The sequence below is a fragment of the Dipteris shenzhenensis genome, chromosome 28, assembly GCF_047967505.1.
Source record: "Dipteris shenzhenensis isolate YYH24624 ecotype China chromosome 28, Dip_SZ_1.0, whole genome shotgun sequence".
NCBI lineage: Eukaryota > Viridiplantae > Streptophyta > Polypodiopsida > Gleicheniales > Dipteridaceae > Dipteris > Dipteris shenzhenensis.
Genome location: NC_141623.1, coordinates 30,478,732 through 30,550,820, shown reverse-complemented (window position 1 = coordinate 30,550,820; position 72,089 = coordinate 30,478,732). Strand labels below are relative to the sequence as shown.

At 40.8% G+C, this 72,089-nt stretch overlaps 1 protein-coding gene across 1 annotated transcript; it reads left to right on the top strand.

Moving 5' to 3' along the window:
• Nucleotides 1-35,401: 35,401 nt before the first annotated feature.
• LOC147883440 (uncharacterized protein At4g15545-like) lies at nt 35,402-66,954 on the top strand. Its single transcript, XM_087399560.1, has 10 exons — nt 35,402-36,230; nt 36,437-36,763; nt 53,126-53,194; nt 53,676-53,735; nt 64,498-64,576; nt 64,745-64,903; nt 65,063-65,299; nt 65,509-65,554; nt 66,213-66,291; nt 66,417-66,954. Exons 2-10 carry the CDS (start codon nt 36,497-36,499, stop codon nt 66,510-66,512), a joined length of 1,092 nt encoding a protein of 363 aa, XP_087255686.1. The 5' UTR covers nt 35,402-36,230; nt 36,437-36,496; the 3' UTR covers nt 66,513-66,954.
• Nucleotides 66,955-72,089: the final 5,135 nt, after the last annotated feature.

The following is a 72,089-nucleotide window of genomic DNA, read 5'->3' as shown; positions in this document are numbered from 1 at the left end:
AAGTGAGGGGGTGCCCTAGCATACTGCAGTGCCCTCATCTCAGCTCTCAGCATCTCTATCTGCATACGAATAGTGGTGCTAGAACCTGTGCGCTGGGGCTGGCGCATGCACAAAAAAAACACATGGAAATTAATATTCTATTTGGGTAATGAAAATAATATTCTATTCAATATGACTTATAATCTATTTACGTAATGAAAACTATTTGTACGTACTCCTTGATGAGGTAGGATGTCGTTGGGATCATCCTATGCACCTACCGGTAGATGGGCCAAATGTGTGGCTCAATATTAATCAATATTATTAATAATTCTTAATTTTGATTAGAATTTTTTCACTCTAGTTGTTGCATTTTTAAACTTAGATGTCTCAAATATTTTTTCCTTACATGTTTCCCTTTTTTCATTTTTTATCCAATATGAAACTTTTCCACATGTACATTGTCCACTTATGGCCCCTATACTAAGGACGGATAGTGGAGAGGTTTGGTTAATAAGACCTTCTTTGAATGCTTTACTGCCTTGGGTTTGCAATAGATATGGAGGAGATAGAAGGATACCTAATACATTACTTTGAATGATACACAAGCAAGGCACATCTAGTATTTCTCGGACTACACATTAAAAAAGAGAGCGGGTTCACACTACAGACCTTTTAAAGTGAGAACTTTGAGAAAATAATTAAGCCTTTTCAATATTATCTATTTTGGTTGGGCAATCCACCTCAACTAGTGGCCATTCCTATAGATCATCACTTGGTTCCCATGCTTGGGGAGAGAGGAGACCTTTGGACAATCATAAATTACGTATGTGTTTTCGATGCGCTGGTGCATTTACAAGATCCAATTAGCCATATGCTTATGCATCTAACCACTCTAGTGTTGGGGTCTTTGCCCATGTGGTGTGGTGTTTTAGGGATAATGCCCATGTGGTGTTTTATACAGCCTACTTACTCTACCTAAATTATGAAACAACTCTTAACCAATTATATAATCTATAATATTCCACATAAATGATGATTTTTTAAAAGATGGTTTTGAAGACTAAAAATAATTCCAAAAATAATTTAAAAAACTTTAAAATGCATTTCAGATTTAGAAATATTTTATAATTATTCCTATAAACTAAAATTTAAACGTTTCTTTATATTAATAAAAATAGCACTAATTTAAACTTTAATCTTTTTTTTTTAAAGATGATTTTAAAAACAAAATATTTACATTTTCTCATTTTAAATAAATAATTACGTAATTCCAAAAATCATTTAAAAAAACTTTCAAATGCATTTCAATATTAAAAATATTTTATAATTATTCCTATAAACTAAGATTTAAACGTTTTTTATTTCAATAAAAATAGCTCTAATTTAAAAAAATAACTTTAATCTCTTTTTTTCCAAATATGATTTTTAAAAACCTAATTTTTACATTCTCACATTTTGAATAAAAAATGCCTCATTAAACGTTTTTTAAATTTAAAATTTTCACATTTTAAATTATAAATGTCATAATTCAAAAATTAAAAAAAAAATTTACAAATGCATTTCTAATTTATAAATACTTTATAATTATTCCTATGAACGTTTTTTTATTTACTAAAAATAGCTCTATTTTTAAAAAAAATTCATTTTCACATTTTAAATAAAAAATGTCGTAATTCATAAATTTCAAAAAAACATTAAAATGCATTTGAAATTTAGAAATTTTTTATAATTTTACTTATAACCTAAAATTTAATTAAATTCTACCAAAAAGAAAATGCTACATAAAAAAAACAGAAATATAGAACATTTTCACATTTTGAATTAAAAATGCCTCATTAAACGTTTTTTAAATTTAAAATTTTCACATTTTAAATTATAAATGTCGTAATTCAAAAATTTTTAAAAAATTTACAAATGCATTTCAAATTTATAAATATTTTATAATTATTAATATGAACGTTTTTTTATTTACTAAAAATAGCTCTATTTTAAAAAAAAAATTTCATTTTCACATTTTAAAATAAAAAATGTCGTAATTCATAAATTTCAAAAAAACATTAAAATGCATTTGAAATTTAGAAATTTTTTATAATTTTTCTTATAACCTAAAATTTAATTAAATTCTACCAAAAAGAAAATGCTACATTAAAAAATAGAAATATAGAACATTTTCACATTTTGAATAAAAAATGCCTCGTTAAACGTTTTTTAAATTTAAAATTTTCACATTTTAAATTATAAATGTGGTAATTCAAAAATTTTAAAAAAATTTACAAATGCATTTCAAATTTATAAATATTTTATAATTATTAATATGAACGTTTTTTTATTTACTAAAAATAGCTCTATTTTAAAAAAAAATTTTCATTTTCACATTTGAAATAAAAAATGTCGTAATTCATAAATTTCAAAAAAACATTAAAATGCATTTGAAATTTAGAAATTTTTTATAATTTTTCTTATAACCTAAAATTTAATTAAATTCTACCAAAAAGAAAATGCTACATAAAAAAAACAGAAATATAGAACATTTTCACATTTTGAATAAAAAATGCCTCATTAAACGTTTTTTAAATTTAAAATTTTCACATTTTAAATTATAAATGTCGTAATTCAAAAATTTTAAAAAAATTTACAAATGCATTTCAAATTTATAAATATTTTATAATTATTAATATGAATGTTTTTTTATTTACTAAAAATAGCTCTATTTTAAAAAAAATTTTCATTTTCACATTTTAAATAAAAAATGTCGTAATTCATAAATTTCAGAAAAACATTAAAATGCATTTGAAATTTAGAAATTTTTTATAATTTTTCTTATAAACTAAAATTTAATCAAATTTTACCAAAAAGAAAATGCTACATAAAAAAAACCCTACCTGGACTCTCCCGCTCCGTCCATCTCCGTCGATGTCCGTTGGTGGCTCTCCGTCGCTCGTGCAATTCCGTCGAAGTCCCACAAATCCGAAATCAGTGGATGAGGAGGAGCTCGATCGAGGTATGCGGAATGAGGGGGGTCGCTCTTCTTTTATAAGAAAAATTAGGGTTTAGCTACCTCGATCAAGGTATTCTGCATGTATGCCACGACACCTCGATCGAGGTATCGTGACATGCCCATACATCTCGGCACATCTACCTCGATCGAGGTATCGGCATGCCACGATACCTCGATCGAGGTATTGTCACATGCCCATACATCTCAGTACATCTACCTCGATCGAGGTATTGACATGCCACGATACCTCAATCGAGGTATTGTGACATGCCCATACATCTCGGTACATCCACGTCGATGGAGGTTTTGACATGCCACGATACCTCGATCGTGGTATGTCAGCAGAAGCGGGATGCTAAGTCATGGGTCCAGCATACCTCGATCGAGGTATGTCATCTGCCCTATCGGCTGCCCTATCGGATGGCACATACCTCGATCGAGGTATGCTGGACATGCCACCTGACCTCGATCGAGGTTGAGCTGGATTGCCACGATACCTCGAACGAGGTAGATGTGGCATGTATAGGTGGCTTGCCAGCAAGCCTCGATCAAGGTAGAGGCTCGGTCCGGTGAAAAAGCCCAATACCTCGATCGAGGTATTGGCTTGGCTCGGTTGTCCTCGTGTGTGATTTTCATTGGAGCTAATACCTCGATCGAGGTGTTGGAGACCGAAGCAAAACCTTTGTATTTTCACTCGAGCGGGTGTCACACTCACCCGAAAGTGGTCCGGAAGTCGACACCCTTAGCTTGCTACCACCCCAATGCTTCTCAATTTATGCATCATTCTCCCACACATGTGCATCCTCCAACTAGTACATGACAATCTTCTTCACATGGTAATAATATTCTCCAAATGGGTTCATACTCCACCTTCTTGGTACCTTGATCCAAGTTTTGTAGACTTGAAGTAGGCTTATGCCTTGTCTCACATGTTTTTGTTATTATATGATTAGTCTTGTGTTATTTTATTTTTTAACGTGCAGTTGCAAGCAAGTCTTAATGTTTATGTGGTAGGTATAATGGTGACCCTGATCGCATCAAAAGACGTGAGAGTTTTATAGCTGCTTCAAAAAATCGGGTCAAGTAAGACTTTGATGGGCTTGTTCCTCATTCAAAATTTAGCTTCGGTGAAACCCCCATGCTTAAGTTTGCATTGAGAACTCAGAGGTTTATATTTCAACAATATTATAGCTATGTGTACCATGCAATGGCAACTTACTTCTTTAAATATGTGATGCACATGAGGACATATTGGTTGCTTTCTCAATAGATTTGGAGGCAGTATTGTAGTGGAGGTGACAAGCAAAAATGGAGAGGCCTTTTGGGGAAAAGGGAGCTACATGCTACGTGGCAAGGGAGGTCTAGTCATCATGACCCTTCATGTCATTTCCATGGAAGGTGGTGCAATGGTGAAGGTCTTCATCAATAATCCCAATGAAATGAATGGATGCTTTAAATAAGAGGCCCAATGTGCGAAGAAGGGCAAACACCTAGACTTACTATTGTGATGCCTATTAGGTCAAACGAGCATAGATGTGGATTGCTTTTCAAATTGGGCAACATACACCCTAGCACCACTTTTGCCAGCCATTTTGGTCTCTTTTCCTACAATGGTGGATGGTGAATTTCCTATAAGATCTTATCACAATGAGCCATTTACACACATGTTTTTTTAATATAACAAATGTGATGAAAAAAGTAACTAAAATCAACCTATTATTTTTAGATGATTTTCTAGCAATAGATGAGGGAACGACCACATAAATTCATAGTAAGGAGGCCCTTGTCACATATACAACATTTTGAGGGTAGCATGCATGAGAGTGGATTTCTAGACAATTTAACTCTCAAGGAGGTGAATAAAAAATTATCACACAAAGATGCCTGTGGAAACTATTAGTGGGGAGTCCTTCACTTCATTGAGATTCACATCTTGAAAATTCCAAAAAGAAGTTTATATGCAAAAAAGGTACGCTAGAGCTTTTAGTCTTTTGTATAGTGAAAGAGTGCAATTATAATTGTTGATTGTTTTCCTCTTTTATTTCTAGAGCAAGAGTAAATGGAACAAGACATCAATAGGAGAATCCTTGGAACCATATAATGCATGCCAGGTTGCCATTCTTCTTTATTGAAAATAGGAGGCCCAATGATTGAAATGTTGGTTTAGACATACATGGTTTGGGATGATGTTGAGCTATTGTGCTTTGTATTGAGTACATTGTACACTTCTATACATCTTCATTGTACTGTAGTTGTCGGTTAGTGTATCCTCTATGCCTCCCTATATGATTGTGTTGATATGAACAAAGGAAGTAATAACACATTCAAAGCCTTTATCATTTTTAGATGAAGTGGATGGAGAAAACTTCAAGGCATGGATAGGTGATAGATGAGCTAAAGAGTTTCTAGAATGGTGGCCATAATTGAAGTATCAAACCAAATTTAAGGGATATTGGTCTAAACTTGTTGACTGATTGCTTATTGTTGGTGGCACGATGGTAAGGGAGTGAGATGCCATGTAGATTGGTCCTTAGCTATTGTCTTGGCCTCAAGCTAACTACTGCGGGCCTAGGAACATTGCAAACATGGCTTGGATCTTATAGGCTATGTTTCTAGAAGGTAGTATGTAAGTCATAGTGGTTCATATGCAAAGTCTTCTGGGAAGTATTGTGTCCCTAAGTAGCTTGGAAAAGTCTAGAGTGTCTTGCTAGGATTATTGCTTAGATTGGGAAAGTCATAGCTGAGCCTTTGGCTACTGGGGGTGTAGAGTCCTTGATTCTTACAAATGAGAGAAAACAATGATATTAATATGGTTCGATGTGATGTGATTTTGCTTAAGTTTAGTGCATCAACATACTTGTCGATGCTGTTTTGCAAAAGAAAAGACTAAATGCATCAAGGCGTATGTTGATGTGTGTCATCCACTAGATGGCATCAACTCTAGAGGTTGGTTAAATTTTAAACTTAGCAAATTTGTAGCTAGCAATATTTGGAAGAGGATATTAGTACCCTCTCTAGTGTGTGAAAGACAAGGTTATGTAGAAAGGACTAGCTGCTACTAAGGGAGACAAGTAGATGGCATCAACTTTGTAAACTTAGCAAATTTGTAGCTAGCAATATTTGGAAGAGGATATCAGTACCCTTTTTAGTGTGTGAAAGACAAGGTTATGCGAAAAGGACCAGCTGTACTAAGGAAAGAAGTGCCTTGTTTTGTTGGATATTCTTACTTGGTCTTTATGATAGGTCTTATGTGATGACATGACCAACAACCATAATGAGCATGAGTATATAGAAGAAATAGACCTATACTAGCCACGGGTGGTCAGTAGTATAAAGTCTATTTGGTAAGTTTTTAATATTGCCAACAAACACTAAACAATGCCTTAGTTTCTATTGTAGGTTGATGCTAATGGTGACTGTTTTTTAGCTTGCGTAGTTGATACTAATGTAGTTGATGTTATGGCCTAAATGCAAACATTGGTCAATCACATTCTAGTTTCATTTATTGTATTCTCAACTTGCATCATTGATTATTGTAGTAGCCTATTCCCAAAAGGATAATCACACCACTAAAAGATGCAACATTGTTCTTTTTAGCATGTGTATATTTGTAGCTTAACAACCCTTTTTGAACATGTTGTAGCATGGAAGCCACCTTTAACCATTCACATTTGATTCAATGATTGATGCAGTGGCTAGTTGTAATAGCCGTCTTGCGTAAGTACACAAAAATTTTGGTTGGTACGAAGAATGGAGCCGTATTCAAAAGTTAGTATAACCGGCAGCTTCTTTTGGCTTGATCTTTTTTTGCAATTTCCTTTATTTCTTCAACCCTAATACTTTACATGTGGTGCCTTGTAAAAGTATTTGGAAAATGCAAGAAACTTATGTATTATGCAATTGTTTTTGTTAAAAGTATCTACCCGCATACGCTCCTATATTTAATCATTACTTGGCGGTGCACTTACTAAGTAATGCTATATTGTTAACTATTTAGCGACTCCCGCTCTCCCTAAGCTTTGCCTCCACTCCATCCCTTTCTTTAGCTCACCTTACGACTTACGTTACGTGATGGCGTCTACTCAGGTGCTTGCCTTTGGTCTTTTGTTTTGGTCGCCCATGCTATCCCCATGCTCTATCTCCCGCACCATATCTACTCGATGGTTTTTGGCAGTTTCCCTCGACACATATGGTACTAACACCACTGTGTTCTCATTGTCCGTAGAGGTTCGCATCTTGTCCTCGGTGGTTTGTATGTGCTGTGCTCCACTTTCTTTCCTTATGGAGTCCCGACTTTGGTGTGTTTTTTGCTTATCTCTCCTCTGTGTTATCGTTTGGGCACTGCCCTTCCTTATTGCATGGTTACGTAAACTTTCGGTTGTTCATAGCTTGCTCTCATGTCGTACGGAGCTGCGTTGATAAGCTTAGCTTGCGGACCTACACAGTCATGTCTCGCTATTCGTAGTTGGCATTTTCCCTTGCATACTTTTTTGCTCTATATCGTTTAGGAGCTGGAGTATTATTCGACCGCAGTTCCTCCTCGGGTTCTCGACTCTGTTGCCTTTGATTACTAGCTTGGCTGCTGGCTATAGTAGTTTGCGCGCAACGCTACAGTAATGCATAGCTAAGTTCTTTGCTTGCATTAAGACGTACTTACCTTTATTCGAGCATCGCTTATTACCACTTATTATTCTCGACTTGTGTATACGTTGGCCCAAAGCATTTCCGCGTGGTTTTCTTCGAGCTTCATTCGTTGTTACTTCCCTTTAAAGTCCTGGCTTTGGCTTGTTTTACGTTTGTTTCTTCTTGGTTATGTCGTGTACGCTTAGCCTAACTGTATTGCATGATTACGTGGTTCACTTGCACTATTAGTTGCTTTCTCTCATGCTGCGATGTGTGGTGTTGGCTGACCTTACCTGCTGCCTTGTGGTTCCCTTCCCCATGTACTGAGTGCATCTCTTGTACGTAGTGTTTGTATGTTGTTTAGTCTGTGGATTATCTGTGTGTCGGTTGTCGCTGGCTGTATGGCAATCTTGCCTTGCTTTGTGAAGACTATGTGTGATATACTTTGCTCAATGCCCGTAGCTTGCTGCCCTTACCTTGCTATCTCTCTATTCCCTGCTTTGTTTGATTGTGTGAAGTGTATCTATGTACCTCTTGCATGCTTCATAAGTACATACTACCTCTACCCTTTCTATACTTTCCTTTGTACTAACTATACACACTAACCCATTTACTAACCTTTTTTCCCTATTTGGTAACCCTACACGATTAACTAACTATATGCATAATTAACTCCACCTATTGTTATCTAGTTAGAGCCCCTTTCATCTCCCTTGTGATTTCTTGTGGATCTATATATATATATATATATATATAATATATTTATATATATATATATATTAATGATAGTATGTATATATTAATGATAGTATGATTTCTTAAGCCTTTATTAACTTAATGTATGCCCTCCTTGTAATAATGGTCATGGAGATCTTTCATATTTAATTCAAAATGATGTACAGGTTCCTTTAGTTTGATACAAGTTAATTTCTTTTTACTTCATTTTAATTTTTAATTCTTTTTGCCCATGATACAAAAGACTAGTTTTATGTTTGTGACTTTCAAAATTGTATTGTGCCTCCCTAATTAAAGGCTAATGTAGCAGTTTCTCCAAATTGTTTCCAACATTTATTGTGCCTCCTCTATGGAAGGCTTAGCAACTGCATTATTTCTCTTAATCGTTAATGCCTCCTTCATGGTAGGCTAGGAAATTATTTCACTAACCCTTATTTTATTGTGCCTCCTATATGGTAGGGCTTTTCTCGTACTTATATCATGCCTCCTTTATGGAAGGCTAGGAAATGAATCTCCAAATAATAGGTTCTAACCCTCTATTTTTACACCTAATAGGTTCTAACCCTCTTCTTTATACCTTTTTCTAACTAGTTCCTGGTATATGACATTTACTAGCCTTGGTTCTTGTGTGCTTGATGATTATTATTCATGACAACAATAACAAGTGAGGAAGAATGCTTGGATACCTCGCACCCATTCAATAACCAATAAAGTTCTAACTTTTGTTATTGTCTGCTTGGTTGGCGGGTATAGTTCTTCCTTCCTCGAATAATTGTTATCAAGTACAGGACTACCTTGGTTACCCCTTGAAGATACATTGTTATCTCTTTTGGATTTCATCAAATATCGATTTTTTTTTTTTTGCTTTGTACTTCAGCAAGAATCAATATAATGTTTGAACTATATGTATCTTTTCTAATTATCCCATTAATAAATTTCTTTTTTAATTATTGGTAATATTACTTGGAATCAAATATATGGTTCATTTATATGATGGGATACTGAATTATTTACACACACACACACACACACACCCCCTTAACCCCTCGATTACCTAACATTAATAAACACAAACCCCCCTATTTTTGTGCCTTGTACTCATACTTTTTAAAAAAATATTTTTTGGGTATTAATTACATTTTATGGCACATACTAAATTCTTTCTATTTAATATTCACATTTCCCCTCCTCTCATTATTTTCCTTGTGAATTTTGTGGCACTAGTTAAATTGATCTATGATTTTGTGGCATTTTATATTTAACTCATTAATTGGATTAACATTATCCTCCCCTCCTTTTAAATGCAACCCCCCCTTTTTTAACATTGTAATTTTTCTTGCTAGAATATTTGATGCACTATTAGTTAACGGCATTAACCTTTTTTCCCTTTTTTTAGAAATTTGACTAGTAGGAGAAAAAGACACATATATAGATGCACATACTTATAAATTAATAAATTAATGTCTTTACTACTTTTACATACATATACTGCAACTTTCCTTTGTAGGAAGGGGGTAGTTTGGTATGATCATCTGATATGAAACAGGAACGTTTATGTCTGTAGATGTCTGAACTTACTCTCTGGTGTTCAAGGTTGTATGCACTAATAAAGAAGTTAAGTCTTCTCTTTTCGTGTCCCACCATGAAGCAAACATCAGCACAAATATCTTTATGGTTAAATTGAAAATTATCTCTAGAGACCCAAATGAACCAGAGAGCATGAGTCTTTATTAGAAACCAAGGCTCATGCCTTATTTGCAAGCATCTCCTAGCAATATGGCTTTCTAGTTTATAGGTGCTCCCTTACCCTCTTCTCCAGGATCAGCCTCTTTACGTCAAGCAAAGCTCCTACCACTTTTGCTAATGCGGATGTTGTCCCTCCCTTCCATTCTACTGTGGTTAGCCTCTCTAGCAAATCCCCCTCCTTGGCTGTGGACTCAATAGATCATAGATCCAACATTAAGTTTCCTTATGCTGGCTTCTTTGCTCAGTTCCCTTCTACCCTTCCTGATCATACACAAGGTCTTGTTGTGGTTCTTCCTATTTCAGGGCATGAGTTGGCTTCTATGTCTATTGACCCTTCTCAAGGTCTTGCTGCTACTGCTGCTCATGGTCACTCTACAGATACTACTACTGTTGATTTGCTGCTTCAAACTCCAAAGAGGAAACTTCTAGCTTCTCCTTCCATCTTTGAGAAGCCCCTCTTAGGATTTTTTGAAATTGATAGTTTTGTGTTATTGCTGATATAGTCAGAACTGATATTCCAGGAGATATCTTTTTTATGTATTAAAAGTTATAAAGCAATAAAGACACTCTACTTTTCTACCCCAAAAAAAAAAACTTTTACATACATACACACACACACACACACACACACACACACACACACACATAAATGATATATATGAACCCCTCTTCCTAATTATTGGCACTATATATATATTTATATGCTAAAAATAAATCCCCTAATTGTTATTTTAAGGCACTCTATTTATGCTTATTTCTAGTCTTAATTACCTATTGGAACTCTTCTTATACATATTTCTTATTTGCACTATATTTATAAGTATCTAATGACCCGATAACCTCTCCTATACACATGTTGTGAGCATGTTGTCAACCCCTCCAATAATCCAAACACTCACACATTACCCTAGTATTTTCTAAAATTATCCCCTTGTTTTTAAAACCCACATTACTCTAGTATTTTCTAAAATTATCCCCCTTCTTTTTAATACTCTCACACTCATTTACCTTACACACACACACACACACACATTCACCCACATACCCACAAATCCTCCTCACATTAACTTCTTGACCCCCTACCTTAGCCTAATCTACACAATCCACCCCCTCAGCCATCACACTACCCACGTTCCTCTTTGTTGCCAGTTTTGTATGCTTTTATACCCTTATACCCTTATGCCAAAGACTTGCAATGCTGATCTCTCTCCACTTTGCACCATACCTTCCTTCCCCTTTCTTTGGTGCTTTAAGCAAGCTTCCCGCATTACATAGGTGCTCCTTTTCCTTCACCACCGTTCTCCATAGGCTACCTATATGTTTCATCTTGTGTCTTTGCCTCTTCTCATGGACAATATGTAGGTCTCTTCTCTCTTCACATCTTTGCTTCTTGCACCAAGCCTAGTTCAATGCAATCGTTTCGTTATGCACCACTACTCCCATGAAATAAACTTTCGATTACAATCTGCATTCCTTTGCTTTATGTGAGACCTTATATTCCCTTCTTCTTCATGCATTTTTTGCTCAATACTACTCAGTAAATTATGATTAGCTGCTTGGTTCCACACTACCCTACACATATCCGATAGGCTCCTAGGTTGCCTTCATATAAGGAATAGTAGATTTGCTTGTTCGCTCCTCAAACAATAACTACAGATATGCTAGTGACCTTGTTTGGGGTACTGTGGCACCAAAATTTGATATCTTTTATTTGGCATTGGTGTTGCTTTTCTCTATGTTTGATAAGAGTGTGAGCATCAAGTGATACCCTAGTGGCTCTCACTTATTTCCATTTCCTAAGATATTGTATGGGATTGAGAGGTTGAGTGGAAAATAAATCATTGTAAATACCATGTGTATGAATGATAAATACCTTGGTATGGGGTGAGAATTATTTGTGTATGGGATATTATGGGATTTTTAGAAAATAAGAAGAGCGAGTCATACAAAGAGGTGGGTCTCATGTCCATGTGTGATCAATAATGTAAGAGAGGTCTACCTCATGCCAAGCATGTGGTGGGGAGTGTGGAGTTAAGAGAAATCTTTCTAGAATTTCTATGTGGAATAAGGCGGATGTGGACATATGGAAAAGAGCGGGTCCTTATGGGCTCCATGTGGGGAGACCCTTCATTAAGAGTCTTGAGCATCTTTTGATGGGACACATGTCAAGAGTAGCCAAAAAGGACGGATGGTGACATATGGGCTTATGTGATTGATGGGGAAAGGAATCTACATGCAGCAATTGTAAATGGGTGAAGGAGGGCGACAAAATCTCTATAAAAGGAGCCCTTTTCTCCCTTGTTCAACATCTCTTCCACCATTGAGCCTCACGTTGCTATAGCTCTAGTCTCTTTAAGACTCTTCCATGAGCCCTCTCTCTCCCTATTGTAGATATCCTCTTATGTAGACTCTTGAGTTCGTATCTCTCTAGTTCATTCTCTTTCTATGAGTAGTCCTGGAGCTCCCACTCCCTCTTGTATGTATGAAATCTCTTTTTCTCTCGTGTGTTTGTAGTATTTTGAGTTGAATTTGAGTAGAGTATCACTCTATTGGTAATGAAGGTCACTTTAGGTTCCCTCGCTTAAGTGTCTCTCCCCTCTTTCCATTACTTTGTTCTTTCTCTCTCATCCAAAGTCTTCAAAAGTGCTTTCTATTCAGATGCTCATTGTGCATACATGGTCTATCCGTTTCCTGAGCCACAAAGGGAGCTCTAACTTCTCTCCTAGGCGACCTTAATGGGGCTTGGATCGTTGATAAAGTCTAAGAATGGAGGGAGTATTCTCCCAAGTCGGCATCAGTAGAATGACTAGGTTTTTTTCAAACTGCTTGACCTCTGTCAGTATTTTCCTCATAACTTCTTGATCGATGCTCCTATTTTGATGAAACTTATATCAACATGAATATATATTCACTTGAGACGCATCATGCTATATATTCAATTTGTGTATCAGATGTTGAACCAAAAAGCTATGACTCTTTATGTGTAACTATTTATTTTCAAGATAATTTTTACCCCCTTCTAGTAAAATGTCCATAATGTTTCAACAGTTTTTCTCTTTCTCACAAAGCTTAGATCAGCACGAAGCACATTTAAAGGAGTATCTATATATGTGATTGAATATTTGTTCTCATGTCTCTATTATAAGTTATAATCCTTTGTCTGATGACAATTTGTAGAGTATTTTGAGCTATCTATGAAGGAGGGGCAATGTTTCCCCGGAACCTACCCATTCGACCAAATTTGTTCATTCTTTTGTTGTCCTTTGGACATTCTCACTGATGGAGTAACATATTTTATAAATGAACTAATTGAATATGTGCTGTATAAGTTAAAGATAAATCACAGCATGTCCACACCATACTATCCCCAATGTAATGGCTTGGCTGACAAAACAAATGGATTGTTGTGCAATTCAATGGGAAAGCTTATAGACACCAAGAAAAAGCATTGGGATAGGCACTTGGTAGAATTTTATGGGCTTACAAAACCACATATACAGTACCTATTGGGTTTATACCATTCCAACTAGTGTATGGCATAGAAGCCATTTTGCCCATTGATTGTAGATACATAGTCTTCACACTGCTATTGCAAGAATAGAAGGACATGAAGATTCATTCCTATGCTCAACGCTTGGTACATTTAGAAGCCTTGGATGAATGCAGGTTACAGGACTTCTCAAAAAAGGTGTAAGGCCCCTTTTGACACCAAATTATGCAAGAAGAAGAATATTGCAAAAGGAGATTTGGTCATGAGATTTGATAGCTATTTGGACAAGTGGCCAAATAAAAAGTTTATCGACCGATGGGAGGGACCATATTGAGTCAAGAAAAAGTTCACCAATCGAACCTATCAGCTTGAGGATGTGGACATATGGAAAAGAGATGGTCCCTATGGGCTCCATGTGGGGAGACTCTTAACTTCTCAATATTTTAAGAGTCTTGTTGGTCTTGATTCCTTCATGACTGCTCTCTTTTGCCTAGCCGTGTCTATGCCCTCTGCCACTTTACAGTAGCTAGCTCTTCATGACAACTCCATTTTTGCTCCCTTTCTACTCTCTTGACTCTTTCCAAACCTCCTCTTAGCTCTTTGGATGGGCCGAGTTGTTGGCACAGCTCCCCTAGTTCGTTTTCTACGTTGGAACTTTTATATATATAACCTTGATGTGTGTGCGCCTTTTTTATTTCTTTGTATGTTTATGATTGTGTAATTTAAGTGGTTTTATTTTAGGAATTCTATGTTAAGGTTCTTATACATATACTTTCATTCTCCCGTAATAGTTTTGAGACTAAAGCAACTCCCTTTATTTCCTTGTTATAAGTTATCTCATTAATCCAAAATTTGTTTAAATTTCTTTCATTTTTTCATATGTTTTCCATAACATTTTTAATGTAAAGTTCCTTTATGATGTAATTTTTTTCTTAGCATTTAATGCTACCCTTATTTACATACATATATGTTCCTATATACATATATAGGTTCATTACAAATATATCATCCTATATTTATTTATTTTTTATGTAATCTTTGTTCTTACTTTCTTATTTACTTATGTCTAGTTATTTATTTATTTATTTTTGGCTCTTTACTTTAATATTTACATAGGACATTGTTTTGTAAATTTCTATTTAATGAGAGTCCTCTTGAGTTATTCACTTTGCTTTCTTTATTGTAGGTTTGATTTATCTCTTTTTTGCTTACCCTCATATTCATTTGGATAAGTAATATTGAGTAGTCTACTCTCTTTATATATATATATATATATATACTCTCACTCTTAAGTCCACTCTTATCATGCTTTTCCTATAATCATGTACTCATGTACTACTATATTTGTATTTGTAGTTTTATATATTTATTTATTTATTTATTTATTTATGTATATATGTGTAATTTGTTTAATTATTTATTTAATTTTTCACTGGTAAGCCAAGCTAGTAGGGTAAGTACTATCATTTTATATAAACTATTCATTTGCCTTTATTCCCCCTTATTAAATCAATTAATTCATGCAATTTAATTTATTACTATATTCAATTTAATCTAACTTGCATTTGTCTTTATTTAATTGATTTATCCAAATCATTCTATAAACAATTTTTTATTCAATTGTTTTAGACTTAGTCATTTAATTCCTCTTTAGTTTATCACCTAATTTAAATGTTGAGATGGTCTAGCCTAAGGGTGTGGATTACCCCCCATTTGATTGTTTTCTTGTAAGGCTGTGGACTACCCCCCTTATTGTCTCACACACTTTTGTGGTGGATGAATCCATTTTATGCTAGATTTGTGACACCAATTGTACTTATGGCATACTTCAAATGGCAAATGCACACCTCATTAGATTCAGGCTAAAAGACACTTCTCTGCAGTGTTGAAAGTATAGCTGCAAGTGAATGAGTGTTATGCACTATTCACCACACTAATCTGACTTCACTAATCTACATCGCAAGTGAATGAGTGTTATGCACTTTGCACCTCACTAATCTAACTTCTATGAGGCTCAATTGTCAAAGTGGATTTGCACAATCCATTGTGAGTGCCATGTGTTAAGCATTAATAGCTTGCGGGGTTAGCACAGATCCCAAGGGGCACAAGTGGCCGCAACCCTTCAGTTAGTGATTGCAACTGCATACATTGGATATCCATGGGATCAAGTGTCTCTTGATCATTATGCATATTCAGAGATTCGGATACACTGTGTCTTCATTCTTTCTCGCATACTCTGTGTTGTGTGTGTGTGAGTATGCACGTTATCTTATTTCCATAGTGCCTGCGGCCTAGGGCATTACAAATGTGAGATTGTTAAGGAGAGAAAGATTGAAAGAGTGACCAGCATGCTTATGAATAAAGTTCTTGATCCATCAATAACAAAAGGAGACTCAAAATATGCCAGTGTACAATCTTAGAAACACATTTGGTGGTTGGGTGCATTTGCACAAACTTGGAATCTAAATGATTTTCCATGTTTTAAATGTATTGATGTTTGATTCTATTTATATTGCTTTGATGCTTTAATAGAGATGGATTTTCCAATGGCATGTTATTATAGAGGACCACCAAACATTATTTTGGGTGCTCCATCAAATGAAAATACTAGCAGTCATAAAAAAACAAGTTCAAGGATGGCAACTTCATGTCAAAGGAAAATGTGATTTTCAAGTTGATTGGCATATAGAGGGAGACCTCAAGCCCTTGAAGTGCATGTTCAACATAAGCAACGGAGGTAATTCTAAATCTCTATGCCTTTATTGCAAGGAGCCAACCCATGTCATGGTGTTGAGAAACCATCTCAACATCATGGTTAGATACGTGCATAACACTAACCCAAAGTGCAAAGGAAAGGGTTAGATGCCCTAACACTAACCCTAAAATGGTTTGCATATATTCTACATTTTTAACTAAATCTAGTGTACAATTAGTCGTTTGTGGTGTGCTCTCTAGCTATGCCCTTTCTCCTCATCTCCACTCTTCTCCTCTCCCCTCTTCATATTTTGTCATGGTATCAAAGTTCTCTTGCCTTCCCTAAGGCATTGCAATCCATGTGAGAGAGTGTGATAAATTGAGAGATCGAGAGATTGGAAGTTCTTGAGTGTTCTTCAAGATGATTGTCTTCCACTGAGAAAACTTCCATTTTCTCAAAAGAATTCTGTCTATAGTTTTTGTTCAATTCCGTTCATGAAAGAGAGAGATTTTAGTCCATTCATGTCTATCATTTGATTCTTCATGTGATAGATTTTCATTGTATGATGGTTGTGAGGTTCTTATAGGGAGAGAGAGGCTCCAATTGAATTGCTAAAAGAAAGAAAGCCTCAGAGAGAAATAGAAAGTCTATTGAGGGAGAGAGAGCACCATAGCTTCTCCTATCTTGCAAGCCAAGTGGCCCAAGACTTCTAAACTCCCAAGCAAGCTACAAAGCCCATAGCTAGTAGCCTAGTCGACTCCTAAGAGGCCTCTTCAATCAGCAGGGCCTCCATACAAGGCGCTACAAGTGACCTCCCAACCAATGATTGCAAGGCTCTAGCACCAACAGTGCCATTCCAAGTAAACACGACATAGCTACAACCTCTCCATCGAGTGGCGGTCCGGATGGACAAGCGACCTCTCAAAATGGTGGCATCTTAGTGCCACCTTAGTTTCCTTCTCATCTCAGTGCCTCAGCTACCTTCTTATCTCAGTGCCTCAGCTGCTTCTATGAACTCTGTAGACCCTCCAACAGACGCCCTCAATGCTCCAACGAGGACTTACCAGCCGACTCCATCAACTGTGCCACCTCCAAGCCTCACAAGCTACTCCACCAATAGTAGCAATAGCCATAGTCCACTAGCAACAACCATAGGCCCTCATATGTCACAACGATGACTCGGACAAGGGTGGCTCCATCCATGGACCTCCGTCAATGACTACGAGCTCCAACTGCATCTTCTCTAACTGGCCAATGAAGGCATCAGCCTTCACCTCTACACATACGAAAGGAAGCTGCTCACGGCCAAACTCTCCAACCGAAAGCCTTGACAATATACATTGCAGCATAAGCAATGCCTCCCACGTACTACTACCTCAGCATTGCCATGTGGTACCGAGGCACAATTGCCCCTCCACTAGCACACTTGGCACCTTGCATGTGCATAGTCCTGACACCTCAACACCACTTCATAGGCACACCTCTTGCTAAGCACAAGCTTTGCATGTGACTCTGAGTGCCACATCATCATTTTGCACCCTTTTTTCCCCTCCACCTAGATCAAGCTGTATCTCTTGATCAAGGAAGAATTTGAGGGTGCTCCAAAAAGGGAAAATGCTCAATTTTTTGTGCTCTACATGCTGATCATATCATGCACACATTTTGGTGCTAGTATCACACACTTTTGAGCCTTGGTGATTGACAAATCTACTTCTTGCACACACATTAGCCTCTACATCAATACATCTGACCTAGCACCTAAAACGAACAAATAAAAGGAATTATTAACCAAACAAGTAAAAGGAATTATTTGCTGCTTTTTCATCTCTCAACAGTTGGTCTAGATCTAGTTCAGAGTAGATTAGATCATCCATAGCAAAGAGAACCCCAAAGCAGCCAATCGAAGCAATGCTAAAAAATTCCTAAATAGTTCCTACTCAGAGTCAGTCCCTTCGCTCATATGCAGTTTCACATCATCACATTTCCTAAAACCCAATGTTCCACACTTCAGTGAGCAGTTCAGAGACATTGAACAATCATTGAGTGTGGGCAAATAGCACATGATTTGATATCACACACAGATGCCATCATTGTAAAGCCTATTTGGCTATTTTTAGGCATTGTGCACATCATTTCAAGCCTTGTAAAGCCTCTTGGCTATTCCCAACATCATTTTCCATAAGCCTTGTAATAGATTGGATTATATATTTTGTAGTTCTATCTTCACCGATAGTTTAGATTTCACTTGATACATTCGGTGTATTGTAGTTGATTCAGACAGTGATTTCACAGACACCTTGAGTACATTTCTTGCACCATGTCTACAATGAGCAACCTCAATTTGGAGGCATCTACTAAGCTAGACAACTCCAATTATGGCACATGGAAATATCAAATGGAGACCATTCTTGTACTTCAAGACAAATGGGAGTACGTCGATGGGTCTACACCTAGACCATTGGATGACCCAACTAATAGTAGCTCTACTCCACCTATTGTCACAACACTAGCAACGAGATCTACAGTTGCACCAACAGTGATCACACCTGTAGTAGATCTTTCCATTGCCCGGGCATAGGCACAATGGGACAAGAAAGAAAAATATGCATATCATTTGATCAGGCAGAATGTGCAAGATGTCATGCTAGGACAACTCAACACAATTAAGACATAAAAAGAAACATGGGATATGTTTGCAACTCTTAACGAGTCCAAGAAAACTTCTCAGATTCTGACATTGAGAAACCAGATCAATGAGAGATTTCACAACAATAGTGAAAGTACTCATAATCAAGGATTACAACAATCAACTAGTAGCAGTAGGAGGATCATGAATCCAACAAAAATGGTTCAAGTCATATCGAATGGACTAGGAAAGGGATATGAGAATGTAGTCCAGAGTATTGCCACTCAACAGCAAAGTCCAACACTTGAAGAGATACAATCAGTTTTACTTGGTGAAGAACTCAGGATGCAAGCCATTCACTCACGCAAAGGTCATTCCAATGATCAAGCATTCACAACTTTAGATAGAAGTAGACTAGAGCCAAAGGCAAAGGTAGATCATTCCAATGAAGTGGTCATCATCAATAACAAAGTCAGCATCAAAGTCAAAATCAGCATCAACATCATCCTTAGCAACATCAACATCAGCAAAGAGGAAATCATTCCAATAGAGGAAGATTCCAAGGACAAGGGAATGCATTCACCAATGTGTCAAACATTCAGTGCAACTAGTGTCATAAGTTTGGACACTATGAAAGAGATTTCCACAAGAAGTAGTACAACCAAGGCGGTCAATCGAGCATCAATCAAGGGAATTTCCATGGAAGAGGAAATCATTGCGGTGCACATTCAAGTCATAGTCATTATGCAAATGAACCTGAGAATATGTTCCTTGCAATCAAGGATATGAAGAAGAATGAAACATTGTATCTTGACATTGATTGCAATTTGAAAGGGGAATTCAATTATCAAGTCAATCAACCAGATTAGGATCCTTGGTACATCAACATCAGTCCATCATCTCATATGACAAAACATCAAGAATGCTTCACATAGATTAAACCATTAGAAGGACAAAAGAACATTATCTACACTACAGATAATACACTAAATCCTGCTCAAGGGAAAGGCATTGTTCCTATAAACAATTTCATTGTTATAGAAGGATTGGTGAAAGATGTACTCTATGTTCTAAAACTTAGCAAGAACCTCTTGTCAGTTGGTCAAATGACGGAACACAACTATCGTGTCATCTTTGATGGAGATGAATGCACAATCAGAGACAAATCCAGAGGACATTAGCTAGTAGGAAAAGCAATCAAGGAAGGATGCTTGTTAAGAATGCTAGCTATAGTACAAGTTTTGCATGCCATGTCAACTCAACTACAATAGATGCCATTTTTTGCAAAATGACACAAAAGATATGGACATTTCAATTTTAAAATCTTGATAGAGATCAAAAATTAGAATATGGCCATTGGAATTCCAAAACTTCAGTTTCTTGGAAAAGTATGCAAAGCATGTTGCTTTGGTAAAGTGAACCAATTTTGGCAAAAGCACCTCTCCAACTAGAGGTATTCTTGATTTGATACATACAAATTTATGGGGTTATGCCCTAACCTGTAGCATCAATGGTTCACTCTACTACATGACTTTCATCGATGACTATAGCAGATATCAATAGGTCTACTTTTTGAGAGAGAAATCTGAAATTTTTCTAGATTTCAAGAATTCAAAGCCATGTTTGAAAACCAAACAGGCAGAAAGATCAAAGTCATGAGATTAGATAGAGGAGGTGAATCCATGTCTACAACATTCATAAACTTTTGTAGAAGTAATGGCATTTGATTAGACAATTAAGATGTGCAGATACTTCTCAACATAATGCAAGAGCTGAAAGGAAGAATGGTACTTTAGTAGACAGTGCTAGAGCAATGCTCAGTGAGAAGCATCTTCTGAATCAGTATTGGGCAGAAGCAATTCCCTTCCACTGAGGCATTGCGATCCTTGAGAGTGTGAGAGAGATTGTGAGATTGAGAGTTCTCTTGAGTGATCGTGAGTTTCTTCCATTCACTTTCATTGAGAGAATTTCCATCAATTCATTTGAAAGAATTTCCGTTCATTGGTTTATTCATTTCGAGAGAGACATTCATTTGTGAGAGATCTCAGAGAAAGAGAGTGTCATTCTTTCTTTTGAGAGAGAGTCTTGTCTATGAGAGAGCTTCTTCTTCTTTATTGCATGATTAGTTTATGTGAGAGAGAGATTTCTATTTGTGACAGAGAGTTACAAGTTCCTTCCATTCAAGTTGTAGTTGCGAGAGGTTGAGGTTGTAGCTGAGAGAGATTCAGGTTGTGGTAGGGATAGATAGGTTAAGAGATGAGCAAGAGACTCGGACTACAGTCGACTTGCACACCTCCATCTATGCTCTACAATAAGCGAGAAAAGGCAAAACTATAGTGCCATCTATAGCCAACTACACATGGGCCAAGCTGCCATTGATAGCCTCCAAGGCCCAAAGCTCCTCCAACAAGCTCAAGCCTATCTTCTAAAGCCTCCTTTCAACTCTCGGCTAGGAATGCCTCCCTACACGACAACAACCAGAGCTCGACGATTACACACCTACGGAACATCTATAGTGACACAGGCTGAAGCTCCAGGCTCTCCAAGCCGCCTGACTACTCCATCAAGGCCTCTCCATCAAAGAGCTGCTCTCGAGTGACACTAGTGACTTCCTCTCGAGCAACACTCAAAGAGCTTCAAGTGACTCTCCAATGAGCTCACTCGCACGCCATCGACATAGCACGTTGCCCACCCACCAACGAACAGCTGCATCCAACGACCAGCAACTAGGCCTTGACCTTCCATGAAACGCTTCTCGAGCGCATGCAAGCTCCAAACGATGCGTTCAATCACTCTTCAACCTACAACAAATGCTGCACTTGTGCCAGCCTCTTCCAGATGCTCAAAAAAACCTCGTGAGCCACAGACTCCCACAAACGCCTCTCCCTCTGCTGGCTCCACCATGTCCATGTGAAAAAATCGGCATAGAGCTCCAAAACGTGTCTCTCTTTTGTTTCTCCAAGGTCTCAGACCTTTAATTTGACACATGGCAGATAGGATCTTACCAAGGTTAGGTAACCTTAACTTTGGGTCAACAAGGCTTGGTTTAGCCTTTGACACGTGGCATATGGCATTGAGCTAGGGTTACTTGAGTTAACCCTAAGTTAGTGGTTTGGTCAAGTTAACCATGACCTAGGTCAACTTGACCCTGGGTTCATCATAATGGTTAGTGAAGTGCCACCTCAGCTGTACTGACCCTTGCCAAGCACACATAGTGCTCCATAGGCACTTCATGTGAACATAGGTGCCACCTTAGCACAAGGCTCCACAGGCACATTCCTTGCTAGGCACAGTCATTGCATGTGACCCCCTGACTGCCACATCATCATTGAGCACATTTGCACTCCTTTTGCCCCTCCAACTTGATCAAGTCGTATCTCTTGATCCAGGAAGAATTTGAGGGCACTCCAAAAAAGAAAATCGATTGATTTTTCATGCTCTACATGCTCGTCACATCACACACATATTTTGGTGCAAGTATCACTCACTTTTGAGCCTCGTCGACAAATCCACTTCCTACATGCACATCAGCCTCTACATCAATGCATCTGACCCAGCACTTAAATTTGCTGGTCGGGGGTTCCTTATGGTTTTGGGTCAGTCCCCAGTACTATCTCCAGAAGCTCATATGAATCCAGAATAGCATTAATTTTAAACTTCCACAAAGTGTAGTTCATACCATCTAGCTTGCCTTCAATGAAGGCTGGTGGGCGAATCCTCAACGCATGGATTGTTGGTGTAGTTGGTGCAGCTACAACTACTGAACTCAAGCCACTTCCTATTGCCATCACTCCGTATGCTGTGGAAGCCCTCGCCTCTCTTCTATTCTTTGATCCTTAGAGCTGCCTAGGCTCTAATACCATGTTAAATTACACAGCGCAGCAAAACAAAAACTGAACAAAGAATAGAGAGTATACAGCAAACTGAAGACGAATAAAATTTTATTGTTAAACAACGAATGCGGACCACTGTGGAGATGGGGAGGTGTATGTTGAAAGGTGCTCGACTACCAAACCACTTTTGGGCTGAGGCTGTCAATACTACGGTTTACATCCTTAATCATAGCTATACAAAGGCACTCAAAGGTAAAACACCACATGAGGCTTACAGCGGTAAGAATCCACCAATCTCCCACTTCAAAACATTTGGGTGTGAATGCTATGCGCATGTACCAGACAAAGAGAGGACAAAGAGAGAAACAAGCTACAACCAAAAGCACCAAATGTATCTTCTTAGGCTATTGTGATGAGAAGAAAGCCTACAAGTCATATGACCACGAGGCAAAGAAGATCATAGCAAGCCACGATGTGGTGTTCAGGGAGCAGCCACATGCAGTGGAGGTAGAGAAAAGCTCTTCCACTTTATCATCAAGCGAAGAGGTAATTTACTATGGACCTATCCCAGGAGCTACAAAGGAGGAGGAAATATCAGATGATAAAGGTATAAGTCACCAACCTGTTGTTACACCACCAGAAAAGCCATTGCCGTGATGGGTAAGGTAGCTCTACGACCATGATAACCAGATGCCTACGTCTATTGAGCAGCATGCACATGGACCAAGGCGGTCTCAGAGAATCGAGGAGCAAAGGAGGGCTTCTGCTCACATAGTCAATATGGCCTTGAGGACTGAGATTATTGTAGAAGTAAAGGAGCCTGCGAGTTTGGAGGAAGGACTTGCAAACCAAGATTGGGAAAATGCTATGCAAGTAGAATATGACAGCATCATGAAGAATGAAACTTGGGAGCTGGTAGATCGACCACCTAACAGAAAGGTTATTGGCATCAAGTGGGTTTGGAGGGTAAAGTACAAGGCCAATGGGACTTTGGAAAATTACAAAGCCAGATTGGTTGCACAAGGATTTTCGCAGGTTAAAGGACTAATTTTCAAGAATCTTTCACTCTGGCTGCCAAAATGACCACTATTCGCATAGTACTATCGGTGGCTACTCATAAAAAGTGTCCAGTTTATCAAATGAATGTTAAATTAGCATTCTTGAATGGTGACCTCAAGGAGGAGGTGTACGTGGCTTAGCCACCACTATTTGAGGCCCCCCCATTCTAAGAACAAGGTATGCAAACTAAAGAAGGCTCTGTACAGGCTAAAGTAGGCCCCAAGAGCATGGTACTAATGGATAGACAAATTCTTTCATAAATTAAACTTCAAAAGATGTGCCTCAGATGCTAACTTGTATGTGTATAGGAAAGGTGGAAAATCTGCTATTATTGTTCTATATGTGTATGATCTCCTTATTACAGGTGACTATGAAGACATGATCCAGCAGACTAGAAAGGTGTTGAGCACGGAGTTTGAGATGACATACTTAGGCTTGATGCACTACTATTTGGGGATTGAAGTCTGGCAAGAGCCAGGCATGATCTTCATCTCTTAGTAGAAATATGCAAGGGAGATCTTGAAGGCATTTGGTATGTCTAAGTGCAAGGAGATAGCTACACCTATGGAGGTAAATGTGAGGCTATCTATGGAGGATGCCTCACCACTAGCAGACATTGGGAGGTACAGGAAGTTGGTCGGCAGTCTCATCTATCTATGCAACACCAGACCAGACATCAGTTTTGTTGTTGGCATTTTGAGTAGGTTCTCTAATAAGCCCCAAGAGAATCATTGGAATGTAAGGATACAGGTGCTCAGGTATGTGAAGGACACTCTTGATTATGGCATCACCTATGGTACGAGCACTTCCTTGGCTAGTCATTGTGACTCAGATTGGGCTGGAGATGTTGATTCCAGGAAATCAGTTTCTAGATATTATTTCTCTTTAGGTTTAGGTATCTTCTCTTGGATCAGTAAGAAACAACCAACAGTGGCATTGTCTTGTACCGAGGCTGAGTGCAAGGAAGATCAAAAGAGCTAGGAGCAAAATGCAATCCTGGGGGGATGCTAAAGAATCTCCCCCATGGCTTCTGAGCTGCATGCACATAAGAGAGGCACACAACGCCTCCTCCTCTTCGTCCTCAACCTCCGTGGGTGCTAGTATAAGTTCTATATCTCAGTGGGGGGCCAAAACATTCCTTCAAGTGACTTGGTGACAAGGCAGGGAAACGGATCTTGTCAGAAAAATCTAAGTCCTTTGTCAATCAAAAAGGCGCACATTCCACAAAAGCTCATGGGAGAAGTCAAGCGATGCATGCAGATGGAAAGGGACATCAAAAGGAATGTCTAGAGGATTGATGGGAGATGAGGAGTGAGGGTGACTAGACTAGACGTCATCCTCAAAAGCTCCACCTCTATCTCCATGACCATCATCCTCAGTCTCCATCATCCCGGTTCTCCCTTCTGAGCATTTCTCCTCAAAAAATGTGCATTTTAAACTCACTACTTGCAGATGTGGCACTAGGTGAACTAGTGGAATTACATGTATTGGCATGTTCACTCATGGACTTACAGGTGATGGTGGTAGTGAATTTGTACTCTCACTCCTTGGAAACACACAAGATCTTATAGCTTCTCATTTTAGATTTAAAAGGAAATGCACAAGATGTTATGTCAGAAACAAAAATAGATGAACAATGTATAGAATATATGACAATCAGATCCAAGTCTTCATTACTCATCAGAATAGATCATTACAAGAACATGTATCGTGTATTCTCTTCTTCTATCCTCATGCTCTCTCACACGCTCTCTCTATATGTGACTTAGTAGTTGTATATGCGGTTATAACTTCTCAATGTCATGACACTTAAACTATTCTGATACTAACTTTGTGTTGATTAGCTGACCCCTTAACAATGGTATCCTAGCTTGATTGATGGAGTCAGGAACATGCCTTTCCCTTGTATATGTATTGCAAGCATCCTTCATTGCCAAACTTGAATTTTAAGACAAGACCCTTGTATTATGCAAAAAATCACATCACTTACTCTTCGGAAGCTTATGTGAACCCTTTCATGATGATCCAATTATTCAAGCTAGCAGCATAAGGGTCCCCTTACCCCATGGATGTTGGGTATTATTAAGAACTCAAATCGTCAAAATATTGCATGGTCATATAGTTCCATTCCTCACCATGCTTACAAGGCAATGAAGACAAGATGAAGACCTCATAATAGGGAGAAGATAGAGGAAGAGAGGTAACTTTAGCTAGAATGGAGCTCCAAAATAGGTTAGGTGGATGGGGTGCATCCTACAAGGTGAAAGAAGCTCTAACAAAGGCACGCGCACACACACACACATGTGCATGCACACGCACGCACACACACACACACACACACACACACACACACAGAAGGAGGTTTATTAAAAATATTTGAAAGATTGAAGGGTCTATGCATGCAATTAATACAAGCACTGTGAAGAACAGATAATGAGGGTGAAAAAGGTAACATGCATTAATGGAGGAAGGCCTTGGCCAATACAAATATATGAGGATTGCACAAAGACACTCAAGCCTCAGCTCAAGATGAAGCACTCACTCTAGCAATAGGACCATACTTGACTTGCCACTCACACATAGACAATAGAGTGAGAAAAAGGTCTTTGCTCTATTATAAAACCTGAGCTGGACACCTACTCGGTCTCGAGCGTGGCTCATCTAGTACAACAATGTGCAAGCTATCAAAACACTAGACACGTGCCATGTGTTGAGTACAAGCCTAGGCTATGCCAGTTGTTGGAGTTCTTTGTGATGTCTTGGAGCTGGTTCTCTAGAGTAGTCCATGGTGTGGTGCGAGTTGTGGAAGGGGTTCAAGAGGTAGAGAAGAGGTAGAGCCTCCTTGGTTCATCGGGTCATCCGAGTCTCTTCTCATTTAGGAATGGCATCATTTTTTTTGGGGGGGCAAAAAAGAAGTTTTTCATATTATAATCAAAAGACATGTACAATCAAGACCCTATTGAACAAAATAATCTCCAAGGAGGTAATCTGAGTCATTCAAAGTAATATCTATAACATTGTGTGATGCTATCAAAACATGTAGTGGAGTAGGATCAGCCCACTAGTTCTTGTTTGACTAGGAAGAGAGGGGAGACAACATGCGGTTGTAAGTCCCAACAAGGGATATTGCATCTTGTAAAGATTTTATGGTGCTCTTCAATCTCCAAATGCAACTATGAGAGTTCTTTATTGTAATTATGAATGCCATGGTCTAGTTGGTGCTTAGCCTGAAGCAAGTAGTTAAAACATTAGACCTTAAAGAGATGAGCATTTTTTTAAAAACAGTGAGCAAAGTGATGTTCAACAGCAATGATAGACTCATCATTAAATTGCATGGCATTTCTGGCAATCCATATACACCATAGTGCATGTGCTATAATCAAGGACCAAGAGGCATAAGATAGCTTCAGTGCATCTCCCAATAGATAGTAAAGACTTCCATTTCCCTATGTGGAGCTAAACAATTTTCCTTACCTTCCTAGCACCAGGGCATGCGATGAAAAGATGGAAGACATCTTCCTTTATATCAGAGCATCTCTTACAAGTATCACTTACAATACCCATCACCTTTGCCTATCTTTAAGTTCCTACAATTAGTCCACACAACTTTATGCATTATGAGCTAGAGTAGTGTGGATATTTTTCCAAAAAAAATTGTCCCCGGTCAGCAAGAATCTACTTCTCCATTTAAACATGTTATGAGCAGGATTCTAGTTGCTATTCAAAGTGCTACAAGTGCTTCAATACCCTTTGAAGGAGTTGGAATGGGAAAGAAGTGAGGGCTTCCAACCCAAGTGAGTTCCCTAGTGTATATTGGAACTATACCCCCTTTCTAGGTGAGGTCATTGTCCCATTAAAGTAGTCTGCCCATAACCAGCACACCTGATCTTGATTGGACAGTCTATAGTCCCTTCTAGCCTCACACCAATCTTTCCATCTGATATTTTCTTTTCTCCACAACTGTTCCCAGGTTTGTAGGCCTTTTTTGAAAAGATGCCAAGCCCTCGGCAACAAGTCAACATCATTCAGAGGTTGATTTTTGAATAACATAGGTAGCCAAATGGAGTCTAGTCCCATAAAAGAACCTTTACTAGTATCCTTTAACCTGTTCAAAAGAATACCACAAGGTTTTCCATAATTGGTTCCCCTTGGTCATACAAGGCTTTGGATTGCATATGGCAGCATACAACATTGGGTAGTCTCTCCATTAAGGTGCTCTTACAAGTCTAACAAACTTGAAATTTCTTAGCATCATTATCTGTACCAGTCTGCAGAGCTGATCCCAATGGTCATCATTATCCTGTTGAAGTCTTGTGCTATAGATATATGATCTCTCCTTGTGATTGGCCAACTTCGGTAGTAGTGTTGGGTGTAGTTTGGGCAGCTTCCAATTCACTGTTTCGCTATTGGTGCCTCCTATTTCTCTTCTTGAATTTTGGTTGACATCACCTAGTACATCTATGTTTTCTTGTAGCTACAAGATCAACATGCTCTATTTGCAACTTCTCATGTTTTTTGAATTAATGAGGTGAAGGTCACCTTTAAGGCATCATACTCCACCTATAGTTGCATCTACAACATGCTTTTCCTATAGCTTCTCATGTCCACCTTCAAGGCATCATGCTACACCTATAGTTGCATCTGAGTAGCTTGCTATGCTTGGTCCCATGTGATGACCTCTCTTTGGAACATCTGGAAAAATTGAGGGGGAACCTAATACTTGACAATCTAATATAGGGTCTGCATGGTAGCACTCCCTTCTACATTGAGCTATTGTTGGATCTTTGTGTACTAGTCCATGGTCATACTAGTCTCATAAGAAAAGAAGAGTCCATTAACACCCTGTCGTTCTAGAGCACTTGGGGGTAGAAAAGGGATGATCTCATAAAATTCTCCAAGAAATAGTCAAGCTTACATTTGGAGGAGTCTCCCTCAGTAAAGGTTGTGTGGTAGGGGTCTCTTGACCACCAGACGAACAAGAAAAATGAGAGGAATTGATCTGAGAGCTGAGGAAGTAGGGGACACTATGCTTCTCACCCAAGCCAATAGTGGGAGGCACCACACTAGTGGTGGTAGTTGTCTCAATATCTTGTCCCACTGGGTCTACAAGACACCATGGCTCTAATAGAAGGTATAGCATGCAGAGGCAAGTGGAAACAAAAGGAGGTTGGAAAGCTAAAGGATGGACAATGGAATGCAACAAATGAATAATACGACCTGTATGAATACAAATTGTTCACTTTAGCTTGGATATTGCACTGGTCATCCTAAAACTACTGACACAATTAAGGTAAACATAAATGCAGTGTGGGAGCTCATGAGCCCCATGTGGATCCCATAACCCTCCTAATTAATCCACAAATAAGGCCACTATGCTAATGTGGATATTGATTAGTCTGACATGGCTGCATGGAATACCTAGGTACAATTACCAAGTAACTGTTAGCTTGGTACGGTTTTACTTGGCTTCCATTGAAGAGTTTTAAGATAAACTATCCATGGAGGTCAGCCAGTTGAACAAGAATACTTCAATAAGCATGTATGGTCCACTCCATTCAAGCTTCAAATTGGTTTTAAAAGGACCAAGCTTGGCATTCTTTAATAGGACGAACATCCCTTTTTTAAGGTGCTTGGGCACAATGTGCTTGTCATGCCAAGCTATCCTATGGCATTGAATCACTTGTTGAGACCAAATTGCTTGGGGCCGTAGCTCTTCGCACCATTTCTTCCAATTCAAAAGTCATGCAAAAAGCAGTGAGACTAGTTGATACCTTGTATGATGTCCAATAGGCCCACAATATTGAATGTAGCTTGGTGTCCCAATCATGCCTATGGGTACATGTTGTTTTAGTTATGATCTATTTGACTGTCTTACTTGGTGTGTTTCACTAAGGATAGTAGGTTGTTGCAACCCGATGCAACACCATGAATTCCTTGATTAAAAATTCAAAAATTTCATTCATAAAATCTGATCCTTGGCCACTAACAGATTCAGTTGGACAACCATAATGACATATAATATTTGTAAATTTGGGGGTTCGAGCTCTCCTAGTCATGAGACAACATCTTAATGGAACACTAATCTAAGGAGGATGCAACCTAAGTGCAAACATGATAAAGAGAGTGCTCATGACATGTACCTCAAGTCAATTAGGTTCCAAGATAGATTAGCTTGACTCATAAATAGAATCTTGAGTTGATGTGCATTTCTTCTTTTTCAACAATACATGATAGGCCTCTTATATAGAGAGTGCCCTTTGAATAGTCAACATCTATGGGATCCTCTGATCCACATCTCCACATCATGTAGTCCACATCCTAGGGTGGCTACTTTAATACATTCCTATACCATACCTTAGCCTCTAATTCATGTGCTCATGGCACCATGTCTCAACACCTCCCCTTGGTGCCATGATTCTTTGGCTACCCGCAAGGTGGTCAGATGTGAGTTCACATTCCATCACCTCCCCTTAGCGCATACATTGAAAAAAAGGATGTTGCTTCTCAATGCTTGATGTCGATGGTGTTCTCTTCTTTGCTTGATGTACCTTGATGCATGATGCTTTGTTCTTCCATGTGCCTTAATGCTTTATGTGTGGATTCCATGTTCTGTGCTATGGTCATCTCATGCACTTGTGCTTTTGACATGCTTATGATAGCGATGTGTGCGTTCATGCTTTGATTTGTCATTTGTTGCAAAGGTCTTACCAATTGATTTCTTTCAATATTGGCAGTGTCTAATTGCTAACAATGATTTTGAATTGACAGGCCCATAGAGCTAAAAAAGATGATGATTTTCCTTTTTGGAGCATATGCAAATTCCTCCTGGATTGCAAGTTATGCCTTGTTGAAGTTTTTGTGAAGAAGAGGTGGCTTGATGATGTGGCACAGTCTATTCATATGCAACACTCCAAACTGTGCTTATCAAGAGGCTATATGCTTAGGTAGCACTATGCCACGTGGATATCTTTTAACCAAATGAGTTAACCCAAAGTTTAAACAAACCTAACCATGCCTAGGTGGTAGGCCTATTTTTGTAAATTGGTCTTTTTTCTGGGGTTGACCACCACCCTAATATTCTCCACCGTTCCTAGAAAAAAAAAAAGCTAGACTGAAAAGAGGCTTACTCTTGCAATTAGTGTGGCTCATACCAAACATTCTCTTTTATCTTTCCATCTCGATTTCATGTCACTAGCCTGATGTATGCACTCATTTGGAATATGATGGCATATAGTCTGATATCATATAAAAATATGGAAGCAAATGATTACATATAGTCATTACCAAAACAAATATAAATCATAGCACAAGAACTTTCATTTTTAAGATGTTAAGAATAGCGTTTTGATGTCTTCATGTGAGATTTTTAGTCGTATCCTAAATTGAAACATGTTCTTTCATACAATGCCATGCATTCAAACATCATATAAAAATATGGAAGCAATTTATTCCATTGCAATTGTATACAAGAAATTATGGAATAGAAGCTTAATAGTTAAGTGCTTATCTAACATTAAGAATGTAAAGGCTATATTTTAATGCGAGAATTGTGATATGAGGTTCGTTCAATGCTACAAACAAAAAGAAAGCTATGACATAGGATCTAAATCATAAAGTATCATTTTTTGTCACCTACAAAAGAGAGTGATAGAGTAGCTTAGTTGTCATTATTTTAGAGTGGAGAGGTGAGAAAACGTCACATTTGAATATAGGATGGTAAAACAAAACAAAATAGTAATATGTTGTACATAAGTCATAGCCATAAATGGTATAAGAGATCACAAAAATAACAAACAATATGAGATGAAATTATATTATTTCACTCTTCTTGTCATTGTCGAAAAATCCAATGCACTGATAACCAACAATCAAGAATTTGAAAAAGTCAAACCCTTCATATTTGTGGTCACATTCCCAAAAACAAAATACATCATGTCGATATCGCAACCACATGTATGTAATATAATATACCACACAAAAGTTTTTTTATCATGTACATTTCATAAAACCTTTGACTCTATTATCTCCTACTTCTAAGATCTACCTCTGAATTGTTTCACAATTACATCAAAATTTGGGATTAGAACACTCATAAAGAACTTCAACTATAAATCCATGCACTAACGTTGTGGTAGGAATATAAGAGGCAAAGTGACGTATTTATTGATCTAGATTTTTAAAACAATGTAGGACATATTAAGAAGTATCTCTAATGGAGATTGATCACTTATGTAACATTTTGGCCTTCCTAAGAATCCAAAGGGGATTATACTTTTGCATATTGTTGGAAAGAACAAAAGGGGAAATCTTGGTCATTTGAACTAAAGTCATGAAGGCTTTATAGTGTGTGAGTAAATGTGCTCCAAACTTTATATTGTGTTGAGTAAGGTGGGCCTCTGAATTCATCAAAGCCATTTTGTTATTAAATGATATTTGCAATTTGTTTGCCTTTTAAGTGGACGTGAGATATAGTTGTGAAACCTTTAGAAAAGACAATACAACATGATCATGGTCTTGAGTGTACCAATGCCACTTGGCAAAGAAAATCCTATACACAAATATGGTAACAAACTCTATATGAAGACATATGAATAGGGTACAAACCAAACTCTTAATGAACACATATGAATGGGATACACGATGTTAAGTGATCATTTTCAAGGGATCATAGCTTGACTTAAGTCTTGAATTATTAACATTGTATTTAGAAGCTAACAAATGATCATTTGTATTACCCCTCCTAGAATAGACATTGAGGAAGTTGAATTGCATAGATTGATTGTGTGAATTATTGAGTTGCAAAATGTTGGATGCAAGAGAAGATGTAGCAAGAACAAGAGGAGACGAGTGGTTAAAGAGGAGGGGATGACATTCATGGGAGTAGGGGTACACCCTTGGATAGGGATTTGGATCCAAACATATATTAAACATATGCCAATGAGTATCATTAAAGTTCTAAAAATGACTTTAAGCCATTTTATAAAATGCCCCTACTTATCAAAAATTGGAAATTTAAATAGTATTATGTGTGGATAAATGGAAAAGGGGTGGAAAGGAAGAGCCTAAGATATGATTAAACTAAGCCTAATAAGGGGGGCAATGATGGGTAGGGTTTTTTAAAATAAAAAACTCTCTCTCTCTCTCTCTCTCTCTCTCTCTCTCTCTCTCTCTCACGGTAGATTGTCTTGTCTTCTTCTTCTCTTCTCTTCGCCCTCTTCTACCTCTATAATCTAGTATCTTTATTGTGACTCTCCATGCTTGTGTTGTTGTGTGTGCAATTGAGTGTGTGTGTGTGTGCTGTGTTGTTGTGTGCTTGGTCTAGATAGGTTAGGTTAGGTCAAGTTCATAGTAAGAGAGAGAGTGTGTGTGTGACAATTTTCTATGGGTCTATGTAGTCTTAAGATTTGTTGTATGATGATGTGTGGTTCTATCACTTTGATTTTTTCCCACAAAACTAGAAGTGTAACCCATTTGATTGCACTCCATTTAGCATTATGTACACTTACATACAAATTTTTGAAGAAAGTAGACCTCAATTATGTACACTTAGATTACTCATGAGAAGACTATGGGAATTGAAGGGCGTTTTGGTATATGATCTGAATATCTGAATAGGAGTCGGAGTGTGAAAGGAGGGCAACATCGAATAAAGAGATCGAAGTGCTATCATGATTGTAAAAAACATTGCAATGTATCCCTCCTAGAATGGGCATTGTGGAGGTAGAAGTTGTAGTAATGAGGTTGGGCCTCATTGAGGGGAATGTTGGATAGCTTGCGAATGGCCAATATTGCTTTCTGGAGCTGGTTCCTATCTCGCTAGTGGGGAGTGGCACATCCCTCATCAGGACTATGATTGGTTTATGGCTTTTATGTACCTCATTAGAGGGGGGTATAGCTTTCGTGCCTAGGCTTTTGGGCAAAGACTAGTTTCCTATGGCTTAGGAATTTAAGGTATTGATGGTCCAAAGTCTAGTTCTTTTCTCATCGAAGCTCTCAATATACAAGAAATGTGTACGAGTACTGAACCCGTGCTTTGCACGGGCAAAGATGCATGACCATCCTCAACCACTCCCCATCTGAAGGTGAATCTTTGATTCTTAAATTTTGGCTAAGTCTTAACCCATGGCTCTCAGACCTTCCATCTCCTCCTTTCATTCCATTAACCTTCCATCTCCTCCTTCCTCTCGAAGGCGACCTTCCATCTCCTCCATTCCATTGACCTTCTGTCTCCTCCTTGCCCCTAAAGGTTTCTCTTGTCTTTCCACCTCCTCCCCAAAGCCTACCTCTTGTCTTTCCACCTCCTCCCCCCTCCAAGCCTCCACGTTTGTACTAAACCTGTGCTTTGCACGGGCAAAGATGCATGACCATCCTCAACCACTCCCCATCTGAAGGTGGATCTTTGGTTCTTAAATTTTGGCTAAGTCGTAACCCATGGCTCTGAGACCTTCCATCTCCTCCTTTCATTCCATTAACCTTCCATCTCATCCTTCCTCTCGAAGGTGATCTTCCATCTCCTCCATTCCATCGACCTTCTATCTTCCTTGCCCCTAAAGCTACCTCTTGTCTTTCCACCTCCTCCCCAAAGCCTCCCTCTTGTCTTTCCACCTCCTCCCCCCTCCAAGCCTCCATCCAAGAGCACCTTCTTTGTGACACGTGGCAAGCTCTTCTCCTCCAAGTTGCCACGTGTCCTCTCTTTTTAAAAAAAAAAATCTATGGTTAATAAGTTAAAGATGGCCTACAAAGCTTTGGTTCAAGATGAATTTAGCAGAGAACTAGTGGGAATTGGTGTGTTAGCATTAACGATCATGATTACACCTTTTGGATCAGTTGTTATGGAGTCAATGAGCTCATAGCTACAAGAAAGGTTCCCACTAGAACGGAGTGAATCCATGTACGAAATAAAGGAGCTTCTGGTTTTGTATGGACGTGAGCAAGCATGTAACGTCAGAGCCTGAAGCGGAAACTAATTTGTGCCCCTTACTATGAAGGGAAGTTTTATTCTCTGCAAGGGGCGAAGGAGCTGGACCTTCCTCGAGTGTTGGTTCCTATTGAAAAGTTCTATAGGAAGAAACAATGACAAACTCCTTTGGTTTGGATATAGAAATGGCTAAATCAACGAAGGTGGCTAGTCAAAGGTTACTGGAACATTGGAGTGGCTACACATTGACTAAATTGAGCTGATGTGGCAAACATGTCAAAGGTCCAAACTTGATGGGCAGCCGATCTTGTTCGTCTATTGCATGCCCCGGTTGGGGCACATTCAGAGTCTCTACAAGGAGATAAGAAGTTGATGAGGGGTGATTTTTATATTTATTTATTTTTTATTTTTTGGAGGAGTGATACTTTGGAGGATGCGCATACTTTGGAGGGTTTCAGAAGAAGTGAGATTGATCTGAATTAAGCGGCTAAAAAAGCGAGGTTAATTAAAAAGCTGTGGTTAAGAACAAAAAAAACGGAATTGAAGGGAAAAGTGGAAAGGATGAAATAAATGGAGGTGGAGTCCGGAAGGGGATGAGATGGAGAAATGGGGGCCGTCGGATGGGGAGATCGGACGGCTGTTGTGTGGACTACAAGCCGATGGACAATGGAGAGCGTCATCCCTGTAGTTTAGCTCCATTTTCCAATCTTGAGAGTTTGCGAAGCTTTGCTGTGAGCTTGGCTATGGCGATGCGAGCTCTGCTTCAGCTGGCTATGGTGGCTTGGCGATGCCCATGACATCCCTGCGCCTTCTCGCCTTCGCTATTTCCATTAGAGCTATGCTTATCCTCACTATCGTGGCTTGAGAGCTCTGCAACGGCTGGCTATGGTGGGCTTGAGAGCTCTGCGCCTGCTGGCTATGGTGGCTTGGCGACGGCGATGAGAGCTCTTCTTCTGCCGCCTCTTCTGGCTTGGCGGTGACAATGAAAGCTCTGCTTCTGCTGGCTCTGCTGGCTTGGCGATGGCAATGAGAGCTCTGCTTCTGGTGGCTTGGCGATGGCGATGAGAGCTCTGGTGGCTTGGCGATGGCGTTGAGAGCTCTGCGTCTTCTGGCTATGGCTATGGCTTCCCTGCCTCGCTTCCTCCATTGACCCTTCCCCTTTCCCCTCCTTCCTGCCTTCTTCCTCGCTTTCTTCTTCCCCCGCCCCCCCGAGCCGTTCCCTCTCTGGATTCGCGCTTCCCTTCATCTCCCCCTTCCTTTCCTTGACCATGCCGCTCCTTGTCCTTTCCTCCTAGCCTTGCTCTTTCTTTCCCGTAATTTACAGCTCCCTCTCCTTCCTTAAAGTTCGTTGCACCAGCTGGGATTTCTAACACCAAGAAACGTCGTTGCAAGCTTTTGTAAGAGCCGAAACCGGGAGCTTTCTTTCCAAGAAACCGCTTTCGGAGTTCACGCCAAAGAATATATTTTGTACTGCATTGGCGGACTCGGCGTTGCCCACTCCGAACCGCGACGTTTAGAAAGCCAGGTTCGCGCAACTCAGAATTTCACTCGTTTACGATGTTTAGCATCCCACCTTCTTCGTTACGACTCACGACGCACTCTAGGCGCATCGCCAAGGCAGCTTCCGAGTGGAAGATTCTTGAGTCTAAGCCGTGTAATCGAGCCTTGAATCTTCTGCGAGGGGTCTTTACACTCACGTTTCGAATTCTCTCTCATCGTTTCTAATGGCAGGCTTCATTTAATCAAGGTTTTTGGAGTCGGCCTATAGCGAGTCAAATCCGGACGTCCATCATGGGTCCGGGAGGTGATTTGGAATTGCCCCAGGAATTGCTAGCAGTGCTTCCGACTGATCCATATGAACAGCTCGACGTTGCGCGCAAAATAACCTCTATGGCGATATCCGTCCGGGTCTCGAAGCTAGAAGGAGAGACCGGGAAGCTACGGCAGAAGCTAGGCGAGAAAGAAAACACCATTTACAATTTGCAGCAGCATGTTGTCGAGCTGGAACAGTCTCTGCAAGAGACTACAGCACGCCTGTCTCAGGCATTAGATGAGCAGGTATGCTCGTCTTTGTTGAAAAAATCATGCACTAGCTTCAATCTGTCGTTTCACCATTGTGGAAGTCCGTGATTTAGGCTATCAAGGGTGGGAAAAGAATGTCCTACATCGTCCTGTTAGCTGTCAGCACGAGCGCTCAATTTTTTTTCTCGAGGCATAGCTTATCGGCGTTTCAGTTGTTGTGATTTGCGGTATCTGCGATGCAATATACATGTATTTGAGGGTCAAGGAAAGTGAGGAGTTTTGACTTTCTGTTTTTGAGGAGTTAATCTTTGTCGTTCCTGGCGTGCTGCCTCAGTAGCTGGTGAAAACTTGTTCTCTAAACCCTAGAACGCAAGTACAATTTTGGCCTGCCTGAAAGGTGATGGAATTAGTTTTCAGGCAGCCTTATTTATGAAATTGGTTTCAAAGTGAAATTACGAATTTTAATCCGTCCTCCACTACTTAAGTCCAGATATTAGCATTCATCTGGTTAATATAGTAAGTAGGTTCAATTTATGTTATTGTCCTGGTATTTAAAACACGAGGCTTAGTGATTTGCTTTCTTACGTTTGTGCTTGTCTTCCCATTACCCTGTACGGTGACTGATTCCTTGGCAATTCTGCTCATGTTGCTGTGTACAGAACGTGATTCAGCTGCGAATGCAATCGTCGTTTATAATACTGCATGATAGTGAAATACAATGGGGAATCAGGTCGAATTCGTTTGCACAAGATATCTAAGAAGGAAACTTTAGAACAGCTGGGCCCCAACTCACAAATGAAAGAATTTAAGTACTAGCCCTGGGTGTGCGCAGGCCTTCCAGTCTGCGTGGGATTCTGAAAGGTCCCTCAAACATCCACTGGTCAAGAAATTTGGCTGGGAGCGTCCTGATTAAAGATCCTAGACATTGGAAAGGGAAATGTGTAATGTTGCTAGTTACGCTTAAGTGGCAGATCATGACCAGGAGAACATTGTTGGGGTAAGTATGATCAAGGGCTTGCTCTATGGTGCATGTGTGCATCTAGGGGAGTCACAGGTGTGTTTGTGTGTATTGTAAAGGCACATCAAGTGCTATGATGTGTCTAGTGTGTGACCTAAGTGATGATGTAAGACAAAGGGAATCCCACTGATGTAGGGATTGATTCCCACTGATGTAGGGACTGATTGCCACTATGTAGGGAAGGTATTACCTTCTCCCCCTTTCTATAAAAGAGAGTCTTCTCTCTCACAATCAATATAGAGATTTCATTGTGCTCTCACACCTCTTGCAAGATGCATCTATTCTATCCTACGGGATCCTACAAATGGTATTAGAGCTTTAGGTTCTAGATCTAGCCTAGCCTAGCATAGCATTAGATGCTATCTCTAGCATAAACTACAAGTTTCATCATCTTCTCCATTTTCCTCCTCCTTCCCAAAATCTTTGAGAGCTCGCCTAGCCTAGCATAGCATTAGATGCTATCTCTAGCATAAACTACAAGTTTCTTCATCTTCTCCATTTTCCTCCTCCTTCCCAAAATCTTTGAGAGCTCTGTTCTCTGCCTACAAACGACCATTGCCCAAACCCTTTGAGTTGCAAACTCCTCTTGTATGGGCGATCTTCCAGCTGCAAGCTTTTGGTGAAATTTCGACTGTATGTGAAATGCCAACACTCACATGTTAAGCCAGGCTTCTCCAATTCTAGAGGACAGGATAATCAAAGGCCAAACTGGCGCAAAGGTCCGATAAATTACAGGTAAAAACGCCATAGGTGAATCTCCGTCAGGACAAAAATCAAAACCAAAACCCTGTCAAAAACAGGCCCCTGAAGAGCCCAGGATCGGAGGCCACAACTGGCCACATTCTGGCTGACCAAAAACTGGCCGACCAGACTGACCTGGTCGGTCAATATCTGGCCGACCAGACTGGCCAGGTCGGCCAGATCTGGGCCGACCAGCTGGTTGACCGACTGGCCCTTCCCTATTTAAAGGGGGGGGCCTAGGTGCTACTTCACATCTCATGCTCCTGAGGTCCCTGCACACCCTGAGCTGCTGCTTCCTCTTCTGCCTCCTGGCTGCCTCCTCTTGTGCCTCCTCTTCTGCTTCCTCTTCTGCCTCCTGGCTGCCTCCTTTTTCAGTTCCAGATCTGCCTTCTTCCTGCACCAGATCTGTCCCTCCTTCCATCTCCAGATCTGCCCCCTTCCTGCTCCAGATCTGTCCCTCCTTCCAGCTCCAGATCTGTCCCTCCTTCCAGCTCCAAATCTGCCTCCTTCCTGCTCCAGATCTGTCCCCAACTTCTGCTCCAGATCTGCCCCCAACTTCTGCTCCAGATCTGCCCCCAACTTCTGCTTCAGATACTGTTCTTTTTATTCCAGATCTGCAGCAACCCTTGCATCAGTTTGCTGTCTCAGATTTGGTTCAGTTCCAACTTGTGGAGCTAGTGCAGAAGTCCACTACAGTTGCCTTCCCTGGAGGATTGATGTTTGCTCCCTCCAAAGCTTCTCTCTCATATCTTTTGTATTGAGTTCCGTTTGTGATATATATTTCTTCTTCAGCTATCATTAGTCTTCAGTATTGTTTTATTTGTCTCCAAGTACTTTCTTTATATCACACTCCCTGATGCCTTTTCTTGCAATGCGACTTGCTGGAGCAGCCATTCCAAAATTCCTCTGAGCCAAGCTTGCACAACAGTATGAGCTAGCTCCTGTCCAGATTTGAAGGGAAATGGTCCACCAGGGAGGGAGAAATAGCAAAAAAACCAATCGAATTTCAAGCTGCTGGCTATGGCGATGTGACGCAGCATTTCGCCTCTCCTTGCTGGTAGCCCTTCTCTGGTATAAGGCCCTTCTTCCTGCATAAAAATCCCCTTGAATAGAGCTATGAGCTGTGAGAATTGCACCCTCCAAGTTCTGGTCTCTGTTTTGGACAGTTTTGACAATGTTGTGAGTTTGATGCTACATTAGATGCTACTTTAGCATTTCTGATGTTTTAAAGTGTTGAATAGCTTTAGCTACAGCTTTGCTTTAAGTTGCTACACCTGGATTTGCTTGGAATGCTTTCATTTAGCCACCTCTATGAAGCATGCAAGTGAAAGCATCATTTCCATTATGCTTTGTAGTATGGAATTTGGTTACAAGCCTTTGCTATTCTAAATGCTTGTATTTTGAAGCTCTTCAACTGTTTCTAGCCTTGTAAGAGAGTAGACACTTTCCATTTTGGGTTAGACCCTTTCATGGCTACCATCTTGAATATGGATGAGTTCAATGGTAAAGGCTTTCACACATGGCAGATGAAGATTAAGTTTGCATTGATGAGGGAAAACCTCTGGGGGCTTGTCAAACCTGCTTCAACTACTTCCTCAATAGCCTCTAATGTTGGAGAATCCTCAGCTCCGACACATCCAGCAAGAGATCCTACTAGAGGAAAAAGTCTATGGCATCATTGCTCTTGGCTTAGGAGATGACTATATTCATCACATTTCTGATTTAGAGTCTCCTTCTGAAGCTTAGCAGAAGCTTGACATTATTTTTGGTGCTAGCTCTCACATCTCAAAATTGTCACTTAAGATGCTTTCTTTGAATTGAAGATGGCTAGTGGCACTTCTTTGGCTGCCCATGTCAATTATATGCGGAGTCTCATGACTTAACTTGCTTCTATCAACTTTCCAATCACTACAGATGATGCAATGGTAGTATTGCTCAAAAGTATGCCTGAAGATTATGATCATGTTGTTACCACTGTGAAAAATCTTCCTTATCCTACTCTTGAAGGTCTCATTACTGCTCTTTAAGAAGAAGAAAGGCACATGGAACTCCGGAGAAGCAATGACACAGCCTTCCAGAGAGGCAATGACATAGCCTATGCCATAAAATTTCAAAGGGGCAAGTTTTCACCTCGCAAACATTGTGGGAAGACTAATCACCTCTCAAAAGATTGCTTCAAGATCAATCCATGCAAACATTGTGGCAAAAACAATCACCATGAAAAGTATTGTAAAGCCAAAAAGGAAGAAACTATAAAGTTAGAAACTGCCAATCTACTTTCATTTGATGAGTCTCCACATGATCAAGACTATACTTTTTAGGCAGTCTTTCTTTTTGTTTATCATCACTTGGTCAAATTTTGAGGTTCTCTGCCTGGAGTAGTACTCCAAAAAGAATATGTAAATCACCTCTGGTCACCATATGATGTAGACCATGTGATATGTGTTTTGACTATCCCATTTCTGTAAACCTCACACCCTTGGGAACCCTTGCTAGCATGAGATCCTAGCCATAGATTAATCCTTGACCACCATGAGATGGCATGAGAAACTATGAGACTAGATGAATCCTTGACACTGCAAGAGGCAATCCCTTGAGGGGGGTTTGTTGGGGTAAGTATGATCAAGGGCTTGCTCTATGGTGCATGTGTGCATCTAGGGGAGTCACATGTGTGTTTGTGTGTGTTGTAAAGGCACATCAAGTGCTATGATGTGTCTAGTGTGTGACCTAAGTGATGATATAAGACAAAGGGAATCCCACTGATGCAGGGACTGATTGCCACTATGTACGGAAGGTATTACCTTCTCCCCCTTTCTATAAAAGAGAGTCTTCTCTCTCACAATCAATATAGAGATTTCATTGTGCTCTCACACCTCTTGCAAGATGCATCTATTCTATCCTACGGGATCCTACAAACATTTCAAACAAGTTCTATCCTGCTCTTTAAGGCGCTAGGGATTGCTTTTCCAAAATCGTGACTCAACGCTTGGAGAATGCTTTTTAACTTGATTAATGAAGCTCTATCATAAAAAACAAATCTAGCAGACGATGGCCTGTTGGTGGAAGGTGGGTAGCTAGATTAAAAGGTGCCGAGCAAATAGACTTATGTCTCATGGCAGCAAATTTGGCTGGCTGAGTGACTGGGTCGGCGGGTGGACTCTCAGCACATGGGCCGCCCTTTAATAGATCGAGGGTTGTCTGGTCAAGTCTCCCCTCTATGGCAACAAAGTTGGCCAGTTAGCTGACTGAGCGGCTTGGCCAGCTGACATATGCCAGTGGGTGACAGTCATTTTGAACACTATCGTGTACAAGTGATGGAAGCTACCTGTACCCTTTTTGAATCTGTGAAGCAAGTTTTGTCCGGCTTAACCACCTCTACCTTGTCCCTAATCTCTACTCCCTTTTGAACGTGTGAAGCAAGTTTTCTTGGGCTAAACCACCTCTACCTTGTCCATTATTTCTGTCTGCTGTGCCACTGCAACGGCTGTCAATGCTGGGCTGACGTAAGACTTGAGCCATTAAACATGAAAAATTGGATGCATGGTCCATTTCTTGGGCAATTGGAGCTTCATGGACACAACATTGATAACTTGGATGATGGGAAAGGGTCCAAAATTTTGGTGAGGGAGCTTTGGGCACTTCTTTCCTATTTGTTTGAATCGTTTTTTATCTGGAGGTATACCCGCAGTCCTTCCTCGAACTGCACATCTCTATGGGTTCTATGGGTTTGTTTGCTTCGACTCAGTAAGATTCCTGAGCTTTTGCAATTTTGTTCTTCATTGACCCCAGACTTTGTCCATAATACTTCATGAACCGGTTGACTTCCTAAACCTTGTTTGAAGTCTTGGTGAGAAGAGGCTTGCACTTTTCCCCAAAAGCTTCTTCATATGGGGTTGTGTCAACGTTGGTGGAATGTGTATTGTTGAGGATCCCTTGTACCAACCGAAAGATACTAGGTTGCCTCTCGCTGACATAGAGATAGACTTTAGCGGTCGATGCTAGCTGGTTGTAGATACTCTATTTGTCCATCCGAGTGAGGGTGGAAACTGTTAGAGAAATTCATCAAAGTACCGAAGTTGTGGAGAGGAGTCCTCTAGTACATCTCAATCTGACACAATGGCCCTCGTATTTGATGAACATGTGAGCCGTGTCGTGAGTGCCAATCATACCCTTGCATGAACTTGCTGAATCTTTCCACTATAGCTAGACATTGTGTTCCTGGTCCCAATGGTTGGATGCAACGCTATGATGAAATCCTTGTTGATTGCTCAATGCAGTTGATAAGAATTCTCAATGTGTCTGGCATAAACCAGGCAACTTCCCATGGGAAACCTTTACTTGCACATGGGGCAGTGAGTCACACAGTGATGGACGTCACTCCAGAGATTGGTAAAAAAAGACTTCCTCTCATTCCAAGGTACCTAGTACACCTCAATGTCTGCCATGATACAAAATCTGGAACTCTGGAACATCGTGGGATTGGTCCTGCATATGGTGAGGGATTGGTCTTTCTGTCATACCTTGGGAAGCTGACCTTGCCTGGGAAAGAAGACTTAGCAGGCTGGCAAAGGATCTCCATCCTTTTTCATGCCTCAAATGGAGAAAAAGCTTTTATAGAGATCACGGGCAAAACATGCACATGCACACACACACACTCACCAAAAGTATCTATGTTTAAATCAGATGTCAGCATCACATGTTGGCATCCACTCCTCTTGCAACCACTAAAACCCAAGAAAGAAGCTTCTTTTGGATAAATGACTTCATAACAACATCCCCATGACACAAATTCAAAGAACCATCTTGCACAGCACGATCTTTCATGCCAAGGACCAACCCTGTGGTATCCACACAACCCATGGACTCTCCACCCTACGTGGTCTTGCAGCACGGATCAACCTGGTCAGCTTCCTCTTCCTCAGGCCAACAAGACTATAAACTGCATCATCCTCGAGAACATCCTCGTCATAGCATTCATCATACTCATCAAGCAGACCCAAAGGCAACATCTTCAGGAATCTGAAAATCTTTACCCTCATTTACTTGTACGTTTACTACCATAGTACCCTGAAGCATGTCTTTGGCACTATTGGCAAGGTCTTCATCATCAAAATGTCCGCTTTTAAGAAACTAAGAAGTGTTGTGTTGCTTGCCATTCTCAAGCTCTTCCCATGCTCTCGCTTCATGCTTGTTCACTTTGAACCTGTCTTCAACAAAGCGTTTGTGAGAAGTCTCCAATTTGATTGAATCTCAAAGGGAAGTGCATCATACCTCGTTTGTCATCTTTGTCAAATCCTTGACGCAAATATATCCTCTTGTAGTAATCGCCATGAATATGTTCTTTCTTGTATTCGCTTTTCACAGGGCCAATAAAATCCTCTACGTTCTGAGAACCATCACCATAGATATACTTGGTACGACATTTTCCCAACTGTAATCTTCTGCCTGGACTATTCAATTGTTGTCTTATGCATTGCTATCCTATGGCCTAAGCACACATGGCCATTGCCCATCTCACATTCCCCCTTGCTCGTCTGCTACACCCCCAAGTATATTCACCCCAAGTATATTCACCCTGACCTCTGCTTCCCAAACTCAAGTAGTTCTTAGTTCACCCTTCGTAACCAGAATTCTCAAAAGCCTGGTCCAATAGTCCTGAAAAACCTCTTTGGGCACAGATCTGTTAGAAAACAAAGGTGGAGGTTAGCCAATGCTCCCTTCAACAGAAGATAAGGAAAGCATATGCCCAGAAACTACACAATGCTAATTCAAATCACACTTCTTTCCTTAATGTGTACTAGTAGAGAGAGAGAGAGAGAGAGAGAGAGAGAGAGAGAGAGAGAGAGTACTTAAACAATGCTCAAAGAGTAGAAGCAGTAGATATGTATTGTCCCAGAGATGGACCAAAACCATGTACAAAAGGTGTGCACAATGTGCCACCGTCTAGCAACATATGGATCCCGGTGACTCCTTGTGGCACCTTCAAAACCCTCTAAGCCTGCGTGCTCTGCCCGCCACCAATGGATGCTGGCCTCCTTGCTGCTCTCCAGGACAGCCTATTGTGAGGCACAAACAATGGATACAAATGACAAGGGCTTGGGCCCATTATATAGGACTGGAGCCCCCTGGAAACCAACCGACAAATCTGCAGACTAACCCGACCCTGTACTGCAGACAATAGTCTGCCATTTACTGCGCCCTGCTGCTACATGGCAGCTCTCCAGGCACCTGTCTGCTGCAGACTTCCAGCCCGCCCCAACTTTGCAAGAGCTCCAATCTGCTTCTGTTTGCTGCACAGGTCTGCAGACTTGTTTGCAGGCCTCTGGCTTGGCCCTGGCAGCCCAGCTTCGCTGTCCTTGCAGTGTGTCCTCTGCTCCAAGCTGCAACCGACTTAGTTGCAGTCTTCTGACACCTCTCCTTGCTGTCTATGCTGTCCACATGGCAGCTTGCATACCGTGCATGTGGCAGCCCTGCATACCATCCCAAATATGCATCTCTTAGACCCAGTTGGTACAGCATCCCTGTGTCCTCCTCATTTGGGGGCTCACCGAATGTATGCACAATGAATATATATACCAATGAATCCAGCCATTTGTGTTCTTGCTTGGAAAACAAGCCATGTATCTCATGGAGGCACCTATAGCATCCGTATGTAACCATGTAGTGCCATCTTCAGTATCCCTACATCCATGTGACTTTGATTCTTGAGGTCCTCTGTGTAGTAGGTACTAGGGAGAAAGCCTAACTCACTCTCTCTTCTGCTTCACTACTACCTTAAGTGAGAGAATAATGCTGCACGAAGTGATTTTTCTTTTGAATGATGAGTTTCATTACAATATGGGGGTTTGCTTTAGTGATACGACTAAGCTTGAAGCTATATGCCCCCAAATGAGGAGAGCTCAGGGGATTGACACCTGCATGATATTGTGGGTAGATGGATCAGTAGGGGGAAGGGCTGAAGCTGCCATGTGTGCAGCAAGATTTGCTGCCACATCGGCAGCAAACAGAATCCCTTCATGATTTAGGGCAACCTCAAGGGTCACCCTGAATAGCTTCAAGGGCTGGCGTAGACCCTGAAGAAAGGGGTGTAACATGATCTAGAAGTCCCACATCCTGGTAACTTATATATGGCTTGTTGCTGCCTTGTATGAGGAGATCCAATGAAGGATTCACTCATCAATTGGGTTATCAAATGCTGTCACTAGAACCATTGTGGCTAAACAAAGACGGCAACCGTCTCCCATGCCCTTTAATTGTACGTTGAATACATGCATTGGCTATGGTATGTGGAGAAGAAGGCCATTAACAGCATGGATTCTCATCCAACCTTGCTTCTTGCACATGAGATAATGTGGATATTATCCTCCCTTGGGATCTTCAAGCTCCTTGATGCCTTATAGTCTTTTTACAAGAGCAACAGCTATGTGCAAACCTATAACACAATGCTCATGTTGTTCAACACACACATATATATCCACTATTACTCTTTTCCTTTGAGTAGAAAGCAGTTACGGAATGAATACAATAGTACTCTTTTTTTTGCTTTACTTTGCTAAGAGTACATATTAGGGGGAGGGGTACACTAGATATTGATTCGGAACCTAGTTGTGAGGTGAAACTTCTCATCTTCGAGTATACCATCTAGAGACTTGGTTGTAATAGCACACCATGGTCACAATTCAAGTAAATCCAGCTACCATGCTTTCACAGATGATTTGGAAGAGATATATGATCTCTTCTTTGATTATCAAGCTAAAGTCTTGGATACACTTCCCTTGGCTTGCATTGCAATCTTCACTATAGCTCGTTAGTAGTCCAATAAGCTACCTCTATTTCAACCCTAGGTAGCCCTGCATTCTAGGCAAGAGAGGAAGGACCAAATTATGCAAGACCTTCATTTAGATGTGCAAAGAACTTGGTGGTCTCTCACTTACGGAAGAAAACATTTTCTATTTCCATCTCATTTGTAACAGGTTAATTGACGCGCCCATTATTATATATGAGTATTCACCTTTCATAAGTCTTGGCATGAGCTTGGGGATATTTTCATCTCTTATCTAGGCGTTTTTATGCGTCCGAATTGAGGGTTATCCTCATCATTCCAGTATATTCTACATGCATCATCTCTTCAAGTTTCAGCCAGAAGGATAATATTTGCATCTTCCAAGCGCCACCCCCTTCCTCCATGGGCCCCACTGTAGTTCCAATAGCATATCATTGAGGCGGGGTAAGTCGCAAGTGTTAGATATCAATGCTCCACTCTCGTGTAACTACGCGGGAACCAGCTAACTCTACTTGTAAGCCTCCCATATGAGGAGAAGGCATTTGAGTAGCTCGGTTATCCAGTAGGTCCTGGTTTGGACATCAGATGAGGGCCATGTGTGGCCTGATGGCTGGACGGCTTCAGATAGAGTTGACACACTGCCAACTAGGCTACATGCAAGTACGGGAAGGCATTCCATGACTGACCGCACTGAGGGTAGACGGAGCATTTCCCGGGGCAGCCCACTCTCGGGTTGTGGGGCCCGTTTGGAGCCCCGGATGATCCCGGATGGCTGTGGGCCGAACTGACACTGTAGGTGAGTTGCTCTATTCTGCGCCACAGATGGCCTATTTCGGGACCGATCCCCAGTTGGCCATTTTGGGCTGATTGGGTCGGTCACCCAATTGGGTCTAACCGACTACGACTGGTGGCTATATAAGAGCAAGCCCGTGAAACCCATAATCATCACTGGCTATAGCAACCCTGATTCCTTAGCATCCAGCCTCCGTCCTCTACTGTTTCCAGCACGCCATCAAAGCTTCTCACGCAGGAGCACACGGCTGGGAGGCAGTGCCATCTATTGTATCAGTTCTACAGTAATCAAATTTTTGATTCTTCATACTATCTGCTTTTCTCTCTTGCATACGAGATCCTGTTATCTGTCGAGCACAGACGTTGTATTGTTTTCTTACATGGTATCAGAGCTTGGACTCTAGCAAGAAGATTTGGTAGTGTGTTTTTGTTTGCGAGCAGATTGTGAGAGATGGCCCAACCTGCAAGACTGCGAATCCTACCGTTCGGCGAAAGCGAAAAGTTAGACGGCACTAACTATCCACTCTGGACGTTCAAGATGAAGACCATCCTAAGCACATACGAGCTTTGGGATACTGCTACTGGGATGGATGTGAAGCCGGTTGCGACACTGGATCCAGCCAATGCAGGACAACAGATAGTACCAATTGCGGATATGATTCTCGTGTGGACAAGAAGAAATGCAGATGCGATGTGTTCTATTGTCTGTAGTGTAAGTGACTCTGTCATGGCATTAATTCAACATGTCACCACAGCGGAGGAGGCATGGACGGTCTTGAAAAATCAGTACGAGATCACGAATCAGACGTGGATTCAGAATCTAGAGACTCAACTCGCGAACGAGAAACTGTCTGAGTCTGAAGCGGTAGAGAAGTTCATCACCAGAGTGAAGAATCTGCGCGATTGGCATCATCATCACCACCAGCGGTTTGGTTATCTAAACTGTGGCATGAGAGGTTTGGTTATCTAAACCTTAGTTCTTTAAAGGAGATGCATAAAAGTGGAATGATTGCAGATCTACCAGAAATTACAGATCTGTCCGATGTATGTGAAGCTTGCATGATGGGCAAGCAGCATCGGCAGTCCTTTCCTGAAGAGGCCAGTAGGGCAAAAGCTCCTTTAGAGCTCGTTCACACGAACCTCTGTGAAAAGATGGAGACGGAAGCTTTGGGTGGTTCCTACTACTTCATGACGCTGATCGACGACTACAGTAGAAGGATATGGATATACTTCCTGAAGACTAAAGATGAGGCTTTTAGTAAGTTCAAAGAATGACATGTAATGGTCGAGAAAGAAACGGGGAGGAAGGTGAAGAAGTTGAGATTAGACAACGGGGAGGAAGGTGAAGGAGTTGAGATTAGACAGAGGTGGTGAGTTCACATCTAGTGAATTCGAAAGTTACTGCAAAAGTCACGGGATCAAGAGGTAGAAACCCCCGTCACATACATCACAGCAAAATGGAGTAGCAGAACACAAGATACACGTCATCTGTGAAGTGGGCAAAAGTATGATGAAAGGGAAAGATTTGCCAAAGACTTTCTGGGCTGAAGCATGTAACATGGCAGTTTACATTCTGAATTGTAGCTACACAAAGTTTGTGAACGGGATGATTCTACTACAGGCCTTTTCTGGTAAGAAACCTTCTGCTGCACATTTCAGAGTTTTTAGATGTGACTGTTTTGTGCATGTCCCTGATACTAACAGGTCCAAATGGGAACTGAAGAGCCGGAAGTGTATTTTCTTGGGCTACCGTGAAGAGGCGAAGGGTTACCGTCTCTATAACACTGTTAGCAAGAAGGTAATAGTAAGTCGTGATGTGGTCTTCTCAGAACAGCCGCATCAATTGGAGGAGGATGCTTTTTTTCCAAACAACCAGGACGAGGATATCCATGGAGTACAACCACCAACAGCAGATCGAACTCCCCCAACGGTGTTTGGGAGGATTCAAGATAAAGAAGAGAAAGAAGAGCCTGTGGAACCACAACGGCAACGGCCATTCTCGAAGTGGGTAAAGCAGCTTTTGGATGGCAGAGAACCTCCAGCCATTGAGGAGGAACCATTCGAACACCGCCGGTCCAAGAGATTAGAGGAGCAAAGAAGGACGCATGAACACTTGGTCAACTATGCTTTGATGACAGAGGTGACCCGTGTTGATGAATCCAAGTCTTAAAGAGGCACAGGGTGATGATAGGTGGATGGAGGCTATGTAGTCGGAGTATGGCTCCATAATGAAGAACAACACTTGGGACCTTGTGGATTGACCACCAAAACGCAACGTAATTGGCACCAAGTGGGTGTAGAAGACCAAGTATAAGTCTGACGGCATGTTGGATAAGTATAAGGCTCGGCTCGTGGCAAAAGGATTCGCACAGGTACATGGTTTTGATTATTAAGATACTTTTGCTCCCACAGCTTGACCAACCACAATTCGCAGTGTTTTGGCTTTAGCAGTCCAGGGAAGTTGGCCCGTGTTTCAGATGAATGTAAAATTTGTCTTTTTGCATGGAGATCTCAAGGAGGAGGTAAACGTGGAACAACCACCAGGTTTTGTAATCTCCGGTTCAGAAGATAAAGTTTGTAAACTGAAGAAGTTACTTTATGGATTGAAACAGGTTCACGAGCGTGGTACCAGCAGATTGATGCCTACTTTCTGCAAAACGGGTTCAAGAGGAGCCCATCTGATGCAAATTTGTATATCTTTAGAGAAGGAGGCAGGTGTATGATCGTGGTCCTTTATGTGGACGACCTTGTCATAACAGGGAACCATGAAGAGAAGATCTCGCAGACAAAGCATTTGCTAGGAAGAGTTTGAAATGACAGACCTCGGAGTGATGCATTTCTGTTTGGGGATCGAAGTTTGGTAAGAGCGAAAACAGATCTTCGTCTCATAGTTGAAGTATGCTGGAGAGATACCGAAGGCATTTGGCATGGTTGAGTGCAAGACAATTGGCACCCCTATGGAGGTTGACGTGAAGCTCTCAAACGAGGATTCATCACCATTGGTGGAGGAAGCGAAGTAAAGAAGGCTTGTGGGCAATTTAATTTACTTATGCAACACGCAGCCGGACATCAGCTTTGCGATTGATGTACTAAGCAGGTTTTTCAATAAGCCTCACGAGAACCATTGGAGGGCAGAGATGCGGGTGCTGAAATACATCAAAGGCACACTTGATTATGGCATCACCTATACCAAGGGTAAAATCAAATTCTGTGACTTGGATTGGGCAGGAGACGTGGACAGCAAGAGATCAGTGACATATTACTGTTTCTCACTTGGATCTGGAGCTATGTCATGTGTCAGCAAAAAGCAACTCATAGTTGCTCTTTCTTCTACCGAGGCTGAGTACAAATCAGCATATGCAGTGTGGTTGAGGAGGATCTTAGGGGACATGGGTGCAGTGCAAAACAAGCCTACACAGTTATCATGTGACAATCAGAGTTGCATGGCAATTGCAAAGAACCCTGTGTTCCATGCTCGCACAAAACACATTGAGATTCAATATCACTTTGTACGCGAGCTCATCATGGATGGAGAGGTCGACTTGGTGTATTGACCGACTACAGAGAATGCTGCGGACATCTTCACGAAGGCTCTTGGAAGAGACTTGCTGGAGAGGCATCTTCATCGACTTGGCATTGGACCGAAAAAGTAAGTTCACTTGCAGGTGGACATTGAGGGGGGGTGTTAGATATCAATGCTCCACTCTCGTGTAACTACGCGGGAATTAGCTAACTCTATTTATAAGCCCTCCATATGAGGAGAAGGCATTTGAGTAGCTTGGTTATCCGGTAGGTCTTGGTTTGGACACCAAATGGGGGCCATGTGTGGCCTGATGGCTGGACGGCTTCAGATAGAGTTGGCACACTGCCAACTAGGCTACATGCAAGTGCGGGAAGGCATCCCATGACTGACCACACTGAGGGTAGACGGAGCATTTTTGGGGACAGCCCACTCTCGGGTTGCGGGGCTCTTTTGGAGCCTTAGATGATCCCGGATGGCTGTAGGTAAGTTGCTCTATTCTGCGCCACGGTTCTATCGTGTGGTCGGTGATCTATTTCAAGACCGATCCCCAGTCGGCCGTTTTGGGCGGACTGGGTCGGTCACCCAATTGGGTCTAACTGACTACGACTGGTGGCTATATAAGAGCAAGCTCGTGAAACCCATAATCATCACTGGCTACAACAACCCTGATTCCTTAGCACCCAGCCTGCGTCCTCTACTGTTTCCAACACGCCATTGAAGCTTCTTACACAAGAGCACACGGCTGGGAGGCAGTGCCATCTATTGTATCAGTTCTACAGTAATCAAATTTTTGATTCTCCATACTATCTGCTTTTCTCTCTTGCATACGAGATCTTGTTATCTGTTGAGCATAGACGTTGTATTGTTTTCTTACAGCAAGTCCCTAAGATCCGATGCACTCTAGTGAATATAATCTGGCAACTTGTCTTGGTGGACAACTGCTAGATCTTGGTCTTACAAGTCGCAAGTCCCTAGGATCTATTGCACTCTAAGTAATATGTTCGAGTATACTTGTGCTTTCTAAGTTAGAAATGTATTTTTGCCTCTTTGTAGAAACGAGACATAAGTGTAAAGGGCCGTTTAGCTTTTTATGTTTTAAATAAGAGAGAGAGAGAGAGAGAGAGAGAGAGAGAGTTTCTAGTTTTTTGGAAGTTTTTGTTTCTTGACTTGCTTGTTTATTTTTGCTTAAGTCACCTGCTTCATTTCTTCTTTATTTCTTGTTTTCATTCTCTTTTGTTTATTTGACGTATTTTAGTAAGCACTGGGTTTGCCCAAGAGACTCCGCGGGTTTTTAGAAACCCAGTATAGCTGCTTATGCTTGGGCACTGATGACGACATAAGTGTTGCTTTGCTTGCTAAGTATGTCTTCCTTTTGTTTTTCATAAAAGTTTTTGTTTACCTCTTTTTCCTTCTCTTTCATTTTCTCTTTTATTTTCTTTGTGGATTTTTGATCTTTAGAACAACAAAAATTCTAAATTTGTATGATTGGACTTATTCTAGTCTTACAAAGGTATATAAAAAATATATTAGGCCGACTTGTTTGGGTGGACGATTGCTAGGAGGAGGACCCAAGGTCATCGCAAGACGTGAGAGAGGTGAATACATAGATATTCAGGCGGTCATTCAGCCCTTTAGGAAGACATGTGAAGTCGTGGTAGCTTGTCTAGCTCACAAGACGCTAGGTAACCAAGTGTTAGTAGTCAAGTTAGATACCTTGTAAAGGTATATAAACGAACACAAGGTTCTATTATCTATTTTTAATAGGTGGTTATATCCCATAGAGAGTTGTCTCAAAAGACATCTCTGTCCAAAACTGAAACTCTAGATGAATTACATGATAGTACATCCAAGCACCAACATATGCATGACTTGGAATTAAATATGACAAAATGTTTTCCAAAGGTTGGCTGCCTTGTGCAAGTGTTTGTCGCCCCTAGCATCTTAGAAGCTCAAACAACTGTATTGGTACTTTGCTGCCATCGATAGAGTAACATGCGTGCTCCAGCTGACATAGGGGCTGATAAGCGCCTTCATGTATGCTATTAGAATTGCCACATAGCTTGACACTTCTTCAAGGATTGGATTCATCCAGGGACATCTGGTTTATGCTTCAGCTTGATTGATGTAATGATGTGTGACTAGCTAAGTGTACGTGATATTTTTCAAGATGCATGAATTAGCACCTACAAAAGATACTGAGCTTGGGCCTGGCAGACTAGTCTTGAATCTCATGTTTCCATTACAATAAGTTGCACAATGAAAGGCACCTGAGTCATTTCAGAATGTGCAACTTAAGGCATATATCCTGTTTTCCTTGTTATTCTTTCAGCCTGAAGTTCTGAATGGCTTTGAAGTGCATGACTGAATTCGCTAAGGGCAAGAGACAATATTGTTTATGATTCCAGCATTGCAAATGAGCTTGAGCCTTTCCTTCATGTATGGTTCAAGTCTTACAGAAAAAGGAATGCTTTGTTTTTCTAGGCGCTCCTTTGTTTTGATATAAAATTAATTTGGGATCTAAATGTTGGTGGCTTTTTGCAGGCCAAGCTAGCAAATGAGAAGAATGTCCTGATTGCCACTGTAAAAAAACTGAATCGTGATGTCTCCAAGGTGATTTCTCCTTAATGCTTATTGAGAAAATTATCATCGGCCGATGCGTTTACTTAAGGAATGAGGGCTTGTAATCTTGACCCTAAAATCATATCAAGTTCAGATTGGAGTGATGAGATTAAAAAGTTTTGGCATTTTGACGCTCTTATAGAAACTTTTTGAGACATCCGATTTCTTCTTTGAATCTCTCTGCTCTGCTCAAATCACCCTGCAAGTTTGTGGAAACTTACCATGCTTCTAGGGTATTGTTTGTATAGTCATTGTTTAGTACTGATGATTTTAGTGGGCGTGTCCTAAAGGAGTACATTCTATGCATGGAAATGACTGTCTGTAACCTTGTGGATGCTTAAAAGCTGCTCGTTTGGTTTTATGTTCTATGATAAGTTTGAGCAGGTCCATCTAGATTTTACCTTTATCTTGTCCTTTGTTGGTATTATAACTGAAATTTTGCTCTTCAAATGCATTTACTTTACGTGTGCAGCTGGAAACATTCAAGCGGACGCTGATGCAGTCCTTGCAGGAAGAAGATGAAGGAAATCCTGTAAGTCTTTAACAATTCTATGCTCAAATTAGTTTCAGAAGTAAAGTTCAGGTTCTATACCAATCCGACCTCAAAGGCTGTGCTAGAAGGTAAATGGAAACCTATGTGTTCATAGATATCCTTGTAATATCGGCTAAGTGAGCAACGTGGTGCTTAGTGATGCTTGCAAAGCGTTGAAACTAGAAGGTAATTCTTTTTATACAAATTCACCACCTAATCAATTGGAGAAGAGAAAACACAATCACACCATGAAAACGACAGCAGAATGGGTACAATCTCCCCCCCCTAGATGAGTGGCTCACGCTCCCTCATCTAGAGTATTTATGATTTTTTCATAGAAGCACCAAGGAGCCAAAATTATCCCTCTCATCCAAAAATGAGGGATTTGCTTTACATAGCCGTCTAAGGGCCCAAAATGAATTATGTCCATAACAAAATATATTGCTCAAACTTGCAATAATAATACAAATACAAAATTGGCCCATGGCCATATATAATGCGATGTGCGACACCTCGATCGGTACCCTTGCTCTAACTTCAATCCTCGCTATGAGTTCCATCACCTGTACTCAAGCTGCCAATTATCCTAGTTATTAATAATCGATTAGACGAATTAACCGATCCCTACATAACCGCGCTCAACACAATAATCAAGCACAATATCAATAACACTAGCGACATCAGTATTAACATGGAATCACCCACAATACCGATCATCTAGTATGGCAAAACACAAGCTAGTCAGGCGTCCCCAACTAACCACACATAGTATCCACTAGGATCCCTGCCACGTCCGGTGCGCTCCTATGGAGTACTTTGCCATAGTCACACTCGGCTAAAAATAATAATGTCCAAAGCAAGATATATCATAAATATAATTTTCGTAACATCGCTCTTGCTTGGATTTGCAACTGACCTCAGTTGCGTGTTTGATTATAGGAACTAAGGAGGTCCGAAAAAGTTCGAAAGAACCGCTTGGGCATCCACTGAGCATCTTCTCTTGGATGGTTCTTAAATTTGAGCAAGTATTTAGTATAGATATTTCCTTTTCGGGTCGAGGTCTGTTGATGATCAATAATGCATTCGGGTTTTAGAATTTCTTCTTCATCAACAATCAATGGGGCCTCTTCATAGACATGATGAATAGATAAAGGTTCTTTGAAGGGCTTTAAGAGACTGATATGGAAAGCATTATGTATTTTTCAATTATCAGGTAATTCAAGCCTATAAGCTAGATCATTGATTTTCTGAATCACCTTGAATGGTCCATAAAAACGTGGTGACACCTTTATTAGTGGCCATTTCTCAACACTCTTCAATCTTCTTTTCTTAATCCGAAGAAGTACATAATCACCTTCTTAAAAAAAGCATGTGTTTCCGTTTCTTATTAGCTTGTTTTGTGTACTTCTCTTGAGCTATTGCAATCGCTTCTTGAACTTTGAAAATATTTTAATAATCATGGGTAAATGCATTTGCTGCTTCCACTCTATGGGTGAATCGTGTAATAGGAATAGGTAAAACCTTCCCATAGATAATCTCAAAGGGTGCTCTGCAGTAGCAGAATGAGGAGTATTATTATAAGCAAACTGTAAGAGATGAATGTATTTGTCACAAGTCTTTGGTTGACTTCTTGCATAAGCTCTTATCATATCCAGAATAGTATTGTTTGTAACTTCAGTTTGTCCATTCGATTCTGGATGAAAAGCTAATGAGAAGTCTAATTTAGTGCCTGTTAAAGTCTTCTTGCATGGGATGAAATAAGCTTGCTTACTAAAGCGATCTATTATTATCCAAATCATATCATTTTGATTCGCTGTAGTAGGAAAACTTGTTATGAAATCCATAGATATTTGTTCCCAAGGTTGCGTAGGAATAGGCAAAGGCATAAGTAATTCTGGGGTCTTGCCTTTGTAACTCTTGATCTTCTGACAAGTGATGTATTCGGCTACAAACTTAGCCACATCTTTTCTTATAGTAGGCCAATGGAATTCTCTTGCTATCACTTGTAAAGTGGTAGTCACTCCCCTATGTCCCATATATGGTGGTTGGTGCATTTCCTCCATTACAGTTTGTCTAAAGGGTCGAGTGATGCATAATTTCTTTTGATAAAAGAGGTATCCATCATTGCATGAATAGTCCAACATACGATTCTGATTATTATTTTCTAATTTGTTCCATATATCGGAGAAGTCTGGATCCCCTTGAAAATGAATTCTTCATAGTCTCAAAAGGCTGGGTCTCGACAGCAGTGATGTGATTAATACTTGGCTTTCTGCTAAGAGCATGAACAACTACATTCTCCTTTCCAAGTTGATACTGAATCATGGGCTGAAAACTCTGTATAAATGATGCCCACTTGATGTGCCTATCGGATATTAGTGGCTGAGTCAACAAATGCTTGATACTTTGTTGATCGGTTTTGATAAGAAACTCAGATGCCATCAAATAATGTTTCCACATTTGTAAGGCATGAACAACAGCTGTTAATTCTTTATCCTATGTATTATTGTAATTGCATTCTGCTGGTTTTAATTTTCGGCTCTTATATGCTATTGGATGTCCATCTTGCACAAGTACGGCTCCAATTCCATATCCACTAGCATCGGTTACAACTATAAAGAATGGTCTAGAGAAATCGGGTAATTGCAATACAGGAGCTTGTGCGAGAGCTTCTTTTAAAGCTGTAAAAGATTTATCTTGACGCTCAGTCCATAAGAAATGCTTAGCTTTTCTAAGAAGGTTTGTCAATGGATGTGCAATGTATGCGAAATTCTTGACAAACTGTCTGTAAAAGCTACACAATTCCAAGAATGATCTCAATTCATGTATATCTCAGGGTTTAGGCCATGTGACTATGTTCTCAATCTTCTTTGAATCTACTTGAATCCCATCGACGGATACAATGTGACCCAAATACTCTATCTGATCTTGAAAGAAACTGCTCTTTTCAGGATTTATGTACAATTGATTTTCTTTCAAGAGTGAAAAGACTAGCTTCAGATATTCCTTATGCTCCTCAACATTTTTGCTAAACACCAGAATATCATCGAAAAATACTACCTCTCAATCTTTGTGTTTAAGAAAGATTCGGTTCATCATTCTACTAAAGGTAGCTGAAGCATTAGTTAGCCCAAAAGGCATAACTAAGAACTCATAATGTCCCGTTTGAGTTCTAAAAGCAGTTTTGTACATATCCTCTTCTACCATACGAACTTGATGATAGCCGGATTTCAGATCTATCTTACTGAAGACCTTGGCGCCTTTCAATTTGTCCAAAAGATCATCAATCCTAGGGATTGGATATCTGTTCTTCACTGTGATTTTGTTCAGTGCACGATAATCTATGTACATTCGGTAGGTTCCATTTTTCTTTTTGACTAATAAGATAGGTGCTCCATAAGGAGAACTGTTGGGTCTTATCAATCCTCTCTCTATCAGTTCCTCCACTTGCTTTCGTATTTCGTTTTGCTCTAGGTGGTTGACTCTATAAGGAGCTTTGCAAGGTAGAGTATTGCCCAGTAGGATTTCTATCCTATGATCTTCAGGTGGAGAACATGGTAGTCCATGCGGTAAATTCTCTAAGAAACAACGAGAAAATTGAGAAAGGTGCGTAGGTTAAGTGTTTAGCTGAGTAGCCGTAAGCGTATTCACCAAAATAAGATATCGTGTATCCTTGTAGGGTTTGATTGAGATTTCAAGATTCTTGATTTCTCTAGTACAATTGTACTTTGTTTTGGTAAAAGCAGCTTTGACCTTATAGTTAGATCGGAAAGACTCTAGGTTTAGCCTTGCTAAGGTTCTTTCCAAATTGAAATCATGTGTACTACCATCGTCATGCAAAATAACAACTTCTTTGCCATTAATGAAACCTTTCATCTTTAGAAGAGCATGACAATTATACTTACCTCTCTCTTGCTTGGCTGCTTTGTCGTCAATCATGTGCACTTTCGCCGTCGGGGTCTTCTTTCTTTTAGGACACTCAGTGGCTATGTGTCCTAGCTTGTTGCACTTGAAACACCTTATTTCTTTCTTTGGAAAAGTCCCACCGTTTGGCTTCGAAGAAGAATCTGTCTTCTGTGGTACAAAACCATTTTTAGATTTAAAGAAAGGCTTTTTATCAAATCTCTTTTTCTTATGGAAGGGTACATGCCGTTCCTGATCTTTTTCTTCTTTTGGGATCCCATTCTTCCTTTCACAATTCATTGCAAGAGAGATAGCTGAGCTCAGTGAGCGAGGATGAAACATGTTAATCTCGGCTCTTAACTTAGACTTTAGACCTGCCACATACTTTTTGCGTTGATCACGCTCATTAATTTTCTCTAATGACTGTAATTGGATCAACGTTTGTCAAAATCTACGAGTATATATGGAGATCGTTTCCTTATCGATTTGCCTGAAAGTGTCCCATTGTTGTCTAGCTTTTGCTTTGAAATGTGAGGGAAGGAAATCTTGCTTGATGAGCTTTTGAAAAGACTTCCAAGATTTTGGTCGCCTTTTACTATGCTTAGTGATGTTCCACCAAAGTGCAGCACTCTCTACTAAATGATTTGCAGCACATTTAATCTTATCTTTTTCAGAGAATTTCTCCCCTGAAAAATAATCATCTAGCTGACTGATCCATGACAATACAGTGCGTGCTTCTTTCTTTCCATCAAAATTTTGAAATGAGAAAGCTTTTCTACTTATCTTACTCTTCTTCCTCGAATTTTGTGCTCTCAGTGTGGCTTTGACTGTCCTGATAATAGTATCATCGTCAGAATCATCGTCGGATGACTCATCATCAGATGAATGTCTTTTCCTTTTCTTACCATTGATTTTCTTTTCCAATCTCTCCCTATGCTCATGCTCATCAGCTAACTGTGCGTGAAGTGCATCTAACTGCTCTTGGAGCGTGGGTGGTTGTGGTTGATGCACCATGATAATGCAATAAGTAGAAATAAAGCGGAGCGGAGGAAAATAAAGATACTAAGTGTATGAGAATTAAACGGATGAAAAAGTGCGTTTCGAGTGTATGGCAAGAAATGGGCGGAAAATACTAAGTGTATGAAATATAAAGCAAAAGAAATCACTTATCTCGCTCTTTGATCGAAGGTAGAAAAGACTAGAGTGGGAGATATGTGACCAATGATGTCGCTCGTAGTCGCCTTGCACTTGACTGATCTCCAATCAATTGCTCGGTGATTCGTGGTTCCAATCGTCCTCTTGATTCGAGCTTCTTCAGATTTTGCTTTGCTTCTTTGCTGGTCAGTAGAGTGGCCTCGCACTTTGTGTTGCAGATCGCGTAAAAGAAGACTTCTTTTTCTGAACTTTAGAGCTCTCTCTTTAAAAAAAAAAAAAAAGAGAACCTTTGAACCTTATGTATAGTCAAAGCATCCTTTGACTTAATGCGTTGTCTTCTGCAAGCCTTCAAGTCTCTACGCGTCGTGCGATGGTAGGACCTTTCATATATGATGGCGGCAGCTTCGTAGAGATTACTCTCCAAAAGGTGGCGCTGTGGAGTTTGCAGCAATGTTTGTTGACAGAGGCTCGTGAGCCAGAGACTGTTGCTGTCGACGATTGTAGGTAGACAGATGCTATAGAGGTGGCCTCTATGCAGACGGTTGCATTGCGCGCGAACCGAGTCTGGCTGCCAATCCGTGGTGATTGTAGATGGGCGTGCGCAGAGATTTCTTTATGAGCCGGCTATTTTCGACTGTGGGACTGCACTCTGCAGACGGGTGCGCAAACGAAGAGAAGACTCCGAGGTCTCGAGGTTTCCAAAGGCAGCTGTTGTGCAAATTATGGAGGGCTGGAGGCGATGGGACCATAAGTTTCTCGATGCCCGAGGCAGAGAGGAGGGTAATTCATGACCCTCGTTGCAGTCTACAGGAGGCTACTGAGGTACTTGGCAGCAGATGAGTCTACGCGCATCAAACTCAAACGAGTGGGAACTGATGCGGCCGAGGAAGATTAATTATATATGGCAATTGTAGCCTATGCATTGCTTGGTGCAGACTTCGAAGTGTATTCGCCCAAGACTAAGTGAGCCTTTAGTCTTTTATAAATCAAGGGATCTTTGGAGTCTCTTAGAACTGCAGAGCTTTGAGAACAGCGTAGCCAACAAGGTTCCATATCACATGCATGGGTACATTCCTCGGTACAAGCTTCCTCTCCCCATGAGCTCTGATTTTGCACACGAGTCAGGCTGTCCTCTTGACTTCCTCCACAAAACTTCTCTTTCCAAGGTGTCTTTTTCTTCTTGAATTCTACACGAGGAAGCTTCAAGCTTTCTTTTCTTCACAAGAGCGCGACCAAAGCTCTGATACCACTGAAACGAGAGGGTAATTCTTTTTACACAAATTCACCACCTAATCAATTGGAGAAGAGGAAACAGAATCACACCATGAAAACGATAGCAAAATGGATACAATCTCCCCTCCCTAGATGAGTGGCTCACGCTCCCTCATCTGGAGTATCTATGATTTTTTCATAAAAGCACCAAGGAGCCAAAATTATTGCTCTCATCCAAAAATGAGGGATTTGCTTAACATAGCCATCTAAGGGCCCAAAATGAATTATGTCCATAACATAATATATTGCTCAAACTTGCAATAATAATACAAATACAAAATTGGCCCATGGCCATATATAATGCGCTGTGCGACACCTTGATCGGTACCCTCGCACTAACTCCAATTCTCGCTATGAGTTCCATCACCTGTACTCAAGCCACCAATTACATTAGTTATTAACAATCGATTGGACGAATCACCGAATCAACCGATCCCAACATAACCGCGCTCAAAGCACAATAATCAAGCACAATACCAATAACACTAGTGACATCAGTATTAACATGGAATCACCCACAATACCGATCATCTAGTATGGCAAAACACAAGCTAGTCAGGCGTCCCCAACTAACCTCACAAAGTATCCACTAGGATCCCCGCCGCGTCCAGTGCGCTCCTATGGAGTACTTTACCGTAGTCACACTCGACTAAAAATAATAATGTCCAAAGCAAGATATATCATAAATATAATTTTCGTAACAAGCGTACTCTAGGAGGGGAGTATATAAGTCTACCTTTCGTATTTCTAATCCTCTTCAGTTCTCTATTCCCTTGCTCCTTCATGCATTCTCTCTCTCTCTCTCTATATATATATATCTCTCTCTCTCTCTCTATATATATATATATATAGAGAGAGAGAGAGAGAGAGAGAGAGAGAGAGAGTACAAGCTCAACTTGTCTATCCTCAGCTGCCCGGTGAAGTTTGTCCCACGGATATACAGGTCCCATGATGGATAGTTGACCAGTTGGTTGATGGCCAGGGATCTCCGTCTCTATCCTTGCCTTGGGTTTCTCCCTGTCTCAAGGGGTGTGATGTATTTAATTTCTCTATCAGACATCAGGCTTGGGCTTGGGTGCCCATTTAGTGGCCCCACCCCTTAGCTTTCATTGTGTTCTGTTCTGTCCTTCCCTTTCCTTCCCTCCTCCCTCTTAGCCCCCACATGAATCCCTCAAAACCACCACTTTGTCCCCTTCACCAATAATACAAGCGGAATGGAGTAGTAGATCGCAAAACATGTCTTCCTGCATGTATCTACTTCCCTGGCCTCCGCTTAAGCTGTAATCTTCCTACCCTCTTTCAGTCAATTCTTCTCATTGGATCAATCTCAGTCAACCCTCGCCATGTTTCTTTTCGAACTCCGGCTAGCACATTCTCGTTCAGCTTGGATCCTATTGTGACTACAGCCTCTTTACATTCCTCGTTCAGCTTTTATTCTATTGTGACTACAGTCTCTTTGCGAAATATGGGCTCTCAAGCCCAAGGCAATCATCCAAGCTGAGTTCTAGCATGTGGGCATCCTCTTTGCGCAAGGCAGGTGGGAAGCTCAATCGGTCCTTTTGAGGGGTTTAACTACACATTACTGGAATATGTTGATTCTCTCTAACCTTTAGATAAAAACAAGTGATGAACATTTTGGGACACTGGTTGACAAAGCAAGTCAGACCCTGTGGATCAGGTATGAGAATTTATAAGCCTTAAACAAAGTTTTCCCATTGTAAGAGTATCAAACAGGCCTTGAGTTCTCCTAAGGCCCTATCCCCCCGAGTCCCACTTCCTTTTCCTCTATCCTTCATATGAGTTGGATCACTACACACTTATCCTTTTTGCCCTCCTCTTGGGTCTTGGACCTAGGGGGAAGCATGTGCTAATGTCACTCATCTTCAAACTATATCCTCTTGTTTGGTACCTTTTCTTTCAAATTTCTATTATTTTATTCTAGCATGTTTTGCAAGAGAATGTTTTCCTACTATTCAGCTAGGTCATGGGAGGTCTAGCATTTGAGGGGTGGGCCCCCTTGCTTGGGGCTATGGCCATTAGTGACCCACAAGAGAGATGCCCTCTTCCAAGAGGGACATTAGAAATCACACCCCACTTGAGTATGCATTTTTGGGACCAATCAAATGCACAGATTGCAGACTGACCTAGCAACCATCCAAGAGAATGTCTCAAGGCCTTTGGCGCAAGTCAGGAAACATGCCAAGAGGCATGGAGCTACAAGATAAGACGACAAACAAAGAAACTTCTTTTGTTAAGGTTAATGAAGCTCAAAAATGACTTTAGAGTAGCTCAATGTCTAGGACTACCTGTTAGGAACCCATCAGTGAAGTCAGAATTCAATGCTGACAACTTTCTGTGGCACGTGGCAGTTTGCAGGTCTGAGCTGTTAGCAAGGCCAGTTGGCCCAGCCACATGGCAATGGGAGGGGGCAAGTGACAAGGAGGAGTGGGGGCAAGGAATAGGCCAGCCCACCAAAATTCTGGGCTGTTTGGAGTGAATTTTGTTGCTAAACTGGGCCGGCCAAATTTTTTATCTTGGGCAAAGGGTGGGCTCAACCTATAAAAGAAGACCTGCCCCCCTCATTCCTGCCTATTCTCCCACGCATTTTGCAGCTCCTCCCCCACTCCTCTCGGTGCAGCAGCCTCCCCTCCTCTTGGTGCAGACAAGCTCCCTCTTGGTGGTGCAGTAGGCCTTCTTGCTCTTCTGCCAGTCTTTCTCTCTCTACTGTGCAGCCTTCTCTCTACAGTGCAGGCTTATCTCTCTACAATTTCAAGCCTTTCTCTGAACCCTGGAGTAGCAGCAGCATTCAGTTCTCTTCCCCCTGCCTGGGAGCAGCAGCAGCAGCATTCTCCGTCCTCTGCCAATCTTCCTCTCTCTACAGTGCAGTATTCTCTCTCTAATGTGCAAAATTTCTCTCTCTACACTTTCAGCCCTCTCTTCCTACGCAAATCTCTCTTTCTTCTCATCTGTGGATTAGCAGCCACATCTCTCTCTCTTCCCCCTACCTTGGAGCAGCTACAACACCCTCTTCCTACACCATTACTCGACTCTAAGGCTTTCTCTCTCATCCCTGCATCACTCTTTTCCGAGTTTCTCTCTCCAGCCCCAAGATTTCACCCATACAAGCAAGAGGGGCTGCAAGTGCACCAAGGGCTCCATCTTCAAGGAAGCACAAGTGGAAGGGGAATTTGAGTATGAGGATTGTTTGTTTGCGGTACATTTTCGCATGAAAATTGTATCTTTTATAGAAAATCTAGAACCTACATCTGATGTGGGATGAAGTTGTGACTATGTAGACATCCTCGTTGCGGATTGAGGTACCCTTGGAGTCCAGTTCTCACTTGCTCTAGCCTTGAGTCATCCTTTCTGGATAGCTCTACTTGACATTCTCATTCTATATTCATGTCTAAGTCTTCACTCTCTAGAGTTTGAGCCTGAGTTTGTAGGATGCTTGGCACCCTGGTTTTGCATCTCCATTCAAGAAATAAAAGAGCTTGGATAAAGGGGGGGTGGGGTGTCTTGGCCCCTCAATCTAAGTGTAATTGTGTATCTCTTTATTGCTATTCATATTGAGCAATTTGTCAAGTTATGCAAGCTCTCACTCATGCAATCTCTTTTTGAGTGTGCAGCCATGAGCACCTCATAAAATTCTGCATTAAAAGTCTGTAAATTCCTATCTCCGAGTTGTTAAAAAGCACAGAGTAGTTGCAGCTAAGATCTACCCCCAGGGTGCTGATAGGCTTTGTCCTCCCTCCCTTCTTGTAGAGAGCAGCTAGGAAAGCAGGGACAGCAAGCCTTGGCAAGATGGCACGCAATGTAAACACTACTTGTAAATGGTGAGATCCTGACCCTTGGGTGAATCTCTCCACCACTCGAGGTCTCCGGCAAAACCTGCTTTGGGGGAGTGTGGATCCTTAACAATCAAACGTACCTTTGGTACCCGATCATCTGCGAGTACCGATGTTTATTTACTTTAAGGGGAAAAAACTGTTTGCTTTTTATGTTGGAGTTTCACTTGTATTTCTTATATTGAGAGGATCCTGTCCATTGATTGACTTGTATTGCTAGGCATGGTCTCTTTACATGCTGCAAACTGGTCATCGGTTGGCTGCCTACATGCATATCCTGTTTGTCCAAATGGGTATTATAATTAATGTTAACCCTATGTGTGCACACCCTAATCTTTTGCTGTAACTTTAGGTCACAAGATATCTCCATTTCAGCTCTCATTTTTCTTGTTTTGAAGCAGCCTGATGCAAGTAGAACCTCATGTTGTCGCCCTTGTTACCGAACTGCAAAATGTTGGAGAATGGGGATGAATGCCATTTTCTTACTTCTTTCTACATGGTGGTGCTCTCGATGGAAACTAGTTGTTGCCCTGAAAAGTCATTAGTTTTCTTCTGACTCAGTATATGGGTTAACTGTGATGCAGCAAAGAGATGACAATGAAAAGTCATTGCGACATTCATCCCTTAACTCATCTATGGCTGCACTTAAGCTAACCAAAGTCGGTAAGTTTTTCTGGCTATTGCAATTTGCATAAGTCGTCAAATGAACTTTTAGGTTAATTATATTTCCTTATAGGTGCAATGAGAATGAAAGTCGAAAGCTTACTGTATCTTATTTACATTTGGGATATTCTTAAAGATTCTCAATTTCAAACATTTGATGTGCCACAGATTCTCATTCTTCAAGTAGCTTTCAGGCAGTGGATGATGGAAGTGGTAATATATCTTCAAAAGTTGTGCAGTCTTCTAGATTCAGTTCCCTGCAGTCAGCTGCAGACCTTGCAACAGCTTCAGTAGCCCAAGAAGATGACCATCATTTTGATGCTGATGGTTTGTCCTTCTTGTTGCCAATCCACCTTCTGCACATGGTTTTACTTGCTGTTTAAAAACAAAACGGGGCAATAAGAGTTTGAAGCTAGGTTGTTGGTGTATTTTTTGAATTTATATAAAACAGTGGCCTAATTTATCTTGTTATCTTGTTTATCGCAGTGAAAATAGGAAGCCAGAAGGTGCTTTCATTGACACCACATCAACTTACGCCACAGCTCACCCCAACAGGGTCTCCAAAAAGGCAATCTACAGCCGGATCACCCCTGCAACAGTCTGCATCTGGTTCTCCCCATTGGCAGTCCACTAGTGATTCTCGACTATCATTACCCTCATCGCAGTCTACAAGCCAACACACCACAGCCCCCAACTCACCTCCACATATAGGCTCCTTACCAGGCAAGAGCCTCAAATCACTAGACTCTTCACACTATTGGTCTTCATGCATGTGCTGCCTCCTGCAAAGCACATTACATTTTTATACTAATACTAGGAGTTTTTGTAAGTTTTTTAAATTTAAGATTATTATCTGCGGAAGTATGTGGCATGTGCAATCTGGGATCTTGCATGGGCATATTCTAAAATTGACGGGGTGTTTTTTTTGGCAGCACGCACACCTCGAGTTGATGGGAAAGAGTTCTTTCGACAAGCCCGGTATGCTCGATTTCCTTCAGAACTGTTCAGCTGAAGCTGCAGCCTTTTGGTGTGCATCATAAAGTTCACGGCTTGAAGCTTTCTGACTTAAACTTCCTCGAATACTGGATGCACTACTTCAGTGAGCAGAGCCCTTTTGGATGTCTCTTGAAATGTTGCTGTTTTTGACTTCTGGTCTTTCTATGTCCGTTGGCAGGGAACTTAATTTCAACACAGATTTTTGTTTTTTACGTTTTTGCTTGAAGCTGGACTTTTGCAAAGCCAATATTGCATAGCTCCTGCTGTGTGTGTGAGTAAACCACTGCCTCGTCTGTTCAGACTTACAAATAAGATTTATACTTGCGAGGATTTAGTTATAACATGTAGGCTGTGCTACCCATGGTGGAGATTAAGATGTGAAGCTTTCAGAGTAGAGTCATGTTTAGAAAATACTATACATGCTTGATTGTTGTTGGACGTACGCTGCTTTTTGGGGCACTTTGGCCCGGGTAAGGATGCTGGAGCATGCAATTTAAGCATTGCATACACATGAAAAACTTTATGGTTTTAATCTAGACAGGTGCTGTCTTAATAACTGTTGGGCACATGTGCCTCTAGGTTTTGCATTTTCTTATCTGTGTATTTGCTAAGCGCTTGGAACATGTACTACAAATTACAGGACCCGATTGTCTTATGAACAGTTTAGTGCCTTCCTATCTAATATCAAAGAGCTCAACGCCCACCGCCAAACTAGAGAGGTGCACATTCTCAACTTCTTGAAAGCTTCCATTGATAGTGTGCAGATAGATGCACTCCGAAGTGCCCGAATGCTATTTTAAACGTCTTTATGTTTTTATTGGTTGGGGTGGGGCTGGGGAAACAGGAGACTTTGAAAAAGGCGGATGATATATTTGGCCCTGATAACAAAGATCTACATGTTGCTTTTGATGGGCTCCTCAGTCGTCATCTTCCCACTTGAATGAGTACGACAATTGAAAGCAACCAACTTTGTGACAGTATGTTGTGGAAGTCAATGTACTAGTGTTGCTGATTTGTTAAGCTCAGCGCTATTTTTGATGGTAACGCTTGCTAGGCCCAGCAATCCTTAATTGCAAGGTGCATTATTGCAATTTGCCCTTTTGAAAAAAGGCATGGACAATGTAATATGTATGTCAGCTGTTTGAAGTAGATTTTGTAAGATCCCTGAGGTTATGCCAGCATCAATATCTCCAGGAAAATGAATGTTAGCGTCATTTCTTATGTACATCTACGTTGTGATACTAGCAGCTCTGTTGATGCTTTCTTGTGAGACTTAATAATTATGCTTGAGATACATTTGGAACTCTACTGTGGCCACTACATTTTTCAAGCCATGCCTTGTACAAGAGTTGCTGGAATGAGGGCTGCGTTTGAGTCGACTTTCTTTTCATGGTTCATCAATGGGAAGTATTCCTGTGATTTGTGTAAAGGTATGCATACATGCAATTGCATTTTTTGTCTACAAGACATCCATGGGTAGCATTGAATATGTGGACAATGTTAATTGCTTGATGGCTTCTGAGAAAAAATTAAAATTGGCGCTTTGATGGTTTAAATTCGAAAGGTGTAGTAAGTATTGGTTATGGTTAAACTTGACATTCTATTGACTAGGGTGATATAGACGAACATGTCAGAAATTGCCCAACAGAGGGTACACACACAGCGGAAGAGTTATAGTAATGCCGAGGAGCTCACACAGTGTGCGTGTGGGGTGTGGAATCACAAACTTCTTAACTTATGTGTATAAAATAGATGTGCAGACTCATCAATAGACAATGAACCAGCCAGATAGAGAAACCACCAAAATTATATAATTCCGTCCAAAACTATGGACACAATACAAAAGAGATAGATCCAGAGTCCCACCAATGGTGTGGTCCTCTGATCTTACCACAAGGTACTTCTCCTATCTGCTGGCTATCTTTAGACTCGAGTCCGCGTGCTCCACCTCGAGCTTCTGTAGACTATCCGTCCAGATCCCTTCCACCTTGCTGTCTTTGCACCAGCCTAGGTGGGCAGCTCTCTCAGCTCTTAGTCTGCAGCTCCTTGTGCTCCCTTCGCCTCCTGAACATAGGCCCAAGGGAAGCTCCTTTGCTGCTCCTATATGCTGGTTGTTGTTGTTGCAAGTGACGATGATCTCAGCACCTTGCTGCCCTAGAAGACAGCCAACGTCAGCCCTTCCTGGTTAAGTTTGGAGCCCTTCAAGCACCCTCTCACCTCCTGGATATAGGCCCAGAGGGTGGCTTCCTGCTGCTCCTTTCCGCCTCCTAGATTGCTGGCTGCTGGATGATGAAATGAGGCAAGTGCCTCTCCTTTTATAGGGCCCAAGGCCCTTTCAAATGGACCGACCAGCGAGTCCTAAATGGGCCGACTGGCTGGTCTGCTATGAAACGAACCTGAGCTAATTCTCTTATCTCGATTTTTCTATCACGGGCGATGGCATATCGTTATTCCTCCCAGCCTTGCTCTCATGGATCGCAATTATTTTAGATTCTCTCTCAAAACTTGGTTTTTTCATGCATGTTTTGCCAGAAACCCTTTTGTGAAAAGATGCAAGCAGAGCAAAGGAAAAATTGGCTCAAAGTCATTAGGCGGCATCTTTGTATAGGGATAAGTAAGATGAGCAAGGAGCCCTTGTCACATGTCATCATTTTAGCCCTTTTTACTTGGTACACTTTTTACCCCTCTCTTGGGACTCAATTAAACCATTTGCCCCTTGGCATTATTACATATTTAGGTGCACCTAGGCCTTAGCACTCAGAACCACCTAGTCAGTGCCATTTCACCCTCACCTAGGACCTTGGCAGTTACGTCTCTTGACCATTTTATTTACGCACATTAAATATTACAGAAGTCGGTCATCTAAGAGAAAATGCCCACCGATCTTTTCGAGGTCATGCTATCTCAGCTAGAGCATAACATTCCTTCCCTCTTCAAGCATCATCGTTCTCGATGATGAAATCTGGGAACACTCTCTGTAACTGGTATACGGATTTCCAGGTAGCTTCTGATAGAGGTAGACCATGCCATGCAACCAACACCGTGGGGATCTTCCGATTGCGCACTTGCATTGTTCCTCAGTCCAGGATTCTTGTTGGTTTGCGTCTTGCATTATCCTCTATCTCCTGAAACAAAACCACACCTTCGATTAGTGAGTCACCAGTATGCAAAAATTTCTTTAAACGAGAAACATGAAACACTGGGTGCACCTTACACCCCGGTGGTAATTCTAATTTATAGGCTACCTTGTCTATTCTTTTTAGAATTAACCACGGCCCACAGTATCGAGGTGATAACTTAGCACGCTCTCCTGAAGTCAACGACTTCGAGTGCGAAGGAACTCTGAGAAAAACTTTTTCTGCTTAAATACTTTTATCGACCGGTTTTCATCCGCATACACCTTGGCTCTATCCATAGCCTTGCGGATATTAGCTCTCGCAAGTGCTAGCATCTCCTGCATATGAACCACAAAGTTCGCGGCACCAGGCACTTTCTGAGGTACTCCAACTATAGTTGGATTTGCTGGTCTATAATCATAGTTCAGCTCAAATGGACTGAACCCGGTAGAGGAATGTTTTCTATCATTGTAGGCAAACTCCAATAATGGCAACCACTTGTCCCACATATGTTGCCTCAATGACACAAATGCTCTCAGCATATCCTCTAAAGTCTGGTTGACTCTCTCTGTCTGATCATCCGTATCAGGATGATCCCCACTACTCATTCCCAACTCAGTCGTTAGTGTCTCAAATACCGCTATTCAAAAATGACCGGTAAATCTGACATCTCTATCTGACACTATGGATCTAGGCAATCCATGCAGACGAAATATATGTCTAATAAACAAATCCGCCACTTGCGGGGCACTAACAGACTCCCTAGTCGGAATGAAGTGAGCCATCTTGGTTAGACGATCAACCACCACAAGGATAGAATCATACCCTCCTTGTGTTGTAGGCAGCCCTACAATAAAGTCCATGGAAATGCTCTCCCACTTAGTGGTATCTCCAAGGGCTGTAAAAGTCCGGGTGGCTTCACCCGCTCGGCCTTACTTACTTGACACGAAAAACACCGTGTCACATATTCATGAATATGCTTTTTGATCTTTGGCCAAAAGAAATCTCGTTTCACAAGATCATATGTCTTCTCGACTCCTGGATGTCCCGCACACGGGCTATCATGGCATTGTCGAATGACTCTCTGCTTGAGATCATTCTGACTAGGTACTACAACCTTGCCATTTCTTTTTAGCATACCATCCCTTATGGTATATCTTGCATAAGTTTGGCCTTTTCTGGATGTTAGGTCATCCTTGTCATTTTCCCCGGGTTTTAACACATGAGCCTTAGGCCATAAGCTCTGCACAAACTCGTCCACTTTTTGAGTTTCTTTAATCTCGGTCATTAGAGTACTCTCTAATACCGTGAAACTCAGGTTGTGCATAATGCGAGACAACGCATCAGCCACCTTATTATCTTTTCCTCTTCGGTACCGAATCGTCAAATTAAACTCTTGCATGAGCTCTGCCCACCTAGCTTGGCGGCCCCTCAAGTCAGGCTGTTTACTAAAATGTTTCAGAGTATCATGATCTACATCCACATAAAACTCTGAACCATACAAATAATGCCTCCATGTTTTCAAAGCATGGATAACTGCATACAACTCTAACTCATGAGTTGGCCAATTCCTTTGAGAGGGAGAAAGCTTCTTGCTTTCAAAGGCTACTGGCCTTCCCTCTTGAAGGAGAATTGCTCCTACTGCAATGCCGCTTGCATCGGTTTCTAGGAACAACGGTTTCTGGGGATCAACTATTTTTAACACCGGTCCTGAGACCACAGCTTGTTTTATGGTGTTAAAACTTTCTTGTTGATTCTGTTCCCAAATAAAAGGTACTTTATCTGAGGTCAGATCAGTCAATGGCGATACTATTTTGGAATATCCTTTGATATGCCTTTTATAAAATTGGACAAATCCCAAGAATGATCGCAAGCGATCAGACTCTGAGGGATTGGCCAAGTCAGTATCGCAGCCACTTTCTTCGGATCCATTTCTACCCCCTGTGGAGTAATTATGAACCCTAAATATTCAAGCCTAACCATACAGAGTATAGTTTTCTTTTTATTTACATAAAGACTGGCTTTCCTCAAAGTACTGAACACTATTTTCAAGTGTTCACGATGCTCAGTAATACTTTTACTGAACACTAGAATATCGTCAATAAAATGTACTACAAACTTTCCGATATACGGACGTAGTAAATTGTTCATAAACATGACGAATGTCACTGGAGCATTGGTAAGTCCGAAGGGCATTACCAAAAACTCATAATGACCAAACCTGCTTTTGAAAGCGGTTTTATGCACATCCTCGGCTCTAATCTGGATCTGATGGTAGCCACACTTAAGATCTATCTTGCTGAAAATCACGGCTTTATATAATGCATCTAGCAAATCATCAATCCGAGCCATCGGATACCTGTGCTTAACAATGATATTATTCAATGCTCTGTAATCTATACAGAGGCAAAATGTATCATCCTTTTTCTTCTTTAATATCATTGGCGAAGCAAAAGGTGAGAAACTTGGTTGAATCTGCCCCAACTTGAGGTATTCTTCCAGTTGTCTATGCACCTCCGCCTCTTCGGTAAAGCTCATTCTATAGGGAGGTCTATTTACAAGTTCTGCCCCCGGGATCAGTTCAATCTTATGCTGAACTTTCCGCTCTGGAGGTAACCCATAAGATAGTTCATCCCTAAAACATTCAGAGAACTTCTCTGATATCTCTTTAGCCAACTCGGCCATCTTCCCATCTTGGGTAGCCTCAGTGCTAGTCGATGCATTATCAATCGACTCTACCGATGCTATACACAGACACAGAAACTCTTTCGGAGTCCTCCGAATTTCCATGGCTGAAATCAGTGGTCCTCGAGGTAAATCCTTTTCACCTCGCAAAACATATTCTACCCTGTTCATCTTGAATTGGTAAATATGCTTTTTCCAATCAATGGCTGGATTTTTCCAAAAATGCCAAGCCATGCCTAGGGCTATATCTGCGTGAGCAAGTCTGGTCAGTTCAAAGTCGAGCTTCTCAACATAGTCGTGAATTCAAAGTTCCAATTGGGTAACCCTTTGGTCCCATACTTGAGTTGAACTTCCGTCCGCCATCCTAACTGTATAAGCATAGTCATACGGACTAGTTTTCAACTTGAGCCTCTTAATAAGCTTTGAGTTGATTACATTGTGTGTTGACGCTGAGTCAAACAACACAATCACATCATGATTGGCTACTTGCCCTTTCATTTTAATCAACTCAGGCTCATCGAAAACCATATACCCTGTTGCTGCGGGCTTTAAAAGGATGTTATCAGGTGCACTGCTTACTAACTTAGTAACAGACACACTTAACAACATAGGTACTAACCTCTGAGAAGGTCCCACCAATTGCATCTGTATATGTTCCGCATTGGGACTCTCCTGCATTTCCACGTCGCATTCAGATATTATCATATTGGCCGTGC

Excerpts from the sequence above, each read along its gene's own strand:
- LOC147883440 (XM_087399560.1), top strand. The coding sequence starts at position 36,497 with ATGGGTCCGGGAGGTGATTTGGAATTGCCCCAGGAATTGCTAGCAGTG. Across the intron at positions 36,764-53,125 it reads CTCAGGCATTAGATGAGCAG|GCCAAGCTAGCAAATGAGAA; the intron begins GTATGCTCGTCT and ends GGCTTTTTGCAG. Across the intron at positions 64,577-64,744 it reads ACTTAAGCTAACCAAAGTCG|ATTCTCATTCTTCAAGTAGC; the intron begins GTAAGTTTTTCT and ends GATGTGCCACAG.